The sequence below is a fragment of the Physella acuta genome, unplaced genomic scaffold (genome assembly GCF_028476545.2).
Source record: "Physella acuta isolate Inbredline_101_S28 unplaced genomic scaffold, ASM2847654v3 ptg000632l, whole genome shotgun sequence".
NCBI lineage: Eukaryota > Metazoa > Mollusca > Gastropoda > Physidae > Physella > Physella acuta.
This window is the reverse complement of record NW_026732151.1, coordinates 261-72,349: the sequence shown is the minus strand read 5'-3', so window position 1 is coordinate 72,349 and position 72,089 is coordinate 261. Positions and strand designations below refer to the sequence as shown.

The 72,089-nt window shown below is 34.4% G+C and overlaps 1 non-coding gene and 1 pseudogene across 1 annotated transcript; both read right to left on the bottom strand.

Moving 5' to 3' along the window:
• Positions 1-47,833: 47,833 nt before the first annotated feature.
• On the bottom strand, positions 47,834-66,014 carry LOC131948238 (large ribosomal subunit protein uL29-like; annotated as a pseudogene).
• Positions 66,015-71,064: 5,050 nt separating this feature from the next.
• Trnat-ugu (transfer RNA threonine (anticodon UGU)) lies at positions 71,065-71,137 on the bottom strand. The gene has a single exon. It is a non-coding gene; the product is annotated as a tRNA-Thr (tRNA).
• Positions 71,138-72,089: the final 952 nt, after the last annotated feature.

Genomic DNA, 72,089 nt, shown 5'->3' with positions numbered 1-72,089 from the left:
TCAAATATGTTATGCGTGTAACAGACTCTTTAATAAAACAATTTATGAAAAAATAAAACTCATGTGTCTATGTTCAGTATAAAACCATGTTTAAAAATATTTCTATACATTTAAAAACATATATAAATATGTAGTTGTTCTCCTTAGTAAATTTTAAAAATAAATTAATTTTTATTTTTCAATAAAACTAACATATAGTTTAAATTATATACAGATAAAGATTTTTGTTAGAAGTTTATGTAGCAGTTTATGGTAAGTAGTCTCCCCTGAAATGTAAGAATATATTTTTAGCGCAATTTCCATACTGGACAATTGCGATTATTAATGCGTTCTGGATGGATGTGTGTCCGCAGTCCGCAGCTTTAAGTCGTATCTCCTCTTCAACGAAGCAATATCGAGGACTAGTTCCAAAAGCAAATATGTTAAGCAAGTTCTGAAGATGATTGTGGGCCAAAAAAATTCCCGGAATTCTTTCCTGGATTTCCCGGAAAAGCCAAAAAAAAACCTCGAAAAAATGCAGTTTTTGGCCCATATCTCGGCAACCAGACCACTTAGCGACTTGAAACATTTACCAATCGATTCCTGCCATAATTTAGAACAATATTGCCGAAGAAAGTTTTCAAAAATATCCTAGTGAAGGGCGGTTCACTAGGGGTCAATTCAAAGAACACGGACTTGAACTCATTCTGTCCCTTCAGCCATACCCTTTCACGACACTACTGAAACCTTCTTACTGAAATATTAACCCTTAAGCAGTTTAAAAAGTATCATACACTTTAGATAAACCGCACGTCTTTTTACCTGTAAGTACATCAAAATTGTGATATTTTATAAATATCCAATGAATGCAGCTGTTTAAAACGAGGCCGTTAATGTTTACCGTTTTTTAAAACGTATTGAGCGAAAGGCCAGACGTATGTACAGTGATTTAAACAACGGGCCCATCGACTCTATAGATATTATGACTATCGTCTAGAGTTTTTGTATTACGATACAGTACAGATCTTTAGCCTCACAAGGTGGACCCCATCACATGACATCAGTGGACGTTTAACCGGTAACTTACACCACTTCCAGTTACCGAAAATCCCACAAAACTTGATAGAAACTTGTATATGAGCTAATACTTACACGCAAATATTTCGTCCACCTAACTGCCATCGGTTTGAAAAACTGATTGCTAACTTACAAAGCATTCTGTCGAAACATCATTTGCTCAGTTGAAATAATAAATATTTAAGACAATGTTCAATCTATTTAGAACAAGTTTATCTTTCTTTTTTTTTCGTTTTGTTTTAAAGCAGCGGCAAGCACAAGTTAACTTGGCTTGGACAAAATGCATTACTTCCTCTATGTTAAATATTTTAATTTTAAAAAACGAACAAGGGAGACAACTTATAGCAATGGCTTGTAAGAAATATATGCATATCTAACTAATATAACACTCAATAAACATTTACAACTAGTGTAGAAAATCATTACATCTTTTACATTGTTAATGAAACTTTTATTACTTTCTTAACGTATTACATATGTAATATAACTTAATGTTACATTATAAATTGCAAATACTAGATAATTTTTTTTTAATACTAAATATAATTTGTGCACTTCACTTAACATTATGGACCGTTTTTCTTATCTATAAGCTATTTCTGGCTCCCTTCAAAAAGGGAAAATGAACTATAGTTAATGTATTTTAGTGTGGACGACTGAGCATCAATCGTATATCCAGTTGTCCCCTTTGTTAACTTCCAAAACGGCGAAGGCTTGTTCTAATTGGCCTACAGAAAATATTATTTCCACTAATATTTTTGTTCAAGTGTCGTCTGTGCACTGTGTTAGCGGTAGAAAGTTGTATGATGATACATAGGATGGATTGTTTCCCCTCTTCTTGAGGGTTTTATAGAGCGCATTTATTCAGTTAAAGCGGTGCCTGCTACTGCTGGTCTAGATGAAAACGTAGTTAGAACCACTGAACTAGATGTGAGAAAAGATGAGGAATGTGTAACAATAAGTGGACAGCAATGGCGTCGTTAAAGCCAGTAACACTCTTTATATTACACTGGTATTAAACCTAATAAATTACCTCATTGTTCAAATTTTATTATGTACGGGCAGGTAACGTAATCAAATGGTTCCACGTTTAAAACATTGTCATTTGTATAGATCAGGTAGTACAACATTAGGCAATAGGCAAGTCATTTGTATAGATTAGGTAGTACAACATTAGGCAATAGGCAAGCTATCTGTATAGATTAGGTAGTACAACATTAGGCAATAGGCAAGTCATCTGTATAGATTAGGTAGTACAACATTAGGCAATAGGCAAGTCTTCTGTATAGATTAGGCAGTACAACATTAGCAATAGGCAAGTCTTCTGTATAGATTAGGCAATACAACATTAGGCAATAGGCAAGCCAACTTGACGTGACAACAACTTAGCCATGTCGTGAAATATGTATTTAGCCTCTTGGTATATGTTCAGACATATTACCCGCTCCTATTTATAGAATTACATAAATTGTTTGGTCCGGCGTAGGGGAGTTACGTGTGGGTGGGTGGGACGACCCGCTTCAGGCTCCATTCTTAGGAAGCACTCCCAAAAAAATGACTTATTGTGCAAGGTTTCTGAAAGACATTTAAAAATAGTTTCAGCACCGCTAGAAATAAAAAAAAAAAATTGATCTTTCTAGTGACAAAAAAAAAAAAAAAAAAAAAAAATAGAATAATATTAACACGAATAGAAAAACACACAGACAAAAACATATATTTTAATTTACTTAACACTTTTTATTGGACACTTACAAAAACAAATTCAAGTAAAATAAATTAGTTATGATTAAAATTGTGCTTATGTCTACACACATGTTAATTTAGAAAATACCCCGCTTGTTATATATGTAGTGGTTTTACACAGTGGAAGTGATGTTTTATACCTCAACTCCCCCCCCCCCCCCTTTACTAAATAAAACAAGTGGTGTTTGTTTTTGTTCCCTTTGTTCAAGCAGCTTTTATAGAAAAGAAATCATGAAAATATCATTCACAAACATTGTATTGTCTTAATGATTCTCTGATTCATTTACACAAAGTATGATTAGACTGAAGGCTTAGACGGTTTGTCAGTTAAGAAAGGCGTATTTAAGTATTTAAAACTGTTGTTAGTCTCTATATAGTTCAACACTGGACATTTATTAAAATACATTACCTCTAGTGGCGTCGCTAGGTCGGGTGCCACCCGGTGCGGTAACTCATGGTGTCATCCTCACCTAAGGAAAAATGTATATGATAATTAAATATATATATATATATATATATATATATATATATATATATATATATATATATATATATATATATATATATATATATATATATATATATATATATATATATATATATATATGTGTGTGTGTGTGTGTGTATATATGATAAATATATGTATATATATATGATAGCTTTAAAAGGGATCACAATTAATAGTCAAGATATTTATCTACCGTCGATTATTAATATAGCTGGATGTAGCACTATTTGAATGATGGGTATTGATTTAAACGTGATATTGATTTCTTGTACGCTCCTTGAAAATTCTTTACGCTTGAATTGAATTGTTCGGTGTAGCAAAAAATAACCCTTACAATGACTTAAACGTAGTTTCAGTAATCTGCCTGCTGTTGATGAGTCTGTGTTGCGGAACTTGTTTTAAATTTAATGTAACTAATCTCCAATATAGAGTCACTTTTCTCTTCCCCCCCCCTCCCATGCGTACATTACTCATTTACGCATCAAACATTTACAGTCCTTTTTATTTTATAGTATAGAATTCACTCTACATTTGATTCGACTCACAAGAAAAACACAGTCTTGTATTTTACCAGCAAGCAATAAGGATATAACGGTTCAGTGAACAGAATAATTCCATTTTATTTTTAGAACAGTTATAACACGTTAAATGGATATTTGGTATGCCACGTTATGTAGATATCAACTAACTTTGTGAATCTCTATTGCAGTTATTTGTAGAATGTATTTAGTGTGAACATTTTAGTTCACTTATTCACTTTGTCTTAAGTATAGAAGCGGTGGGGGTCTGGTTTATTGTTTCTGGGAACTCAACAGGAGCTGAATTGACAACACTGAGCTTGAATTAACAACATGCCTCTTTAATCAACACGGATACATGTTCTCCAGTATATAACACGTATACTCAGACCACATTTGTCTTTCGCCTCTCCTACCACCACAATTTGCGTTTACGGTCCACCGCTTCCTCCCCGTGTCATTGTATGTGTCTTCCTTATAGACAGCTCCACAACACATTAGCTGCAACTCGACCCAGTCGCTTCTCTAATTACACTCGTTGACGTCATAAACATTCACATACACAGACGTCGTACGGTCACGCTACAGTACACAGACGTCGTACGGTCATGCTACAGTACACAGACATCGTACGGTCATGTTACAGTACACAGACGTCGTACGGTCATGCTACAGTACACTGACGTCGTACGGTCATGCTACAGTACACAAACGTCGTACGGTCATGCTACAGTACACAGACGTCGTACGGTCATGCTACAGTACACAGACGTCGTACGGTCATGTTACAGTACACAGACGTTGTACGGTCATGCTACAGTACACAGACTGCGTACGGTCATGCTACAGTACACAGACGTCGTACGGTCATGCTACAGTACACAGACGTCGTACGGTCATGCTACAGTACACAGACGTCGTACGGTCATGCTACAGTACACAGACGTCGTACGGTCATGCTACAGTACACAGACGTCGTACGGTCATGCTACAGTACACAGACGTCGTACGGTCATGCTACAGTACACAAACGTCGTACGGTCATGCTACAGTACACAGACGTCGTACGGTCATGCTACAGTACACAGACGTCGTACGGTCATGCTACAGTACACAGACGTCGTACGGTCATGCTACAGTACATAGACGTCGTACGGTCATGCTACAGTACACAGACTATTTGCAGCACTTGGTTCGACATGCACACCTTAACACATTCTACTTGACGGAAGGTTATCATTTTGTTCAACTATAAATAAACCGGGAGTGATCTCCCCTAAACTTTCTCGAATATTCTTATATAAAATAACAGGGGATGGGAACTAGGGCTATAGACATGATTTTTAATCCATTTTAAATACTCAAAGTTTTAAAAATAGAAAAAAATCTCGTAGACAAACTAATTGCACACCAAGTGAACGCGAAATAAAAAAAGCGCATAATAGTGCGCAATATTATTAGTACTTTTAAAATGTACATTAGTTTTTTGAGAAATCGGATGCTGGCCTCAGGTAGAGGACATGAGGGGACGGTAAAGCTATTGCTTACAGCAGGCGCAGATGTTAATGCTGTCGACAAAGATGAATGGAACGCTTTAAAATTTGCTGCCGCAAATGGACATGACAAAGTTGTACAGCTGTTAATTAATAGCGGCAGTAATGTTAATGCTGTCGACAAAGATGGATGGAACGCTTTAATATTTGCTGCCGCAAATGGACATGACAAAGTTGTACATCTGTTAATTAATAGCGGCTGTAAAGTTAATGCTGTCAATTATAATGGATGGAATGCATTAAATCTGGCCTGTCAAAACGGCCATGACAAGATTGCAGGATTATTAATTGAAAGTGGATGTGATGTAAACATTTGTAACAAAACCGGACGAAATTCATTAATGGATGCGTCGAATATTGGGCATAAAAATCCTAATATATAAAAGCCCATGTGCGCACTACTCTCTCTCTCTCTCTCTCTCTCTCTCTCTCTCTCTCTCTCTCTCTCTCTCTCTCTTTCTGTCCGCAAAATATTTGTTTGAGCTATTTTGTTAAGTTATTTCCCTTGCATTGTACAATTCTGTCCCTTCTGTAAGAGATATAGATTTAATAAAGGGATTTTCCTGTAATTAGCTCTTACTTAAAGAGCATTTAACTTTTTTTTTTTAAATAAGTAAATGGTTATTCTGAGTGAAAACGATATATAAGATAAAGGTTGAAAAACTCGATATTACTGTTGGACATTGTGATTTATATAAAAAAAAATGTTTTTTTTTACCTGTTTTAAATTGTTGTTTTATTTTGAAAGTTCACTGAATTAATTCGCTTGAGTTTTATAAAATTGTGTATACAAAAGAAGTAAAATAAAGCGCCTCCCTACAATAACATTACAGCAAATTGCCTCACAATAATCCTAAAAATACCAATTTTTTAAATTTTAATTTGTCCCTTTTCAAAGGGAGCCAAAAATTGTCTTTACACAACAATTAAAATGCTAATTATATCTGTATTACCTTTATAAAATAATCCATCTTAAAATAGTGCTAAAGTTTATATTTTTCAGATTTAAAACATCGTATTAAATGTTTTTATCAAAAAAATATAAACTATACTTTACTTCAGTTGGCATTACATTTTTTTTACTAACTTCGTACAATAATATATTTGTTTTGGCAAATTGTACTAATTACTTATTCATTTATTTTTAGATATCATATTTTATAAGTTGTATCCCTTATTTTGTTTTCCCCTAATACATAGGGGAAGTAATACATTTTGTCTAGAGTGACTGGGATGCTACTCAACTTATTTTCTAAATACGACACACTGACAAGACAAACATTACATTCAGTTCAGTGGCGTAGGCAGGAGGGGGGGGGGGGTTAGGTTGGGGGGGGGGTTACAACCCCCCCACGGACCCATCTGTAATTTATTTTACTGTCATAATACCACTGTTCCTTACTTAAATCTATTTCTGAATCAGTATATATGTAAAATTGTATATGTATGTTTAGAACCCATCATCTAAAAACCACGCTTCACCACCTAAAACGGGACACACCTAGGTATACGCTTCGTAGGATAACTGACCTAAGGTGACCGGACAGCGGTGAATGAAGTTGAACCCTTCTCCCAATCCACACAAAACTGATCTGTTGGTACATTTGGGGAACAGCGTAATGGCGTACCAAAGTATCTTGCCGCCAAAATAATAGCTTTTGAAACAGGTAAAACTCTTTAAATATTATTTTTGCAATTACCAGTAAATAGGTGTGTGTGCAATTCATTGATCCAACCCATACCTTATCATTATTTTAAAAATTGATCTTTAAAGAACACAAAAAACATTAGCTAATTAGAAAATGTGTGATCTCAACTGTAAGTCCAATGGTTTAGTTCAGGGGTCGGCAGCCTTTTGAAGCGGAAGAGCCAAAAGTTCCAATTTTCAAAATTTCCCTGGTTTTTAAGAGCAAATAACATTTTTTTTTATTTCAAATATTTTATTTTTTTATTGAGATTATTAGTATTTGTTCAAGGAGCTGGAGAGCCGCATCTTGATATCAAAAGAGCCACATGCGACTCGCGAGCCGCAGGTTGCAGACCCATGGATTAGTTACATGTAGGCTATTACTTAACAATCTTCCACCTATTTATTTATTTATTTTTAGATATCATATTTTATAAGTTGTATCCCTTATTTTGTTTTTCCCTACGTCCATACACATTGGGCAAGAATGCAAAACTTGATTCATTTGACTCATTAAAGTCTATCGTCAAACTTAGTTTCTCGTTCATTACCGCAAAAAAATGTGTTGTAAAATTCATAAAGAAGAAAGACACGAACAAATACCGTTTCTAAAAGATAATGCCAGAAAAAATGCTGAAGTCGACATAAATACTTAAAATACACAAGTGTACACTTTGTTTTAATATTTTAGATCATGCTTAATAAAACAAATATAATGTTAAGTGGTATATTTTCCACACCAAACCTAACGATGCCGTTTATTATATTTTAATTTGTCCCTTACGTAAGGGATCCAGAAATAAACATAGAAAGAAATAGAAGCGGATATGATTAAACACATTTTAACACTACTTAAAAATAATTATTCTTAAAATATAGCTAATGTTTATTAATTATAAGTGAAAATATGGTACGAGTTGTATTTTATTTTATCCATAACTAGTACACAATTGTTTGCCTACAGAATAATTGCATACATTGTGTTTGTAATACTGTAATAAACATGGTGCATTTCGTTATGAGTTGTTTGATTTTATTTGTTTCAGCTTTTTTGTTAAGTTATCCCCCTTGTATTTAAAAAGTGCGTCCATTCAGTAAGGGATACAGAATTAATATTAAATATGGCATTTTCGTGTAGTTATTTTTTTTATTAAAGTAAATGTTTATTTCGAATGAAAACGATATATAAGATAAAGTTTGAAACAATCGATATTACTGCACATAATTGTGATTTATATAAAATCATGTAAATTAAAATTTTGAAATATAAAAAAATAACATCGTATTATATTACTACTTTTCCAATGAAAATTGTACTGCGTTTTAATTAGCTATGAACTTTTTTGAATATATCAATGTTTTTTAAACGATAAATTTACTTTTCCCAAATTTTTTTGCAATTTTTTAATTAAATAAAGTTAAGAAACAAATATCTTATTTTCAAATTAAATGTAACCAGACATTGTAGTGTTACACGCTTGGAGGAGGGGGTGGGTGGATCGCATAAAAGCAAAAATAAAAAAAAAAAACATATACACACGTAGATTTTAATTGAAGTTCCAAAATGCATTCAACTAAAATTGAAAACTCACAAATTGTTGGGGAGGATGACTTCTAGAAGGATTGAGCTGATATTAGAGAAAACATTGCTAGAACCATCTGTGTTAATCAATGACTAAAGATTAGCACATCGCTATTATTGACTTTCAACATTTTAAAGATATTAGTTTTGTTCACTGGCCAATTGACATGTCTGACTCGACATGATGGCCCAAACACATTGGGCCACAACACGGGTGGCCAAGGACAGTATAGATCTCAACCTATGGGCCACGATGATGTGACCTCTGAGAACGGGTTGTAGCGGGTTGTTGTAGTTTGGGTTGAACTTTACCAGGTGGCTCCTAAATTTATTTCTTTTTCAAATCATTGTCCCATTTATAGATTTGATGCAACATTTTACTTTTGGCTTTGTCAACTACTCGCTCTAATAACATGAGTAAACATTATTTATAAATTAAAACTTCAATAAAATCAGCGTGTCTGATTTTGATTAATATTGCACTTGAGAGTAAATAATGTTGCTTTCTGTTGTTGTTGATTTCAATGTATTAAAATAAAACTAAGGTTGTTTAAATCAAAGAGCGAAATCACGGAAACAACATATAGAGTAGTCGCTCACCCTTCACTTCAACTGCCCATATTTTCTACTATATCACATAGTTCATTCATATCGTGATAGAGGATAAAGTGTTATTTTTAACATCAACGATCACATATATCTATCAACGAGAATAGATTGATCCATAAAGTTGACGGGAATCGTTTTATTACATTGTTGAAATGAAAAATGTGTTTTATTTTACTTCATAGAGGCAGTTAAAAAAATACAAAATAAAAACTTATGCCAAAAAGAAATTTAGAAATTTAATATTTTTATAATCAATGTTATAAAAGTTGTAAATCCAGATAACTTGAGAAGATTTGTTTGAGTTTAAGGTTACATTTATACTTATTTCATCAAGCTCATGCTATAACCGTTTGTTTCATGTTCGTGACACAAACAATGATTGGCTGTAAAGGAACTCCGTGATCTTCTTCTTCGTCAATTTTAGTGTTGGAATGGATCATCTACAACACAAGAATACATGTCAACTGATTATGCGCCATTGTGGCCTTTAACTCCCATTTCACCCTATTTTCCATTTTTTTTCTGGATTTGCTTCCATAGCCTTTGTGCAACCAAGAACAAACTACAAGTCAGCATTTGTTTGATTTTGGAGTTGTCTCTCCTAGAAGAGTGGCTGTCCCCAGCTAACGAGCCTCATCTGCCAGAGACTCAGTGATCGACATTATTTGTTTACATAACTTGCAGATACAATTTTTAAACAACATAATGTATTTTGTATAATAATATGTAAGCCTATCGAATAGCAGGGTGTCATTGCTTATGTCGCCATTACCACGTGAAAAACGAATTGCATCTGTCTTTTTTTTTAAATTGTGTTTAATTACCGAAAGTACTAAAAAGTCAAATACATCCAGTCTTTTTATAGTAAAAAAAAATCCAAGCAATCAATATTTTATAGCCATATTAATATTAATTACACCGCGCATGATTTTATAATTATTTAATGGGCCTTTCGAATACGTTTGAGACTATTCTCGCTTGGGTCCATTGTATGGGTCACAAGCACAGGTCACATTTAAGAGGACATCAGAGAGGCGGATCTAGCGAGGTGTTGTGAACATTGCAACCTTGGTTCAATTTACATGTTTAAATGTTCTTGTGTGTTTTATTTATTTTAATATCTGGACTGATGCAAAAGTTATAATATTATATTTCTTTTTACGTGACTTATTAGTTTAAATATACATAGAGTAATCTTTATAGCAATCAAACAATATGTAGCTTTACCGAGCTAACCCGCGACGTAGCATACGCCGCTATCTAGTTGTTTTATACTTATCAACAATTCATTATTTGTGAATGCTACACTACCCCACCCCCACCCAATACCGCCCCACCCCGCCCAGTGAAAGCAGCCGTTTATAGACGAATGCAAATATCAAGCAGAACTTATTATCTCCCCTAGTTTCAAATCGTTTAAAAACTAAATTATCTGCCCCAATAGCCGTCACGTAGTTGAACCGAACCGGCTGTACTATTGTAAACATTCGGGGTGAACTACAGCTCACCTGACAGCTGCGTGGTGCTTTCTATTGTCTCCATGAAGATAATTATATATATACGAGCCGACCCGCGGCGTATCATACGTCGCTTTCATACGCCTTTATTTAGTTGTTTTATTTTCTACTTTTCAGTAATTTATAATTTGTAGAGTCGACAGTACAAATGCTGTCACTGAAAATATTTGCTTTAAAACACTATCAGTTGGTCGTTAAGGACGATAACCCCACCCCCTCTTTTATTTTCAGTCAATTATCGGGGAGAAGTAAAATGAATGATGTGTGTTTAGCATATTGCTTTATTCTTTTAGTGATGTTATTCAATTAAAATAAGTTACTCTAGTGCAGGGGTCTCCAAACTTTTCAGCCCGAGGGCCGCATTATCAAATATCGGTTCGGGGGCCAGGGTTTCTTCGAGGCAAAGGTTGTTTAGACTGAATGCTTAAGCGCTTAGTAAGTAAGCTATGAGTTTAAAGATCAAATTATGTGAGGTAATATGTTATGTTTAGTCCACTACTCTAGCGACAACACTATGTTACTTATATGTACCCGTCTTTCTTTTCTCGAACTGCAAACAACAATCTCAACATTTTTTCTCAATGATCAACTTGAATACTCGATATTCACAAAACACGATTACTGGATTCACGATTACTCAAAAACTCTATTCAACTACCTATTTGATCGACCTAAACTCTCAGCTCACAATTACGCATCTCTCGGTTATGATAAAAACTATTTTAATCTAAGATATAAGATCAACTCGATACTCTATGATTACACAACCCACGATTACTCAAAACTATCCACCTTTTCAACACTACGATACAAGCTCACCTCTTCAGGTTCTACTCCCAACCAACAAAAACTTAACCTATCGCTACAAGACTGCAGCCAATCATTATTCGATACCTTATCACCAAACCCGATACTCTGAAACTACTATATCGTTGTTCCAGAGTAAGTTGTAAAAAAGATTGCATGGCATTTTTTTTTTTCAAATTGTTAGGTCTAAAAATCACAACCTACTAAAAGGATTATGATTTTTCTATTTGTTTCAAATCCATCTTTCAGTATTCTGTTTTTCTAACTCTTCAATATATTCTGCCCTCAACCCATACTACTAAGTACCAGATGCAATCACCATTACTTCCCCTACATTAATGGAACAATCTACTAATAAGAGACAGAAGAAATACAAGTTGAAAAAAATAACATTAAAAAAAAACATGTACACACGGAAAAAATGAACCATAAATTAATTAATTAATGTTTTTAATTTAATTATATACATGCATTTGTGTTTTTAAAAATGCAAAAATATATTATTTTTCGTAAACATAACTTAAAAATAAATATTTAACTCACAATACAGACACTCAGACTTTATTACAGAATTGTTACAACATATGTGGTAATTCCGCGCAGCTTGCAACTTTTGATTGTCTCATGTTTTCTTAATATTTTGGATCCCAGGAATGGGACAGCAACATTTATTATCAAGTGCAAGCGTGTGGGTACACTTTTGTCTTTCTATGTGTGTGTTAGTAAGTTGGTTAGCTCGCTATACCCGAATGTATATGCCAATAGTTCTTCCACGATACATTAGTGTGAGTACTGTTTGCTAGTGTGTAGAAGTTAAATTGTATTCAAGTTGAAATATGTGATAGTTAATGTTAAAAATAATATGTTATCATATCTCCTTTTAACGTAAACATATGTTTGGTGGTTGGGGTGGGGGGGTAGTGCGTTGCAGCGGGGCATTTAAATGGTTCTAATTTTTTTAATCAGGTTATATATATTCGGGATATACTTTTTCCTGTAATCGAAAGTGTACATGATATGTGACTGATCAAGTAGAAGTTTAGGTAAAACACGAACAATCTGATCCTTTTTTTTTTCATTCTGATCAATGTCCTTCCACATCTTTTGTTTTAACATGTTTAAACGTTTCATTATATTTATTTGTTGAAGCGTAAAACCAAAACAAAAAGTATCTGCATAGGCGAATAATTAAAGCAATTAATACAATAAATATGTGATAAGATGGGGTGACCTAACACAATTTATTTTCGATAATGCTTTGGGAGATGAATTGATTACATCAGTAAAGGGAAAGAAACAATACTTTTTTGACTTTCGTGGTACACTCACTTTTGTTTCCCGCGAGACTGAAGAAGTCAAATTAAAATGAAAGAAAAGTCTGTTAGTTAACATCACAAGGGGTTGTGTCTGGATACCAAAGTGGCTTTCTTTAATCAAAGGCTATTTGTAACTATATATATATATATATATATATATATATATATATATATATATATATATATATATATATATATATATATTTATATTTGAACTCAAATGGATATGTGTGCATGTTTTTTTTTGTATTTTTGTGTGTGCTTTAGTGTGATCCACCCCACCCCCCCCCCCCTTTAAACGTGAAACCCACAATCTTTAAGACGATAAGATATATTTTTGTCAATTTTAAAACTTTTTAAAAATTGCAAGAAAAATTTGGTAAAAGTAAATTGTGCGTGTTTTTTAAATTTATTTTTAATTTTTTTGAAACCTTTTATATTCAAAAAGGGGGATACTAATTATAATACAGTATAGACATCATTTTAAAAGTAGTAATTTAATACAATGTGGGTTTTTTATGTTTAACAATTTTAATTTACATAATTTTATATAAATCACAATATCATACAGTAATATCGATTTTTTTTTTCAACCTTTTTCTTTTATACTGTTTTGTCTCAGAATAAACGTTTACTTCACTTAAAAAAGTTCTTTAATTAAGAGAAAACGATGCATGACTAAACGACCATTTTAAAAAAAAAATATAATTCTGTATCCTTTACAGAAGGGACACAATTTTTAAATGCAAGGGAAATAACTTTACATAATAACTCAAAATAAAAATAAATCGAACAACTCTTAACAAAATACACCATTTCTATTACTCATTTACTAATACTATGTATGCAATTATTCAATAAGGAAATAATTGTGTACTAGTTAAAGATAAAAAGAACATACAACTTATAACATACTGTCACTTAGAAATAAAGATACATTGGCTTTATTTTAAGAATTGTAATTTAAGAAGTGCTAAAATTTGCTTAATTGGTCCCATCTTCAAAGTTTTTTTACAGCTATTTCTGGATCCCTTAAAAAGGGACACAAGTTCTTTTGATGAGTGTATGTCAGGGGTCGGCAACCTTTTGAGACGGAAGAGCCAAAAGTTACAATTTACAAGATTTCCCATCTTTTAAAGAGCCACTCGCATTTTTATTGCAATATTATGATCTTTAATGTGGATTTGGTGTAGATATGGTATATATATATATATATATATATATATATATATATATATATATATATATATATATATATATATATATATATATATAAAGCAATGTATGTGTGTGTGTGTGTCTGTGTGTCCTTTATGCATTACTACACCTCTCATCACATCGCCGTGAAACTTTGGGAAGTTGTTGAGAATATTCCTGGGGAGGTTTCTGCGAAAAAAAAAATTTCAAATTCGCAGGGGTGGCGCCCCGGCAGGGCGCGATTTGTTTTTCTCTATATACGGTATATAAAAATAAAAGTCTATTTTGATTTCCCACTGTTCATCCGATAGCCATGAGACTTTGGGGAGTTCATTATACCACTCTAGGGAAGGGTTCTGTAAAAAAATAATTTTTAATTTCGCAAGGGCGGCGCCAGTGGAGGGTCCGATTTTTCTCTATTTACGGTATATAAAAATAAAAGTCTATTTTGATTTCACACTGCTTATCCGATAGGCATAAAACTTTGGGTAGTTGATTAGAACACTCTAGGGAAGGGTTCTGTTCAAAAATAATTTTTTTTTTCGCAAGGGCGGCGCCACGGAAGGGTGCGATTTTTCTCTATATACAGTATATAAAAATAATAAAAGTGAATTTCCGTGACACCGTTCTGACACACGATCTGCCATGAAACTTTAGGAAGTTGTTGAGAATATTCATGGGGAGATTTCTGCGAAAAAAAATATTTCAAATTCGCAGGGGTGGTGCCCCGACACGACGCGATTTGTTTTTTTCTATATACGGTATATAAAAGTAAAAGTCGATTTTGGTTTGGCATCGTTCATCCGATAGCCATGAGACTTTGGGGAATTCATTATACCATTCTAGGGAAGGGTTCTGTAAAAAAATAATTTTTAATTTCGCAAGGGCGGCGCCACGGGAGGGTCCGATTTTTCTCTATTTACGGTATATAAAAAGAATAAAAGTGAATTGCAGTGACACTGTTTATCCGATAGCCATGAGACTTTGGGGAGTTCATTATAAAACTCTAGGGAAGGGTTCTGTAAACAATAATTTTTAATTTTGCAAGGGCGGCGGCACGGGAGGGTGCGATTTTTCTCTATATACGGTTTATAAAATAAGTCGATTTTGGTGTGACACCGTTATCCGATAGCCATGAGACTTTGGGGGAGTTGATTAGAACCTTTATTAATTTCGCAAGGGCGGCGCCACGGGCGGCTGCGATTTTTCTCTATATACGGTTTATAAAATTTCGTTGTTTTTTTTTTCGTTTTCACACCGTTCATCCGTGTACCATGAAACTTTGGGGAGATGATTAGATCACTCAATGGTAGGGTTCTGTAAAAAATATTGTTTAATATTGCAAGGGCGGCGCACCACCGGGGGGGGGGAGCGATTTTTTTTCTCTATATACGGTATATAAAAAATAAAACTCGGATGCGGTTCATCCGAGTACCATGAAACTTTAGGAAGTAGATGAGAATAATCCCGAGAATATTTCTGCGAAAAAGAAAACTAAAGTTTCTTACGGGCGGCGCCATATAGTGTACAACTTTCGTCAATACACGGTTTGGCGCCCAGAGTTTTAGAGCGACTAAGTTGGCACTTGGCATCCGTTAATCGAGCGTCCTGTATAGCGAGTAAGGGGTACTACTATATTCAGCGGTAAAACTACAACAGGCTTCTAAAAATAACTTTGTAACGCGAGGAAATCCTGTACAGTTTCGTCACCTTGCGAAAGATGAAAAAATAACTGTTTGAATATGAGGAGCCTACTGTAGAGTTTCGTCACTTTGCGAATGATGCAATAAGCATCTATTATTAGACGATCCAGGCCGAAATTGAGACCGAGCATCTAATAATAGACCATTAGTAACGCTAGCATATTGCATCAGTCGAACTGATGATTAAAACACGTCAAATAATTTTTGTATGTGTTAAAGAAAAAAATCCTGTTCATTTGTGTCACTTTAGCGAATGACGAAATCGGCATCATTGTTTACAGGATGCTATTTGGCACGCTGGGTTATCCTATGAGCACGATGGCGCCGGTTAGTTTTAAGGAGCCAGGGGCCTTACGCTGCGCCTCTGCGGTAGTGTAATCGGGGGGTGGGGGGTGGGGGGCTCCTGAGAGCGCCCCTCTACGTCCCTGACATATGGGTGGTCACTGAAGTGTGTTCTATCTAATTATTTCGGTGAGTGATTAATATACACTCCAGATGTTCATGCGGTAGTGTAGGAAAACCCGTGTCCCGATAATTATTATCCAAGCGCAGGCAATGATGACATTTAAATAACACAGTTTTAGAAAACAAGGTGATGCGTCTAAGAACATATGATTGGTAATGCATTGGGGATATCCTTCTAATATATTTCGTCAGACTTTATTCTATCCCCGCGGCAACGCGCGGGGGACGGGTACGCTAGTATATATATATATATATATATATATATATATATATATATATATATATATATATATATATATATATATATATATATATATATATATATATATATATATATATATATATATATATATGTATATATATAAATATATATACCATATATATATATACCATATATATACATATACATATATATATATGTTATATGGAATATATATATATATATATATATATATATATATATATACATATATATATATTTATATATATATATATATATATATATATATAAATATATATATAATATTATATAATATTATATAATATAATATATATATATATATATATATATATATATATATATATATATATATATATATATATATATATATATATATATATATATATATATATATATATATATATATATATATATATATATATATATATATATACCATATATATATACCGTATATATACATATACATATATATATGTTATATGGAGAATATATATATATATATATATATATATATATATATATATATTTATATATATATATATATATATATATATAAATATATATATAATATTATATAATATTATATATATATATATATATATATATATATATATATATATATATATAAAGCAATGTATTTATGTGCGTGTGTGTGTCTGTTTTTCTTTTACGTATTAGTACACCTTTCATCCGATCGCCTTAAATGTTACCTGTGCCTGTGACAGATACAATTAGAAAGGTTTTAACCTTGGTATGTAAGGAAATAGGAGATAAATGACAGCCATGTGTAGGGGGTCGGCGTGGTCGAGTCGGTAATCCTCATGGTTGCTAAACCGAAAAGTCGAGTTCGAACCCTCGAACCCTCGGGCAGATGACGCTCGTTAGCTGGGGACAGCCACTCTTCTAGGAGAGACAACTCCAAAATTAAAACAACTGCTGCCTTGTAGTTTGTTCTTGGTTGACCTTAGGGGGCGCCAAAATGGGTTGGAAAAGAATTAATTGAAAGGTTGAGGGGGATGCATATCAAAAGTTTGAGAATAGGCTGCGCCTGTTGCAGTTTTTGCCGCTGAAAAAGAGTAGTATCCCTTACCCGTTTTGTAGGAAACCCGATTAAAGGATGCCAAGTGGTAACACACCCGCTCTGGAACTCTGGGCGCCAAACCGTGTATTGACGAAATTCGCAACCTCCCGTGTGCTACCCATCAGAATAATATTTTTCGCAGAAATATTCTCGGGAGTATTCTCATTTACTCTCCATAGTTTCATGGCAGTCTGATGGACGTTGTGGAACCGTACCCGACTTTTTATATTTTATATACCATATATTGAGAACAATCGAGCCCTCAGGGGCGCTGCCCTTAGGAAATTGAAAAAAAAAAAGAATTTTCACAGAAACCTCCCCATGAGTACTTTAATCAACTCCCCAAAGTTTTGATGGCGATCGGATGAACGGTGACCATCAGCAATCGACTTTTAATTTTATAAATCGAACCGCTCCCTGCGAATTTGACTTTTTTTTCGCTGATACCTCCACATGATTAATCTCAACAACTTCCTAAAGTTTCATTTCGATCGGATGAAGTGTGTAGTAATGAGTAAGCACACATACACACCTACATACCTATATATATATATATATATATATATATATATATATATATATATATATATATATATATATATATATATATATATATATATATATATATATATGTACTAGCGTACCCGACCCCCGCGCGTTGCCGCGGGGATAGAAGAAAGTTTGACGAAATATATTAGGATTTTACCAACGCGTTATCAATTATAATTATATGTTCTGAGACGCGTGACCTTCTTTTCTAAAAATGAGTTATTTAAATGTAAACCATGCCTGTTATTGGATCATAATTATCAGGACACGGGTTTACCTACACTACCGCATGAAAACCTTGAGTGTACATTAATCACTCACCAAAATAATATGGTAGGACACACTTCGGTGACCGCCTCTGTGTCAGAGACGTAGAGGGGCGCTCTCAGGGCCCCCACCCCCCGATTACACTACCGCATAGGCACGGCGTACGACCCCTGGCTCCTTAAAACGAACAGGCGCCATCGGCCAAATAGCATCCTGTTAATAATGATGCAAATTTCGCTAAAGTGACACAAATGAACAGGATTTTTTTCTTTAACATGTAAAAAAATTATTTGACGTGTTTTAAATATCAGTGTGACTGATGCAATATGCTAGCGTTACTAATGGTCTATTATTAGGTGCTCGATCTCAATTTCTGACTGAATTGTCTAATAATAGATGCTTATTGCATCATTCGCAAAGTGACGAAACTCTACAGTAGGCTCCTCATATTCAAAAACTTATTTTTTCATCTTGCGCAAGGTGACGAAACTGTACAAAAGGATTTCCTCGCGTTACAAAGTTATTTTTAGAAGCCTGTTGTAGTTTTACCGCTGAATATAATAGTACCCCTTACTCGCTATGCAGGACGCTCGATTAACGGATGCCAAGTGCCAACTTAGTCGCTCTAAAACTCTGGGCGCCAAACCGTGTATTGACGAAAGTTGTACCCTATATGGCGCCGCCCGTAAGAAACTTTAATTTTCTTTTTCTCAGAAATATTCTCGGGAGTATTCTCCTCTACTCCCTAAAGTTTCATGGCACTCGGATGAACCGCATCCAAGTTTTATTTTTTATATACTGTGAATAGAGAAAAAAATCGCTCCCCCCACCCGGTGGTGCGCCGCCCTTGCAATATTAAACAATAAGTTTCATGGCTATCGGATGAACGCCGTGAAATCGTAATCGACGTTTATTTTTATATACAGTATATAGAGAAAAATCGCACCCTCCCGTGGCGCCGCCCTTGCGAAAATAAAAGTGATTTTTTACGGAACCCTTCCCTAGAGTGGTATAATGAACTCCCCAAAGTCTCATGGCTATCGGATGAACGATGCTAAACCAAAATCGACTTTTATTGTTATATACCGTATATAGAGAAAAAAACAAATCGCGCCCTGTCGGGGCGCCACCCTTGCGAATTTGAAATTTTTTTTTCACAGAAATCTCCCCAAAAATATTCTCAACAACTTCCTAAAGTTTCATGGCGATCGTGTGAACGGTGTCACGGCAATTCACTATTATTATTTTTATAAACCGTATATGGAGAAAAATCGCACCGTCCCGTGGCGCCGCCCTTGCGAAATTAAAAATGATTTTTGTACAGAACCCTTCCCTGGAGTGTTCTAATCAACTCCCCAAAGTTTCACACATATATATATATATATATATATATATATATATATATATATATATATATATATATATATATATATATATATATATATATATATAATTCAGCTATCATACTAATGACATAAACATGTTTGTGGTTCTTTAAAAACTGGGTAATTTTGTTAATTGTAACTTTTGGCTTTTCTGTCTCAAAAGGTTGCCGACCCCTGGTGTATGTTATGTACATCATGCATGTTGCTGGGAGCCAAAGTGGCATGCGTCCTTCAGTTATCATTTATTTACTAAAGATAATGTGGTGAGTTTAAATTTCCCTGGGTGCCGATGCTGGTTAAAATATATTCTCCCCCCCCCCTCCCCTTAATGAGAGAATCCCGAAATAAATAATATACGTAATAAGCAGATGTTCTGTGTATATGAAGGTGAGAGGGGAGGTTATTATATAAAGCACGAGGTTGGTATATTGTCCAGGTTTTTCAACTGTCCTTTTGTTTTATTTTATACAAACAGTTTTTTAAAAGTTGGTCATTTTGATCTTTGGTGTTGTGGCTAGGGATGATGTCACAGGGTGCGGATATGACAATAAAGATCTGTCATTAACATTTTTCTCTTTAAAAAATAAGAATAGTCATTATACTTTGGTAAAGTCTGGAATGGTTTACAACTTCCCTAGAAGCATATCTGAAATACCTGTCCCATTTTATATTTATAGCGATCCAAAATGTTCTTTTAAATTTTCTTTTTATTCTGTCCTTTTTATTTTATTTATTATTTTCTAAAGTAGATGCGATGTATACGTATTTTCTATAAGATATGGCCGGTGCATACAATAAAAGTGTTTGAAAGATTATAAGTTAGGTAATATATTGCTTAATAAAACAGAATAAAGTGAGCAGTATACAAACACTTCTAATGAGGTTCAAGGTGGGCCGTTGGATTAGGATCCGTGTCAGGATTGAGACACAGATGCCAGTAGTAAAACAACTTCAATACGTCCTCTGGATGTCCTGTTTATCTTGTCAGTGAGTCGTGTTTATGAAAAAAACTTGGGATTTGTTGAGAGACATATGCTATTACTAAACATATACGTTTATTAATCTTTTATTTGTTTTCAGTGCATGAAAACGTTGTTTTTTTCGATGGTATTTTTTTCTAAGTTTTAACAATTTGCTTTTATTAAAGTAAACACCAAATATGGAGCAGACATTTGGATGACAACCTACTTTAATTTTTTTTCTAATTTAAGTAATAGTAAATAAATAAAGATAGTAATTGTCTGCTTTTATTAGAACTTATATTTTTTATGAAAATTGTGTTGTTGTAAAGAAAATTATTCTTTATCGCCCTTATTTAAAAAAATAATGTAATTCTTAACTGTACATCGAATATAAAAGCATTCGTTTTATCTTGTAACAATTTCTATTTTTTTTCTTTTCCGCCTCAGACATGTAATTTACAGCGTCAGTATGCCTTGCATGTTCGCTTTAGTATTACAGTTTTCATCATCGGCCTGATACAGATTTACAATAGTAATATTTCTTTCTTACTTGTAGCCTACTTTCATTCATTTAAAATGGTTTACTTATACAAAGATCTAATACAAAACGTCTAAATATAAAAAAAAAATATAAAAAAAAACAACCTGAAAATGCAAATATGTAATTAAATGATAATTCAAGGGATTTTTTTTTTAAACGTACTTGTGCGAATTGCTAAATAATATTACATTATTTTCCCGAAGCTATTAAAATGTATATCACATCGTTTTTGAGTCTTAAAGTGTTTCGTTAATTTTTTTTTTTTTTTTTTTATTTTTTTTTCTGACTAAGATTATGTTTTGCTTGTCCTTTTAATTCATTAAAAAATAATTAAAAGGGAATTAACTATGTAATTTTTTGAAATAAAAGAATAACTATTTACAATAGGCAAATAACAAATATAGCACGCGATGTCCTTACTTTTTGTGTTTATAATTACAATGCGTAAGTCCTAATATACGGGCTTTCTTTTTCTTTTTACTTTCCATCGAGCTATTACTTAAATCTTTTTTTTACTCACACTTTAGACGCATTAGCTTCATGTCAATATTAAACATTGATATTGGTTTCACCTTATTAGACGTCGTACTCTATCGTTTTGGGGTATTTCTGGATCCCTCACACAGGGACAAAATAAATAAATTTAAAAGTTTGGTATCATATTGTCGTGTGTAAGTTTATCTAGAAGATTCTTGACTTAACACTTTAGCTGTGAGCTATTGTGTCGTGGGACATTTAGTTTTTGTCTTGAGCCAATATGTTGGGGTCGACCTGTCAATGCCTCTAACTAGTCAGACATGTGAAGTGTTTATCTGGTGGTTGGTGTAGAGTTATGCTATCTGATAATATGTCGTAATTTTTGTAAAGTTATGTTGTGATATTGTGAGATATTTTGTCTGAGATCTTTTGTCCTGTCAACCTAATGAAGTCATCTTCAATAAGACTCGCATTATCCAATTTAAGAATATGAAGAAATAAACTATGTCAATCAAATGTGCTTTAAATTTATAGACTTATTTATCAGGATGTACGCTATGAAATTATACCATTTTTGTGGCCAAAAATAATAAAAATAAATTGGTTTTAAAACAACATAAATTCAATTGAACAGCCGGGTTTTAATGGAATTATTTAAGTCTCTTAATCAGTGTGTGTATTAAATAATATGAAATTATTGCGGTGCTGTGTTGACTAATTATATATTTAATTTTCTTTTTCTAATGAATATTGGAAGACTATTTTATATTAACCCTGCTCTGGTACCTTACAAAAAATAACGTGTTTGATACCATGGGGTCAGTTTGACCCCATGGTGAAAAATAGGCTTTTTGACCAGACTAACTGCACTCTATTATTATTTATTGTTTACCTTGACCTAATAAGAGGTGACAATGTGTTAGTACGTCCAAATAAATAATGCACAGTTCCATGAGCATTTTTTTTGTTATTTTAACCACTGTATGCAAATTGTTATTGCTGGCATTGATTGTATACTAACTTTGCATGTTCTTCTCATACCAAATGATTACAGTCATTTTAGACTAGTTTGCTTTTCTTGTAGCGTGATCTGGGACACATGAAACACTCTCTAGCATAGTCCTGGATGAGAATGTGTGGTGTTTGCTGTTTGTGTCGGTATATTAAGGGGAAATATCTATATCACATTGACGGTACTATGGGGTCTATATGACCCCAAGCAAACAAAAATCTAAATAATAATAATACACTGAAGTATCAAACTTGTGTAGCATACTTAGGAAGATCTTATGAAAAAATGCATGGCATGTGAGGACACTAATCCTGGTAGTTTACAAAATGAATTGCTCTAAAAATGGCTGGGGTCATATAGACCCCATGGTACCAGAGCAGGGTTAAATGTGTCGGATTTTGAACTATTTAGTTATTTCATTACTTTGTCACCAATATCGTTCACCGTGTAGTAAAGCATATTTGACCAATTACTTTTTTTATAAAATATTTTTTTCTCAAACAAGTATAACATAAAAAATATATAGGCCTATAATTGACGTGTAACGGGTACCGATGGCTTGTGTCTCTAGAAACTATGATTGTATTCGTGTACACCTAAAGCTTCATTTAAACGACAATGCGCTACTGTCGTGTTTTCGCAGAATAATTACTACGATAATAAACGACCTGTTTTTAAGTACGATATGTGCTGTAAAAAATAGCGAAATGAGTTTAAAAATAAATTTACTACTGCTGCCCGACAAAGAGTATTATATCTATCTATCTTTTTTTCCGACTAACATAATGCTTTACTTCTTTTGTAGACACAATTTTATAAAATTCAAGCGAATTACGTAAGTAAACTTTCAAAATAAAACAAGAATTAAAAAAAAGAAAAAAAAAAGAAAAAAAAACATTTTTTTAATATAAATCACAATGTCCTACAGTAATATCGAGTTTTTTAACCTTTATCTTATATATCGTTTTCACTCAGAATAATAATTTACTTTTTTTAAAATGTTAAATGTTCTTTATGTAAGAAAAAAACGATGCATAAATACGCGAAAATCCCATTATTTAAAATTAATTCTATATCCCTTACAGAAGGGACACAATTTTGCAATGCAAGGGAAATAACTTAACAAAATAGCTCAAGTAAATATGAATCGAACAACTCATAACGAAATACACCATCTCTATTTATTGTTTTACTTATAAAATGTATGCATTTGTACAGTATGCAAAAAAAAAAATTGTACTAGTTATAGATAAAAATAAAATACAACTAGTACCATATTTTCACTTAGAAGAGAGACACATTAGCTTTATTTTAAGAATCATTGTTTTAGTAGTTTTAAAATATTGTTAACCGATGTTATTTTTCATTTTATATGTTTATTTCTGGATTCTTCACAAAAGGGACACATTTACAATAGTAATATTTCTTGCTTACTTGTAGCCTGCTTTCATTCATTTAATACAGGGGTCGGCAACCTTTTGTAACAGAAGAGCCAAAAGTTACAATTTACTAAATTTTCCAGTTTTTAAAGAGCCACTAACATTTTTATTTCAATATTTGGTATTTGATTACGATTAGGTAAATAAGTTTATTTTTTTAAATTTAAAATAAATAGCTTTTAATATGAAATAATATGTATTCAAATAAAAACATACAAATGTTTCGCACAAAACATATTAAATTATTTTAGCTAGCTCTGTTATGATAAACGTAGTTATCAAATAATAAAACTACAGGACTATCCCAAACCACTTTAGAAGCTGTTAACTTTTTTTTTTTCCTTCACTCACATCACCGGCTCAGGAGGTGTCTCCCATTAGCCAGGCAGGCATCCACACGAAAAACTCCGACAAGCTGGCTTGGATATCGGGTTGATTACTGTATCGGTCACTTTTGTCCTTTGGTTCTCACCTGGCTTATCTTCCACCCCACTGAACGCTGGGTAAACTCGTACCCCGCCGTCCTGTACCCGGCTCAGCCTAAGGAAGCTAATAACTAAACAACTGCGTCACTCACGTCAAATTAATGACTACTGACAGATGGGGAAATGCATTCTGAATCAAACAACTTTCTCCATTTAACGATATTCGAAAAAAAAAGTCGGCACTTGGGAAGTGGCAAGCATTTGCACGGGTGTAGGGCTGAGCTTGGTGCCCATTCGACTGTCAGCTGTCCGAATACTCTCTACTCCCACCTATTCTAATTGTTCGCTGATTAGTGTTTTTATTATGTTTAAACTTGTGTTTCATTACAGTATATAATTTGTTATGGGTTTTGAAAATAAAATAATTGAATAATTTCTAATATTTGTGCATGGAACTCGAGAGCCGCCATTTGATATCAAAAGAGCCGCAGGTTGCCGACCCCTGGCCTAGACCAGGGGGTCGGCAACCTTTTGAGACGAAAGAGCCAAAATTTGCAAATTAAAAATTTCACAATTTTCAAAGAGCCACTAAAATTTTTCTTTCAATATTATGATCTTTGATTAGGATTAGGATTAGGTATATATATATATATATATATATATATATATATATATATATATATATATATATATATATATATATATATATATGTATATATATATATATATATATATATATATATATATATATATATATATATATATAAATGAATGCGTGTGTGTGTCTGGGGTGACACCATATAGGGGGGTGACACTCAGACAAAAAAATGCAGATATGTAGAATACATATTTTTATGCCAGTTCAATAAATGATTAATTAGAAATAAAAAGTATTTCAAGTACATAATGACAATCCCCCAAAGTGTGTGTGTATATATGGGGGGTGGGGGTGACACCATGACTTGCCGCTCTGGGAACCACCCGACCTAGCGACGCCACTAACTACACCTTTCATCCGATCGCCATGAAACTTAGGAAGTTGTTGAGAGGTATCTGCGACTAAAAGGGCTAATTCGGTTGGCTCCACGACAGGGCGCGATTCGATTATTCTCTATATACGGTATATAAAAATAAAAGTAGATTGCGGATTGACACCTGGCGTGCCCGTGAGTACCATGAAGCCGACGTTCATTTTAAACAGCGCGATAGGCTATGGATACAATGGGTTGCTATAGTCACTCATTTAATCGAATCAGGCGCGTCCTCCGGCGTCTCTGCAGGGTGCAGTTTGGCGCCCAGGGCTATCCCGCGAGTACTACACGCCTATGTTAGTTTTAAGGAGCAGGCTACAATAATGATATTGCGGCACACGAAATTCGACTTTCCGTCTCCGAAAATTAGGCGGAGAGTGATTAACGGTGATATTACGGCGGGTGATTAATGTACACTCAAGGCTTTTATATAGCATGCCCAATCGCGTGCTGAGCAGTAGTGTAGTTAAACTGATAAATATGATCCTAGCACAGGCATTGTTTACATTTAAATACTCAATTTTAGAAAACAAAGAAGTATATTGAAATATGGAGTAACTAAATATTTTAATAAAATAGTAAGTGTTTATTGGTTTTATGAATTATTATATCGTTCATTACCGAGTGTTGCATAATATTTTTATGAGTTTTAACATTTTAAAAAATAATATTTTTTAACTTTTGTGCATGGAGCTGAAGAGCCGCATCTTGACATCAAAAGAGCCGCATGCGGCTCGCGAGCCGCAGGTTGCCGACCCCTGATTTAAGATGGTTACACTTATACATAGATCTAATACAAAACGTCTAAATATAATAATAAAAATAAAATAAAAAACAATCTGAAACTGAAGTGCAAATGTGTAATTAAATGATGATTCAAGGGATTTTTTTTTTCCTCGGCGTGGTGGGCTGAGAGGACGGGTGGGGGGGGGGGGGGCAAAGGGTGGAATTTGGGTTTTTAAGTAGAGCTGAAATAAATTTGGGATTACAGAGAATTAAAATGATACACATTTTAAGCAATCGGAAAAGTTATGTTATTACAATGAGACACATCAAAGCAAACATTCTTCCCTTTCAAACAGCTATATCAATACAGTCCTCAAACAGTTTGTTTTGCTTGTTTTTTTAATTAATTCAATTGTTTTAAACATTTAAATCCATCTTAAATGAATGAAAGCAGGCTACAAGTAAGAAAGAAATGTTACTATTGTAAATCTGTATCAGTCCTCACAAGCCGATGATGAAAACTCTAATACTAAAGCGAACACACAACTGACGCTATAAATTACATGTCTTAGGCGTGGAAAAAAAGGGACAACGCTGCACTGATCTTATCCCAGCGGTCGGCTAGCTTTTGAGACGAAGAGCCAAAAGTTACAATTTACATCATTTCCCTGTATTTAAAGAGCCACTAACATTATATTCCAATATATTGGTATTTCATAAGGATTAGGTATAAACATTTGATTTGAAAGTAATAGCGTTAATTATGAACTAATGTTGATTGGAATAAAAAAAAAAACAGATTTTCGCACAAAAAGTGTTTTAGCTAGCTCTGCTGTGATAAAAGTAGTAATCACATAATATAAATATAGGACTATCCCAATCCACCTTAGAAGCCAATAAGTTGCTTTACTTTCTTTACGGACACCACTGGCTCAGGATGTGTCTCCCATAGCCAGGCAGGCCTCAACACGGCAAACTCCGACGAACTGGTTTGGGTATCGGTTGGATTACTGTATCGGTCGCTTCTCACATGGCTTATCTTCCACCCTACTCGTACCCCACAGTCCAGTATCTAGCTCAACTGTAGGAAGCTAATAATTAAAATACTATGTGACTCAGGTAAAATTAATGCATACTGACAGGTAGAGGAATGCCTTTTGTATAAAATTAATATTTCACATTTAACGATATTCGAATACGTAGGCACTTGGGCAGTGGCAAGTGTTTTGATAGATTATAAATATCTATCATGGTGTCTCCACCTCTCCCCCCTTCTTGCTACCCCACAGTTAACGGTACACACCTGGACCTGAGTCCAGCGGTATCGTAAGGCTGACCGGGCCTCGACCTCAGACTGTGGTCGTGAGGGCGGAGCCTGAGTCATGTGAATTGTTGGGTAGGGACGCCATAGTCCGGTTCTCTACCTTCTCCCCTCTACGGAGGTAGCCTGCACGTTTTTTGGTGCTAAGGCACTTGCCATCATAAAATTATACTTATTTTGATGCTACGGCACTTGTTCTCCACAGAGAAATTAATCTTATTTTTTGGCAAAGTGTGTAGAGGATTGTGTGGCTTCATTTGAAGGAAACGACCGTGTCCCTATACGTTCTACCTCACCTACTCTCATTGTTCTCTGATGAGTGTTTTAATTATGTTTATGTTTGTTTTTTTGTTTTTTACAGTATCATATTCTTTATGAGTTGTGTAAATGAAATAATATAATTCGTAATATTTGTGCATCGAACTGGAAAGCCGCAACTTGAAATCAAATAAGCCGCATGCGGCTCGCGAGCAGCATGTTACCATTCCCTGTTTTAGTTGATTATGTTTGTCCCTTTTCTAACGGGAGTCAAAGATTGAAAAAAATAAATGCATCTCAGAAACTTTAAACTAATTTTAACAATTTTTATATAAAGATTCTTTTTAAAAAGTTATAGGGTCCGTTGATAAGTAAAATTAAGATAAAACCTGTACTTGTTAGAAAATATCTAATTCTAGACTCATTTGGAAAATAAAACTATTTAAATGTATACATTTAATAAGTTAAACAGTAAAATATATGGTGAATTTTGTTCTGAGTTTTTTCAATTTTTTTTTTTTAAAGTTATTTTGTTAAATTATTTCCCTTGAATTAAGATTTGTGTACCTTCTGTAATGAATCCAGGAGTTATGTATCGTTGTTACTTTCTTGAATAACTATAATTTAATTTAAATAAAGTAAATGATTCTTGTTTCTTTATTCTGTGTGATAATATATATATATATATATATATATATATATATATATATATATATATATATATATATATATATATATATATATATATATATATACATGTTTAAATATTCGATATTAGTGCACGGTTTGGTGATTTCGATAAAATTATGTAAATTAAATTGGTGAAATATTTAAAAAACATAATGTTCTGCAAAATCTACATATCGAGTCATGTTTGTATTAATTTTTTAATTTAATTATTCGCCTTATTGAAGTAAATGTTTTTTTTTTAATTAAATTCTAGCAATTTTTTAACCATGTAAAGTTGACAAACTAAGATCCAGAAATAACCAGAAGCAAATTAATGTTCTTGGGGTTGAGAAGGAGTCAACTGAACTTGATAAATCATTTTAAATCGGAGCAAGTGAAAGTAAGAATTAAATATTATTTCTTAGAAAATAACTCTTGGTGAGTCCAATATGTTATACTTAAGTGTTGATGAGCCCAACGTTTTATATGTAAGTGTTGGTGAGTCCAACTTGTTATATGTAAGTGTTGGTGAGTCCAACTTGTTATATGTAAGTGTTGGTAAGCCCAACATGTTATATGTAAGTGTTGGTAAGCCCAACATGTTATATGTAAGTGTTGGTAAGCCCAACATGTTATATGTAAGTGTTGGTAAGCCCAACATGTTATATGTAAGTGTTGGTAAGCCCAACATGTTATATGTAAGTGTTGGTAAGCCCAACATGTTATATGTAAGTGTTGGTAAGCCCAACATGTTATATGTAAGTGTTGGTGAGTCCAACATGTTATATGTAAGTGTTGGTGAGCCCAACATGTTATATGTAAGTGTTGGTGAGCCCAACATGTTATATGAAAGTGTTGATGAGCCCAACATGTTATATGTAAGTGTTGGTAAGTCCAACATGTTATATGTAAGTGTTGGTGAGTCCAACATGTTATATGTAAGTGTTTGTAAGTCCAACATGTTATATGTAAGTGTTGGTGAGTCCAACATGTTATATGTAAGTGTTGGTGCGTCCAACATGTTATATGTAAGTGTTTGTAAGTCCAACATGTTATATGTAAGTGTTGGTGAGTCCAACATGTTATATGTAAGTGTTGGTGAGTCCAACATGTTATTTGTAAGTGTTGGTGAGTCCAACATGTTATATGTAAGTGTTGGTGAGTCCAACATGGGAGACTATAGGGTAAACATGTATTAAGAAAACTTTGAGCACATGTTCCTATCAAATATAACATCTGTGTTTACATTACCTGACGTTTAGCATCAAGACGTGGTGTGGCTAGTGTAGAGCGTCACACTCTCACATGACATTAGGCTGGCTCAGTATCCGTGGTGTCTGTATACGGTAGCAGAGACTAATACGTAGAAAATGTATCTAATCTATGCATATGATGTAGGAAAACATGTTAAGAAATAATTTTGTTTTTTAGACAAACAAAAATAAAACGCCTGTAAAACAATTAGCAGTTAACTATACGCAGACATGGAAGAATAAACTCTCCTCAAGAAATTGTGTTTTAGCTACTAAACTGTAGAGGACTGAGATTTCTTGTGGTTTGATCCAAATCTGTAGACCTATTGTATGTATAATATTGTTGATATAAAGTAAAGACTCAACTTTAGATCCAGCGATCTATTGGGCAGATGAAGAAGAGTTTATATGTTTCTTCACTTTGGCATTAGAAGTAAGGGTGCGGTCAGTACGTTCTACTGGCATGGACACGGATTTGAACTCGAGACTTTCGGGTTTGCATCCAAGCGCTCTACCGCCTTGGACACGCCTGGTTGTTAAATTTTCCAAAAAAAGTAAGTATACATTTAAAATATTATTTTAGTTTAACTGTTTCTTTGAAAATACCAATTTTAATAACACTTTTTAAAAATCCATCTTTTGTTCACAGAGGGTTTTGTAAATCTATATATGTAATTCTTTTCTTGGAGACCATAGAAAACACCAAGCTGTAAGCGCGCTCCCTACTATCCTCACCCCTACATGGTCTGGTGAGCTGTGGTTCACGCTAAATGTTTCCAATCGTAGAGCCGGGTTTAATGACGGCTATTAGGGGCAGATAATTTAGTTTGAAACGATTTTAAACTTAGGGGAGGTAACTAAGAGGAGGCTGCTTTCACAAAGGTGGGGGTGGGGTGGGGTAGGGGAAAGGAGGGAGGGGGGGGTATCGTCCTTATCGAGCTACTGATAGTGTTTTAAAGCAAATATATTCAGTGGCAGCATTGGTACTGTCGAATTCACAAATTATGAATTACTGAAAAGGAGAAAATAAAACAACTAAATAGCGGCGTATGATATGCCGCGGGTCGGCTCGTGTTTTATGATACATAAAACCTCAACACTCACTATATAACAGATGTATGAGATGTTAAAACGGGTAACTAGAAGTAAAAGGCGAGGTTGGTATATTGTCCAGGTTTCTATATTGTCAATTTTATTATATATAAACATCTTTTTTTCAAAACTAGTAGCTTTGTGTTTTGGTGTTGTTATCAGGGTTGATGTCACAGTGTGTGGATATGACAATAAGGATCTTTTATTAAAGTTTTTCTCTTTATGAAAAGTCATTATACGATGGTAATACCTGTACCGGTACACAACGTTTGTAGTAGCTCCTTTTAAATACTTGCTCCATTATTAGTGTTCCGAATTTTTTAAAATTGCGACCTAAATTTTAAAGTTTGCCATTCAAATTTGAAGGTTAAGCCCTAATACAAAACGGATGTGTCATTTTAAAATACATTTAAATTAACTACTGCTTACAAACATTTTTTTAATGTATTGTCTCCTTTCCAACGAAGCTTTAGAGAAAAATGGGGTGATACAAGCGAGTTACTTTTCGGAGGCGGTGACAAAACGAATTACCTCCCATGTAGATTTTTTCTCTTTTTTTTTTTTTATTGCAGGGGAAATAATGTATTTATAATTTTTTTTTTTTTTTTAATTCTAGATTGTAACTGATAACAGAAAAATCTCGAGTTTGGATTCCGTGTATGACTCGGTAGGTCGGAGTCTACTCAGCTCTGTCTGTTGGGTACCTGAATTATGCTAGACAACGTCAACGTAAAGACGGATCATCACAGAGCTGGTTAAATTATCCCTTCAACAGCTGAGATCAAAGAGACAGATGAGCTCTACTACATTACCCACATAGACAGTCAGGTCCCATAACTTGGTAGAAACACGTATATGAGCTAATAAATATCAACAAAAATAATTCGTCCACCTAACTGCCTTCTTATTGAAAAACTGATTGCTTACTTACAAACCTTCTAAGCATTCAGTCTAAACAATATTGTTCAGTTTAAAAAAAAAAAAATTAAATTTCAAGACGCCTATGCATTCATTCTAAACAAACTTTGTTGATTTGAGATCGATAATATTTAAAACAATGTTTCATTTGTTTGAAAATTTTGATCGCTAGAAAAAGTGTTACTCCGCCTCATGTAAATATGAAGAAAAAACCATTAAGGGAGAAAACTTATAGCAGTTGTTTACCATAACTACTAAATAAGTAATTAATAAAATACTCTATACAAATATATTTCTTAAAAAATAATATTTTGACGTTTAAAATGTTGTTATTGATTTATGTTTAATCTTTAAACTTTTGCATACCTATTAAAAAATAACGGTTACATTATATTGTAAGAAGCACTAACTTTATTTTAAAAGTTACACTATAACCATACAATTGCTCGTCACTTAACCATGTTTATACTTCTTATCAGGATTATTTCTGGCTCTCTTTTGAAAGGGAAAATTAAAAATATAAATCCCGTTTATTTATAGTTTTTTTTGGATGGTTCTTATATATTTAACCTGACTCTACCTGCTCTAAGACCTCCATTTAGTTGCTATCTTAATCTCTAATTGTATTGTCACTATCACAGATGAACACATTTCTACAGGCAACATGACCGTGTTTGCTTATATAACATAGGGAGCAAACTGTCCACCTTCCATTGAGCTGGGTGAAGAGGGTGTGTGTATCAGCCTCTATGTCAACCATTGAGCTGGGTGAGGAGGGTGTGTGTATCACCCTCTATGTCAACCATTGAGCTGGGTGAGGAGGGTGTGTGTATCACCCTCTATGTCAACCATTGAGCTGGGTGAGGAGGGTGTGTGTATCACTCTCTATGTCAACCATTGAGTTGGGTGAGGAGGGTGTGTGTATCACCCTCTATGTCAACCATTGAGCTGGGTGAGGAGGGTGTGTGTATCACCCTCTATGTCAACCATTGAGTTGGGTGAGGAGGGTGTGTGTATCACCCTCTATGTCAACCATTGAGGAGGGTGTGTGTATCACCCTCTATGTCAACCATTGAGGAGGGTGTGTGTATCACCCTCTATGTCAACCATTGAGGAGGGTGTGTGTATCACCCTCTATGTCAACCATTGAGCTGGGTGAGGAGGGTGTGTGTATCACCCTCTATGTCAACCATTGAGTTGGATGAGGAGGGTGTGTGTATCACCCTCTATGTCAACCATTGAGCTGGGTGAGGAGGGTGTGTGTATCACCCTCTATGTCAACCATTGAGTTGGGTGAGGAGGGTGTGTGTATCACCCTCTATGTCAACCATTGAACTGGGTGAGGAGGGTGTGTGTATCACTCTCTATGTCAACCATTGAGCTGGGTGAGGAGGGTGTGTGTATCACTATCTATGTCAACCATTGAGTTGGGTGAGGAGGGTGTGTGTATCACCCTCTATGTCAACCATTGAGCTGGGTGAGGAGGGTGTGTGTATCACCCTCTATGTCAACCATTGAGTTGGGTGAGGAGGGTGTGTGTATCACCCTCTATGTCAACCATTGAGCTGGGTGAGGAGGGTGTGTGTATCACTCTCTATGTCAACCATTGAGCTGGGTGAGGAGGGTGTGTGTATCACCCTCTATGTCAACCATTGAGCTGGGTGAGGAGGGTGTGTGTATCACCCTCTATGTCAACCATTGAGTAGGGTGAGGAGGGTGTGTGTATCACCCTCTATGTCAACCATTGAACTGGGTGAGGAGGGTGTGTGTAATACCCTCTATGTCAACCATTGAACTGGGTGAGGAGGGTGTGTGTATCACCCTCTATGTCAACCATTGAGTTGGGTGAGGAGGGTGTGTGTATCACCCTCTATGTCAACCATTGAGCTGGGTGAGGAGGGTGTGTGTATCGCTCTCTATGTCAACCATTGAGCTGGGTGAGGAGGGTGTGTGTATCACCCTCTATGTCAACCATTGAGTAGGGTGAGGAGGGTGTGTGTATCACCCTCTATGTCAACCATTGAACTGGGTGAGGAGGGTGTGTGTATCACCCTCTATGTCAACCATTGAGAAGGGTGTGTGTATCACCCTCTATGTCAACCATTGAGTTGGATGAGGAGGGTGTGTGTATCACCCTCTATGTCAACCATTGAGTAGGGTGAGGAGGGTGTGTGTATCACCCTCTATGTCAACCATTGAACTGGGTGAGGAGGGTGTGTGTATAACCCTCTATGTCAACCATTGAGGAGGGTGTGTGTATCACCCTCTATGTCAACCATTGAGCTGGGTGAGGAGGGTGTGTGTATCACCCTCTATGTCAACCATTGAGGAGGGTGTGTGTATCACCCTCTATGTCAACCATTGAGGAGGGTGTGTGTATCACCCTCTATGTCAACCATTGAGCTGGATGAGGAGGGTGTGTGTATCATCCTCTATGTCAACCATTGAGGAGGGTGTGTGTATCATCCTCTATGTCAACCATTGAACTGGGTGAGGAGGGTGTGTGTATCACCCTCTATGTCAACCATTGAACTGGGTGAGGAGGGTGTGTGTATCACCCTCTATGTCAACCATTGAGTTGGGTGAGGAGGGTGTGTGTATCACCCTCTATGTCAACCATTGAGCTGGGTGAGGAGGGTGTGTGTATCACCCTCTATGTCAACCATTGAGGAGGGTGTGTGTATCACCCTCTATGTCAACCATTGAGCTGGATGAGGAGGGTTTGTGTATCACCCTCTATGTCAACCATTGAGCTGGGTGAGGAGGGTGTGTGTATCACCCTCTATGTCAACCATTGAGGAGGGTGTGTGTATCACCCTCTATGTTAACCACCAAGTTGTATGGACGACAGAGCAACAATCCTATGCCCAGTTGTCCACTTTGTTAACCTTTAAAACAGCGACGGCTTGTTCTGGTTGGCCTACAGAAAAGATTATTTCCACTAATATGTTTTTGTTCAGGTGTCGTCTGTGTCCACTGTGTTAGCGTTAGAAAGTTGTATGATGATAAATAGGCTGGATTGTTTCCCCTCTTGTTGAGGGTCTTATAGAGCGCAAATATTCAGTTAAAACGGTACATGCTACTGCTGGTCTAGATGAAAACGTAGTTAGAACCACTAAACAAGATGTGAGAAAGGATGAGGAATGTGTAACAATAAGTGGACAGCAATGGCGTCGTTAAAACCAGTTACAATCTGTATATTAAAATGGGAATTAACCTAATAAATTACCTGGTTTTTCAACTTGTATTATGTACGGACAGGTAACGTAATCAAATGGTTCCACGTTTGAAACATAGTCATCTGTATAGATTAGGTAGTACAACATTAGGCAATAGGCAAGCTATCTGTATAGATTAGGTAGAACAACAATAGGCAATAGGTAAGTCATCTGTATAGATAAGTTAGTACAACATAAGGCAATAATCAAGTCATCTGTATAGATTAGGTAGTACAACATTAGGCAATAATCAAGTCATCTGTATAGATTAGGTAGTACAACATTAGGCAATAATCAAGTCATATATATAGATTAGGTAGTACAACATTAGGCAATAATCAAGTCATCTGTATAGATTAGGTAGTACAACATTAGGCAATAATCAAGTCATCTGTATAGATTAGGTAGTACAACATTAGGCAATAATCAAGTCATATGTATAGATTAGGTAGTACAACATTAGGCAATAGGCAAGTCATCTGTATAGATTAGGTAGTACAACATGGGGCAATAGGCAACCTATCTGTATATATTAGGTAGTACAACATTAGGAAACAAGAAATTCATCTGTATAGATTAGGTAGTACAACATTAGGCAATAGGCAACCCATCTGTATATTTTAGGTAGTACAACATTAGGCAATAATCAAGTCATCTGTATAGATTAGGTAGTACAACATTAGGCAATAATCAAGTCATCTGTATAGATTAGGTTGTACAACATTAGGCAATAGGCAAGTCATTTGTATACATTAGGTAGTACAACATTAGGCAATAGGCAAGTCATCTGTATGCAACACACCAGTAACAAGCAATTCGTTTTATTCTACAATAATAGTTTCACTCTTCTGTCACTCTTCTCACTGGCACTCTGTCTATCTGTTATTCAGGAACAATATAGAGAAACACGAGTAAAGTAAAAACCTTTCAGCGTCAAACGGAAAACAAAATGTGACGTGAAAGGAACATACAGGAAATATTCTAAGGACGGAAAAGTACACACAATACTAATAACATCATCGATACTTGATAATAAAGACACTAGCATTACTACCTAATTAATTTCTCTAATCTTAAATAAGTCTCTGCCTGCTGAGTTTCTTTCATGCATCTTTTCTTTTTCAATGTAGTTGGCGTACAAAGTGATAGTTTTGTCAGCACTATGCCCAGCCACCGTGTTAGTTGTTAGGGTAGCTCAGAGTTCGGCAACCTTTTGAGACAAAATGTACCAGTTTTTAAAGAGCCACTAACATTTTTTTCCAATATTTAGGATTAGGTTTTTATAAATTTAAATAGCTTTAAATATGGAATAATTATATTTATTCATATATTATTTTTAAATACACATGTTTCGCACAAAACATATTATTGTATTTTAGCTAGCTCTAATAATAGAATAATAAAATTAGTAATCATATAATACAACTATAATCATTGAATATTTCTATTAGTTACATCAATGGAAGCATTGACCTTGCATGCCGTTTGGAAGTTTGTTTAAATCTGGTTCATAACTTCTTGTTTTAAGTTTCAAGCACGCCTCTAGATTTGTATTTGTTAGTTAGCTTCTTACTTAACTTTTTTATTATATTCATGTAAGAGAACTCTTGCTTGCACGAATATGTTGACCTAAAGATCGTCAGCACTGCAGATGTCAACTTCCCCACGTTACTGTACCATCATGCAAATCTATTCCATGCGTCACGTATGTGTGACTCAACTCGCGGCATTTCTTTTAGAGCTGTCCAGTTGTGCAACGTAACGTGCATGTTTTACTGAACCTCGAACTATTTTTACTTGTTCTTGAGTTCTGTGAATTTTCCGCTCCACAAATGAGTCGTTTTCAAATCCAGCAATTGCATTTGAAGCAAACCAGCATCAATTCCAAAAAGTTCAAAGTTAATATCATTTGTTTTTGTGTTGAGAGAGTCTACTATGAACGTCAGAGTACTTGCATTTGTATTTAATTGCTTAAATCTCTCAGTGAATCCATCCTTCGTTTTATTTGTTGTAATGCTGAATCAATTCATGCTAATAGTTGCATTGGTTTCTAGATTTATTTTTTTTCATATTTTTCGAAATCAAGTAATTTACCGCTCTTCGTATCTTCAACAAAAATTTAAAAAAAAAAAATGATTTTTTTTCGAAACATCCACTTCTCAAGCAAAGCATAGTCAAGGTTAAGGAACTCCTTGGCAAAAAGAAGGAAGAACTCCTGATACAGTTTGATGAGCCAAAAAAATGCAGTTTTTCCTTGCAGTTTTACATTTAGCTCGTTTAGTTTTTGTTTGTGATATCCACCATGACGTTAAACGTTTCAATTCGTGATGAACAGTTTAATTGGAAGTACATTGAAAATAGTACCTAAATATTCTTATAGAATAGCGAGTGTTTATTGTTTATGTTTATTATTATATAATTCATTACCGAGTGTTGCAGAACAATATTTTATGAGTTTTGAAAATAAAGTATAACAATTATTAATAATTGTGCATGGAGCCAAAGAGCCGCATCTTGACATCAAAGGAGCCGCAAGATGCCGACCCCTGGGGTATCTGGATATAGAGGATGGTTGCAATAGATACGAGCAGCCCGACACTCGTCAATGATTAAACATTTTAATATTTTAATTTTACCCTCTTATAAGGGTGCCAGAAATTTTCCTAAGCTGTGATAGTAACATACGGTTAATGTATAGGAATAATTTTATATATAATACATTTTATAATATGTTTAGTGTTTATAGTATTATTTTGTGTTATCATTATTTATTAAACTCATGCAATATGTTAAGTAGATAAACAAAAATGAAAAAAAAGTTTAGTTTTTACAGCAGTAAGTAAAAAATGATATTTATATTGAGTTTTGTTTATTAATTAAATATTTATTTTTTGTGGTAAACATACGCCATGGATTGTCCCCCTTTCGAATTTCTATTCGTATTTACATAGGGGAAGTAACACTTTTTCTCCAGGCCAGACCAACTTGTATTAGCCGCTGCCTTTAGAAAAAAAATTCCAAAAGATGAACAAAGTGTTAACAGATGAACACAGTGTAAACAAATAAAGCATTGCCTTAAATATACTCGATCTCAACTGAACAAAGGTTGTTTAGACTGAATGCTTAAGCGCTTAGTAAGTAAGCTGCGAGTTTAAAGATCAACTTATGTGAGGTAACATGCCCTAGAGTCCACTGCCCTATTGACCACACTATGTTACCTATATGTACCCTTCCTTCCTTTGTCCGAACTGCAAACAATAATCTTGAGAATCTGTAGGGCCCTACTCAATTATCTACTTGACAGCTCAATATTCACAAAACACGATTACTGATCACACGATTACTGATCACACGATTACTCAAAAACTCTATTCAACTACCTTAGTCGATCGAGCTAAACTCTCAGCTACAATTACGCATCTCTCGGTTATGTTTAAAACTATTTTTATTTTAATTATAATGAATATTTGCTGTTACGGATCTTACAATTTAAAAAAATTCATAGAGTAAAATTATAGCTATCAAACAATATATAACTGGGACTAACTGGTGTTAAAATAAATAAACACTCAAGAACACTTTATCATGTAAACTGAGCCAATCCGTAAATATGATCGCCTTCCTTTGAAGAAGTCCACTTCGGTTTCCTCACACAACCCCTTGTGATTTTAACTAACAAATTTTTCTTTCATCCTAAATTTGACTTCTTCAGACTTGCGGTCAAAGGGAAACAAATGTGGATATACCACGAATGTCAAGAAAGTATTGTTTCTCTCCCTTTACTGATGTAAACACGATGTAGACACGATTTTTAACCCATTTTAAATACTTAAACGTTTTAAGATAGAATTGAATCTCGTAGAAAAAAGAATTGCACACCAAGTGAACGCCAAATAAAATGTGGATAATAGTGCGTTATATTATTAGTCCTTTATAAATTTACATGAGTTTTTTGAGAAATCGAAAGTAGCGTAAATTACTACTTCCGGTTAACACAAATTACTCAACATTTAACAGAAGGCAGAGAATTAGATCTTTTACTTACATGTGAAATTTCATTTATCTATCTGAAATAGTACTCAAGTTATAGGCTTTTGAAAATCGGAAATCGCTCAAAAGTTGATACGGATCTACGATTTTGATATAATAATTATATATGAAATTTCACTAACCCGGCTGTAACGGTACTCAAGTTATCATGTTTACACACACACACATATACACACATACACACACAGACATACGGACAAGATTGCAAAACTAAAATATCGTTCAGGACTTTTTTATTACTTGTTTATTTCTATTAATGGACTCTCAGGAAACATGTATAAAATCGTATTAATTATATCATAAATTGAAATCAAATAACAATCAATCATTTTTATTTTAAAATCTATATATTATGGTTCCCCCCCCCCCCTCCGCCCCCTCTGTGATCAAAGCTCCGCTGTGGTCAAAGCCCCGCTGTAGTCAAAACCCATATGGTCAAAGCCCATCTGTGGTCAAAGCCCCGCTTTGGACAAAGCCCCGCTTTGGACAAAGCCCCTATAGTCAAACCCCATATGGTCAAAGCTCCGCTGTGGTCAAACCCCCTATAGTCAAACCCCCTATGGTCAAACCCCCTATGGTCAAAGCACCTGTGGTCAAAGTTGTTCTCAGTCATAAGTCTATGAAACCTTCAAAACTAAAACATCATTTGAGTTTGTTTTCGTAGTTGCTTGTCTTTGTGAAATATATTCATTCAGATAATAGCAAAGAAGAGTTGGTATTTTAGGAAGATATCGTTTTTTTTAAACTGGATGAGTAAAATGCGAAAACGGCTGTGCGGTTTGTACAGATGGTGCGCCATCTATGTTTAGGTCTAAATTGGGCTTCTAGAAAACAGAAAAAGATTTAGCTCCCTAACCGAGAGGAATCCACTGCATGATCCACTGGCATTCTCTCGCCAGCAAGACTCTTCCGACTCCATTGCTAATAAAAGTCGTAAATATTAAATCTGGAGCCATTAAAGAGCAGCGCAAAGACATGAATAACGATCACGAGGTTCTGCTTTTCTACACTATAGTTGGCTGGCTGTCTAACGAAAAATTGCTAATAGTGTTTTTGAATTGAACAATGAAATCAAGTTGTTCTTAGAAGTCAAAGGAAACAACACCATTTGATATACTTTAACAACAAAGAGTAGATGGAGAGAGTATCATACCTAGCAGATATATTTGAACATCAACATAAGCCTAACCTGAAGCTTCTGGGAACCTAAACGAATAATCTCTTTTTTGATAATTTCGGGGCATTTTAATCAAAGCTGCAAAACTGGCGAAGAAAAAATAAATCTTAAAAATATTGTTGTGTTTCAGAAAATCTGCAGCGTGGTAGATGGATATGATTGTGAGATAAATAACAATTTGAAAGAAGCGATTTCTGGGCATCTTGAATCTCTTGAAACGAACTTCGGCGTTATTTTACCTGAGCTGAAAGAAGAAGAATCTGTTCTGTCCAGGATACCCATACTCAGAAGCGTAGCGAGGGGGGGGGGGGGGTGCGCGGGGGGGGGGAGACATATGTCCCCGGGCGCCGACCTTAAGGGGCGCCAAAATGGGTTGGAAAAATAAATTGAAGGGTTGAGGTGGGTGCAAATCGAAAGTTGAAATTCTACTATGTTTACTCATGTTATTAGAGCCAGAAGTAGACAAAGCCAACAGTAAAATGTTGCATCAAATCTAAATATGGGACAATAATTTGATAAAGAAATAAATTTAGGAGACTCCTGGTAAAGTTCAACCCAAACTATAAAAACCCGCTACAAACCCGTGCTCAGAGGTCACATCATCGTGGCCCATAGGTTGAGATCTATACTGCCTTTGGCCACCAGTGTTGTGGCCCAATATGGTTGGACCATCATGTCGAGTCAGACATGTCAAGTGGCCAGTGAACACAACTAAAATATTTAAATTGTTGAAAGTCAATAAGAGCGATGTGCTAATCTTTAGTAAGTGATTAACACAGAAGGTTCTAGCAATGTTTACTTTAATATCAGCTCAATCCTTCTAGAAGTCATCCTCCCCAACAATTCGTGAGTTTTCAATTTTAGTTGAATATATTTTGGAACTTCAATTAAAATCTACGTGTGTATATTTTTTTTTTTGCTTTGATGCGATCCACCCACCCCCTCCTCCAAGCGTGTAACGCTACAATGTCTGGTCATATTTAATTTGACAATAAGATATTTGTGAATTTTATTTAATTAAAAAATTGCAAGGAAATTAGGGAAAAGTAAATTAATCGTTTGAAAAAAAAATTGATATATTCAAAAAAGTTCAAAGCTAATTAGAACGCAGTACACATTTCATTGGGAAAGTAGTAATATAATACGGAGTTATTTTTTTTGTTTCAAAATTTTAATTTACATAATTTTATATAAATCACTATTTCGTGCAGTAATATCGATTGTTTCAACCTTTATCTTATATATCGTTTTCACTCAAAAAAACATTTACTATATTAAAAAATAATTACACGAAAATCCCTTATTTAATATTAATTCTGTACCCCTTACTGAAGGGACACAATTTTTAAATACAAGGGAAATAACTTAACAAAATAGCTCAAACAAAAACGAATCGAACACCTCATAACAAAATGCACCATGTTTATTACTGTTTTACTTATATGATGAATTTAATTATTCTATAGGTAAAAAGTTGTGAACTAGTTATGGATAAAATAAAATACAACGTGTTCCATTTTTTCATTTATAATTAATAAACATTAACAAACATTAGCTTTATTTTAAGAATTATTATTTAACTAGTGTTAAAATATTGTTTAATCAAAGGTACATTTTTACTTCTTTGTATATTTCTGGATCCCTTACGTAAGGGACAAATTAAATATAATAATAGGCCTCGTTAGGTTTGGTGTGGAAAACATACCACTAAACATTATATTTGTTTTATTAAGCTTGATCGAAAATATTAAAGCAATAGAGTACACTTGCATATTTTGGGTATTTATGTCGACTTCAGCATTTTTTCTGACATTATCTTTTAGAAACGGTATTTGCTCTTGTCTTTCTTCTTTATGCATTTTACAACAACATTTTTTTTTGCGGTAATGAACACGAAACTAATTTTGACAACAGACTTTAATGAGTCAAACAAATCTTCTATTTTAAGTAAAATTTGGCATTTTACAATAATTGCTCAAAATCAATAAATTATGGACACGTTTTCTCAACTTTGCATTTTTACTCAAAATTCAACATTCAAATCGCTAAGGCTTTGGAACCCTTTGTCATACAAGAATAAAACATTCCACGTGCATTCAGCATGATAGCATCTACAAAACTACGTTTGCACATTAAGTTTACTACAATACTTTAGGAAATATTGATATTTATGTAACACCACCCCCTAATTTTGCACATAAATTTACGTAAAAATTTGTATTAAAAGTTTAGTACAAGCTATCGCAATGAGTAAACGTAGAAATGTATAGTTTGGTTTGAGAAATCTAAATCTTTCATCCGCTTTTTAAAATCTCTTATGGGAACAAAGCCTTAGCTATTTGAAAAGGTGTTAGTTTTCAAACCTTTTCGCGGTTTCCATGGCAACCAGTACTGCTATTGACGGCTATATATTATTTTTGTCTATAGTTTAACAACTATAATTATATGAACTTATTAAACAACCAGAAATGTGTTAAATATTTATTTTTTTTTTATCCGTGGTGCCTATCCTTAACAATACCTAGTAGATAGCGCGTTAAATTAAAAAAAAAAAAAAAAAGCATGCGTTGCATGCATCATATCGTATGGGTAGTAAATTGGGTTCTATTAAATCGGCATATAATTATATGTTTTTTCATTAACTATATTTTCTTTTTCAATCGCCAGTTAATCAACGAGAGAACATACATAAAATACTGTACATTATTAAAACACAGAATAAGGCTCAATATCAAATGATGTATTATATGATTTGAATGGTGGAGTGTGTACAATTAATAAATACGAAGTGACTACTCGGAAAAAGATTGTTTCGGCTGAAGACAAGAAACACAATAGTTCTGCGCATGCGCAATGGCCTTAATAGCTGCGCGAGGGTTAGGGTTAGGGCTAGGGTTGGGGAGAGGGTTATGGTTCTGCGGTTTGTTTAAAAACACACGCATGCGCAGTACCATCGAAAACATCGCCATTGCGCATGCATATCTTTTTCCGGCTAGAATCGGTGCTATATTATGCCTTTTATACAGCACTGATCCTGGCGACCCAACAGGAAGTCACGGGATGTTGTTAAAAGTATAAAAGTATAAAAGTATACATTTTCTATATAAATTTTATTTCGTCTCGGGGAGGGGGGGGGGGGGTAGACTTTTTTTCGAAGATATGCCTGTAAGAAACTGGATAATTTTCTATTTTTAGACAAGGCTTTGTTTGGGTTGTGTCTCTGGTTTCTAAGAATAGCCTGCATGCTCGTACAAGGGTATCTTTACCTATTGTTTATTTCCAGTCTTGTAACACAAGGAGTGGTAATTATAAAAAAAAACTTTTTTTGTAGAAGTAGATAAACAAAGGGATTATGACGTAATGGTTTATTTTCGTTAGCAGCACCAGACCAGAGTCGTAGCGAGGGGGGGGGGTTGCATATGTTCCCGGGCGCCGACCTTAGGGGGCGCCAAAATGGGTTGGAAAAACAAATTAAAATCTGATTTCAGCAGCAGTTTTGAATTACAAATATAAAAAATATATGGGGAGGGGGGAGTTGCAAATTGAAAGTTTGAGGGGGGGGGGGGGTTGCAAATTAAAAGTTTGTCCCGGGGCGCCGGGAAGGGTGCAACGCCTCTGCACCACACTAGCGGTTGTGGCGTCACTCGAATAATTTTAGCGATTGGTTATTGCTACACAGTTCAACATAAGTTAATTAAGGTAACCCTTACCTTTTAATTAATTGTAATATATTTGAAAGTTATAGTGCACGATTGGCCTCAGACATGTATTTTACAGCGTCAGTTTGCCTTGCCATGTTCGCTTTAGTATTAGTTTTCATCATCGGCTTGTGAGGACTGATACAGATTTACAATAGTAATGCTTCTTTCTTAGATGTAACCTACTTAAATTCATTTAAGATGGTTTGCTTATAAAAAGAACTAATACAAAACGTCTAATTACAATCTTATTTTTAAACCTGAAAATGCAAATGTGTAATTCAAAGGTGATTCAATGGATTTGTTTTTTATAGTCGTGGTGGGTTGAGGGGGTTTGGGCTTTTAAGTAGAACTGAAATACATGTTATAAATATTATAAGCAGCTGGTATGTTATGTCGAGTACAATGAGACACAACAGATCAAACATTCTTCCTTTTTAAACATCTGTATGTATATCTGCATGTATTGCAGTCCTCCCACACCTCTCTTTTTTTACATTTTTATTTGTCCCGTTAAGGGATCCAAAATATTTTAATAAATTTCACTTAAATAACTAGCTTAACACGCTGCTGTTGAAAAATATATAACTAATTAAAACAAAATAATAGTAAAGTTTTTATTATCGGAATTAAATTAAGATAAAATTGATAGATATTTCAAAATAACATATTGTTGAATAAAACAAAATTGATTAAATAATTAATAGTTTAAAAAGAGTGACAATTTGTATACTTTGTAATTTACTTTTTTTTACATGTATTTTTTGTAAAAAAGCAAATTGTAAGAAGGTAGCCTCCCATTTCATAACAAACAAAATTTTAAAGAAATTGCATCACGGCGCCCGCCTTGTACCAATGTGTTTACATGAGTAACCGAGGGTGTGACTGATTTATGATTCTTGGTTGTTTGTTTGTGTTTCTCGTTTCCATCGACGACGCCAAATGTGACAGACGTGTGACGTACCTTGATAGGTTGTGTTGTACCCCTTCTCGCAGCACCTAGATGCGACAGAGGTGTCTTACCACCTGTCGTGTAGGTATTTGTCCACGACTTAGGAATTCTGACGGTAGGCTGTGGACACCTGATTCGGCATTGACATATCCGATTTGTCTCAAGAATCACACTCTGACTGCAGGTTCGATATTACAACACTTTATTTCTTGATGAATAATCCCTGTTCCAAGAATGACATGGGAATCAACAGTCCACCAATTTCACTAGTCCACACAGTATCTCACGTTCTACTGACACTGTTCTCTGTGAGTGCTGCACTCAAGGTACTCTATAATCGAGCTGGTCACAATCCCCAATCAAACACGCCGTCTCTTAGTTGCACCTATGGCCACCACAGCATAGATAGATACACCACGTGTTTACCAACTAGTATTCTATTTACACACAAGGAAAAGAAACTAGTTTAACAATGTGTAGGGCAAAAAGTAAGGTATTAATAATGAAAGTGTAATAAACATCAAAATAATGAAAGAAGTAAAAGGGTGAATACATGTATATTTATAAAGATTGCAGTCTATAAAGCTAGATATTACAACGGGGTTTATTTTCCTCTTTGTAAAAAGGATTTCAGTAATGCATAATTTGTTAGTTGAATACAATGTGTTGAAATATGTTTTGTTGATATTATAAGTACAATGTTAGTAACCATCAAACCAGAAATCAAGTTAATGTAGGTTGGAGCAGGGGTCCATCTTTTTCCAGGTTCTGTACCTTTTTGTTGACAGAAAGTGATTCGAAATTTTAGATGTTCGTTTGATAAGGGGTTATAACCGATTTTATAATGGGACGGTGAATATTTAAGCAGTTATTCTTCATTTATCGTTTAGGATGTGTTTTTTTCCCTCCATGATGATAGCTTTGAAAGCGATTATTTATATCAGTGTGAGGATGGGGGTGTTTGATACGTAGGTTTATTATTTTGGAAAGGATGTGGGAAAAGGGTTTAAATTGCCTTTTATTTGTCATAAGAGTTTACAGTAATAAATATTTAATAGTCTAATACAATTTATCCAAATAAGTTTTGGTTCTATCATAAATACAGACATAAATATAATAATAAATCGGCAAATAAATACAATAATACAAAAAGAGTTTGGTTTTCTAAGTTGAAGTCTTGTTTTCATTTGCAGGGGAAATAATGTAATTCAAATTTCTTTTTTAATTCTAGATTGTAACTGATAACAGAAAAATCTCGAGTTTGGATTCCGTGTATGACTAGGTAGGTCGGAACTGAGTCTACTCAGCTCTGTCTGTTGGGTACCTGAATTATGCTAGACAACGTCAACGTAAAGACGGATCATCACAGAGCTGGTTAAATTATCCCTTCAACAGCTGAGATCAAAGAGACAGATGAGCTCTACTACATTACCCACATAGACAGTCAGGTCCCATAACTTGGTAGAAACACGTATGTGAGCTAATAAATATCAACAAAAATAATTCGTCCACCTAACTGCCTTCTTATTGAAAAACTGATTGCTTACTTACAAACCTTCTAAGCATTCAGTCTAAACAATATTTGTTCAGTTTACAAAAAAAAAATATTTTTTAAATTTTAAGACGCCTTTGCATTCAATCTAAACAAACTTTGTTGATTTGAGATCGATAATATTTAAAAAAACAAATGGTAGCTGCAGTGAGGTTGATGTAATTAGTAATAAAACAGATAGTACTAATACTTAAATTTGGTACACGGGCACCCGATGGCTTGAATGAACAGATATCTTTCACCTAACAACCCCCCCCCCTCCCGCATACACCACGCCCCCAACCCCACCCCTATACGGTGTCCAAGCGTCCTTCTCACGCGTCTTTTCTTTTGGATATCGTGGCTAGCAGACAAAACGTGTTTTCACTGTCGAGCTAAGTCAAAAAATGTGTTACTGTTTGTCTTTATTTGTCTAATCTGTAATCACACTGTTGTGAAGACCTTGGGTCGAAACGTCCATAGTACTTGTAACTGTCTTTAACTTGTGAGGTAACTAATACTATCTGTTTTATTACTAATATTTAAAACAATGTTTCATTTGTTTGAAAATTTTGATCTCTAGAAAAAAGTGTTACTCCGCCTCATGTAAATATGAAGAAAAAACCAGTAAGGGAGAAAACTTATGGCAGTTGTTTACCATAACTACTAAATAAGTAATTAACTAAATACTCTATACAAATACATTTCTTAAAATACAATATTTTGAAGTTTAAAATGTTTTTATAGGTTTATGTTTAACCTTTAAACTTTTGCATACTTATTTTTTAAAAAAATGGTTACATTATATTGTAAGAAGCACTAACTTTATTTTGAAAGTTACACTATAACCATAAATTTGCTCATTGCTTAACCATGGCTGCAATTAAGCTAACGATCATTTCTGGCTTCCCTTTGAAAGGGACATTCAAATTATAAATTCCGTTTATTTATAGTTTTTTTTTATGTTTCTCGTATAAATATTACAACCATCCTCTACCTGATTTTACCTGCTCAAAGACCTACATTAAGTTGCTATCTTAATCTCCAACTGTATTGTCACTATCACAGATGAATACATTTCTACAGGCAACATGACCGTGTTTGCTTATATAACATAGGGAGCAAACTGTCCCCCTTCCATTGAGCTGTGTGAGGAGGGCGCGTGTATCACCCTCTATGTCAACCATTGAGCTGGGTGAGGAGGGTGTGTGTATCACCCTCTATGTCAACCATTGAGCTGGGTGAGGAGGGTGTGTGTATCACCCTCTATGTCAACCACCAAGTTGTGTGGACGACAGATCAACAATCCAATGTCCAGTTGTCCCCTTTGTTAACCTTCAAAAGGGCGAAGGCTTGTTCTGGTTGGCCTACAGAAAATATTATTTCCACTAATATGTTTTTGTTCAAGTGTCGCCTGTTTTAGTGAGTCCAACATGCTATATGTAAGTGTTGGTGAGTCCAACATGTTATATGTAAGTGTTGGTGAGTCCAACATGTTATATGTAAGTGTTGGTGAATCCAACATGTTATATGTAAGTGTTGGTGAATCCAACATGCTATATGTAAGTGTTGGTGTGACCAACATGTTATATGTAAGTGTTGGTGAATCCAACATGTTATATGTAAGTGTTGGTGAGTCCAACATGTTATATGTAAGTGTTGGTGAGTCCAATATGTTATATGTAAGTGTTGGTGAGTCCAACATCTTATATGTAAGTGTTGGTGAGTCCAACATGTTATATGTAAGTGTTGGTGAGTCCAATATGTTATTTGAAAGTGTTGGTGAATCTACAACACTGAGGTATAAAAAAAAAATTGTTAGTGAATAGACCAGGGGTCGGCAACCTTTTAAAGCGAAAGAGCCAAAAGTTACAATTTTCAAATTTTCCCTGGTTTTAAAGAGCCACTAACATTTTTTTTTCAAATATTTGTTTTAATTAGATTATTAGTATTTGTTCAAGGAGCTGGAGAGCCGCATCTTGATACCAAAGCCGCATGCGGCTCGCGAGCCGCAGGTTGCCGACCCCTGGAATAGAAAATAGAGCGGCTCCATAAAAATAACATTATTACATGTCGTCTCACAACAAAACAAACAATACCGAGGTTTAATTTGTCCCTTTTTAAAGGGAGCCAAAAATATTTTGTTTGTGTGTGGAAATTCAGTGTTTGAAATAATAAGAATTACCATCATATTAAATTTAGTCTTAAATAAAGCTAAAGTTTTTATTTTTTAAATTTTTATAAAATATTCAATCTGTTTACAAAAACATATTCAACTTTACATTATTTCAGTTTGCCATAAATGTGTTTATAAATAATTATTTAATTAATATATCTGTTTGGCAAATTGTACTAATTATGTATTCATTTATTTTTAATTATTATTTTCTATGAGTTGTATCCCTTATCCAGTTTTTCCCCAAATACAAAGGGGAAGTAATACATTTTGTCTAGGCCAAGCCTAAGGGAAACTAACCATTTGTGTTAGCTGTTGCCACTTTCCCCTACTCGGGTCTTGATAAAAAAAATATGGACATCTTATAAACACATTTAGTATTACCTTATTAATGATTCAATAATCATACAAAATTATGAAGCGTTTTGTCAGAAAGTTAAGCGATGTTTCAAATGATGCTAGTTAGTCTAAGCCCTGGCTCACCCACACTTGACAGCCGACACACTATCCATTCTGCCACACAGAGCTTGAAACAACGTGTAACAATAAAACTAGAGTAACATGAATTAAACAACTCTTTAAAATTATCAAAAACACTTATTTAAAAAAAAAAAAAACACCGATGCCTATAAATATGAGCTACATTTATAGGTCGGATGTGTAAGGATCTAAGGACGTTGCATATTTTTCTATAGTTAGAGGATATTAGCACTCCCCCCCCCCGACCCCACACACATACTATGTTAATAGATTTTTAAAACATAAAAACACAAAAGAATGAACACATTTACAACTTGACCGTTCGCTTTAGGGTGTTAGAGTAAATAATGAAATTTATCAGCTTAATGCTGTTGGCGACATAATTATATTGTACTAAAATGTGTTGGTAAGAAAGTCGCATATGTTGAACATATGAGACTGTTATATTGAGTCTTGGTATTGCTGTGCCCAATATATGAGACTGTTATATGTGAGTTTTGTGTACCCAACCTATGAGACTGTTAAATGTAAGTGTTGGTGTTGTTGTGCCCCACATATGAGACTGTTATATGTGAGTTTTGTGTACCCAACATATGAGACTGTTATATGTGAGTTTTGTGTACCCAACATATGAGACTGTTATATGTGAGTTTTGGTGTTGGTGTGCCCAACATATGAGACTGTTATATGTGAGTGTTGGTGTTGGTGTGCCAACATATGAGACTGTTATATGTGAGTGTTGGTGTTGGTGTGCCAACATATGAGACTGTTATATGTGAGTGTAAGTGTTGTTGTACCCAACATATGAGACTTATATGTGAGTGTAAGTGTTGTTGCACCCAACATATGAGACTGTTATATGTGAGTGTTCGTGTTGGTGTGCCAACATATGAGACTGTTATATGTGAGTGTTGGTGTTGGTGTGCCAACATATGAGACAGTAATATGTAAGTGTTGGTGTTGGTGTGCCAACATATGAGACTGTCAACACCATTACATCTTTATTTTTATTTATTTATTGTTTTATTGTTTTAATTTAAAAAAAAAACAAACAAAAAACAAAACAAAAGTATGTGCTTAGGCATATGTGAACGAGACGAGGAGGCCTAGCGGTCGAGAGGTAGACTGCTAACCTGAAAGTATGGAGATCGAATCCGGGTCCAGTTCAGAAGAATGTCTCCAAGTCCACTCAAACATGATGTGTTCCAAACTCATGTTAGGTAAAGTAAAGTGCTGACCACACATCAACTTCATATGCAACAGACATATGAACTCTACTTCATTTACCCAGGATGGCTAGGCGTAAAGATAACTATTTATATTTTTTACATTATATTATTATGTCTAACTTATATACTAGCATGAAAGCGTGTTCTTACATTAAGTTTACTTTACTAAGTAGGCTGATTCACAATACATTTTACTTTACATGTGCTTAAGTTATATTTCGGTCTTGTGCATAATATAGTTGTGTTTATAATAAGCGCTAATAATATGGACCAGGTAACTAAAGTGACAGGATTTGTCTGGTTGAAGTGGAAGAAACACGTGTTTAAATTTAGCCACTCTAACCGTTTAACCGTATAAATAGCCACTGAAACCATATAGTTGTTGAGATAGGGTAATGAGTGTTAATGGCCTTTTGCAAAATATTCGTAGACATAAAAGTAAAAAGAAAAGCACACTCATGTATACACCAACATCCTTCAACTATACCAGGGGTCTCCAAACTTTTCAGTCCTAGGGCCGCATTACCTATCAAATTTCAGTTCGTGGGCCAGTTTCTTCCAGGCATGTCTGATTTTTCTGGGCAAAGTTCCTCAGCCATCATCAACAAACGTTTTTTTCCGTGAACAAAAAGAGCCCCGCGGGCCGGATGAGAGGACCTCGCGGGCCGCATACGGCCCGCGGGCCGTAGTTTGGAGACCCCTGAACTATACCATAGGAACAGTGGCGGAACTAGAAAAATTGGGCCACCCCGCAAAAAAAAAAACATTGTTGGGCCCCATATATAGGTTCCTATTTATATAATACATATTTAAACAAAAATGCGAACATAGAATACTCAATACGGGCTTGTTCGAAATTCGAAAAAATTAAAATTCTTAGTTTTTATTTATAATAAACACATGATACAACAACACACATATTTTTTTAAAAATAATAATTAAGAGAAGTAATTGCTTTTTAATTTGTTTGGTGAAAATGTATTTAAAGTTTCTTAAGAACACACATATTTGACTATTTTAAAAAAATGTAAATAAGTCATGGAAGTGGTTTGAACGTTTGCCTATCTTTCACACTACAACTCATCCATGTAGCCTATATTTTTTTTCCTTTACGAAACAGCGTGTGTTAACTACTGTAGAACATCACTACTTTAGTAGATATTTTGTTTTTTTTTACAAGAAAATTATTTTTTAACTATAAAAAATTTATTATGGTCGGCTGTGGGCCCCTAAACGGCCTGCCACCCCCCCCCCCCACCCCGCATTGCGGGGTCTGGCAGCACTGTAGTTCCGCCCCTGCATAGGCAGCACTATACATATATCGTAATGACAGCCTATACAGATAAAAACGCAAATTTATTTAGCGCGGTCAAATCTTTTTCCCCCTCCCGTGGAAGTTGCTATTGCCATATAGATAAAAATGTCTGAAAGAACTCTGATTAAAGAAGATTCGCATCCACACCACTAGCATTTTTGCTAAGTTTTTCTTTCAATAATTAATGAGGTATCTTTACACCACATAACTATTCGACATGTCTGACAAGATAGAGGCACCTGACAGAACGACATCTACCCTTTAGCTTTAATAAAATAATTTTGTGACCCTCGACACCTTGGCTCCCAACTAAATCCATACTGTAACTAATTAATACTATACTAACAAAAAATTTAAATTCGCTTGTGTCCCTTTTGTCAGGGATCCAGAAATAAGTAAAAGTTACTGTGCATAATATATGATATATCGCATTTTAAAAATATTTAAATAACTATTCCAAAAAATAAAACTACAGTGTCTCAAATCTAACTATTAATTACCTAAAACTTGTATTCTTGCATAAAATAAGTAGTCATCATTTCCTGACTCTTTATTTTTTTTAGATTTATATTTTTTAGGAATAAGTTTTAATAACAATGGTGTATAATTATCATTTTTTTAAATTTATTTTTTAATTTTTTTTTTAGTTATTTCCCTTGCATATACAACTACATAAGAACGATATTGCAATCGGTGTTACGCCGGGCCTTTTTTTTTCAAAATTAAACTATACATAATATGCCCTACTCAGAGGCGTCGCGAGGCGGGGCGGGGAGTGCGGACCGCATCGAGTGACACCATTTAGGGGGGGGGGGGGGGATGACACCAAGACAGAAAATTAAAAAATATGTTGAAGAAACATTCTTTTTGCGATTTAAATAATGGTTAAATCGAGTTAAAATAGAGTTAAATAAGGCGGACGAGCTGAAAGCTAAATCTACCTCCATATATTTTCATGATGTAACATGATATGTAACTCTCTATACTTGGCAGATACACGCGCTTACCGTATTCTTATTTTCAAATTTTTGAAAGTTTTTGACGAACAAAATAGAGGAAGTTTTTTTTTTCTCTATTTTATTAGAGAGAAAGAAATAATTACAATGTTTAATTTGACATTCGGTTAAACGTGTGAATTTATTTTTAGTATAATACATTTTGAAATGAGACTAGCGTTATTTATTATTTAGTGTAATCTTTATACATGTTTATATGCAAGTTGAATAGTCGAGTTGATCTTTCAGTATAATTCGTCGAGTTTATCGTAGTTCGATGGTGTCGTGACGGAACATCCTTCCTAAGATTACTCCTAGGTAGGCGTCGTCTAGCTGAAAAATTAAAATAGATGATTAGCCACTCGTACATTGAAACCACCAAAGTACTAGTACTTGGTGGCTCTTCTCGAGAGCTTAGAGCGTTAGAGGGAACTGAGGACGCAACCCCACAGCGGTCTTGGTTTACAACGCACGACTTTTCATCTCCCAACTAACTAAAAGCATTACCCAAATAAACAATCCTACCAACGCTACTATTTTACACTCAACTTGCGATTTCCAACACACAATTACGCCATATACCAACAAGCAACGAATCAACTCTCGAACACTCCAAACAATATACTTTCAACATACGATATTCTCGAAGAACTAGACTCAACGATCAAATCGACATTTCAAACTCGTGACATCACTTTATGACTTCAAAACGACTTTAGAACTACCAACAAAAATCAACCACTATCCACTAAAGATTGCTTAAACGCAAGAATCGGTCCAAGAACTTTATAGGAATTGTTAAAAAAACTACAAGAGAAAAGTCAAAAAATGAAAACTATGTTCCTTTTGAATATAAAATGTATGCAATACTATGTATTTCATGTATTTTAATGTATTAACATACAACCTATCCACACAGCAAGCTCTTGTGGAGTGAACTGTGTGGAAGGAAATCTATTAAACTTTAATTAAAAAAGAGACAAAAGCAACTTTAATTTAGGTTAGTGTATGTTATGTACATTATGTATGTAGTTGGGATCCCACGTGTCGAGCGTCCTTCAGTTAGCATTTAGCACAATGGATGTGTACATATAACTATTTTTAAAATTATTTTTATCAAACAAGTATAACAAAAAAATATATAAGCCTATAATTGACGTGTAAAGGGTATCGATGGCTTGTGTCTCTAGAAACCATGATTGTATTCGTGTACACCTAAACCTTTCCCTAAACGACAATACGCTACTGTCGTGTTTTCTCAGAGGAATTACTACGATAATAAACGACTTGTTTTTAAGTACGATATGTGCTGTAAAAACTAGCGAAATAGATTTTAAAATAAATCTACTACTGCTGCCAAACAAAAAGTTGTACATGTAGTGTGTTAGAACTTCTTTTTTACTAACATAGTGCTTTGCTTCTTTTGTATAACAGTGTTATAAACACACAAGGGAATCAACTCAATAATTTTGCAAAATAAAACAAACTTTGAAAAAAAGTAAAAACCACATTTTGCAGGCATACTCTTTTCTCATATATCACATAACAATAAAACCGTTTGCCGCAATATACGGTGGAATATTTTATTCAAATATTCTATTTACTTTAATCTTATTTTCACTTTTATTAAATTACCTATTTTGTCAAAATGAAATGTATGTGTCTGTTTATCAATCATATACATTATTTCTATTTAGTATTGTTCAATATTCTATATTTTTTTGTCAAAATGAAATGTATGTCTGTTTATAAATCATATACATTATTTCTATTTAGTATTGTTCTATATTTCAGGATCCCTCGCGAAGGGACACAATAGAATATATGTTATTGTTTGGTATTTATTGTCGTGTGTAGGTTTATCAAAAAGTTTCGTAATGTAACTCTTTACTTGTGAGATATTGTGTCGTGAGTCCTCTTTTTAGCCTTTTTTTTCCAAAGCCATAATGTTGGGGTCGTCCTCTCGTAGCCTCTATCTAGTCAGACTTGTGGAGCCCTTATCAGATGGCTGGGGTAGAGTTATGTTATATGATACTATATGGTGGTTGGTGTAGATTGTTGTTATCTGATAGGTGATTTGTTTGAAATAATAATTACTGCAGCGAAAACTATTTTTGCTATGTGATTGCTATTTAGCTACAAAAACAAATTTTGGGTGTACTTAACTGATCCATAATCAGCTTCATAAGAGGCATATTTTTAAAATATATATATATATATACAACAGTGGCACAGCTAACAATTATATATATTTTTAAATGGTAGCGTTTGGTTTTTGTAACTTTTACGTTTTTCTATTGTTTTGTTATTGTAACAATTTTTGCAGAGTTTTGTATTTGTAGAGTTTTGTATTTGTAGCATTTTGTTTTCGTAGCGCTTTGCATTTGTAGGTTTTCGTGATTTGCACACACTTTCCCCAGTAACAAGTAATTAGTTAGGTAGCTATTATAATAACATCGCTTTTTGTTTTCTTGTAATCTTGTCGTCTGTTAAACTGACTCTTTAACTTGTCAGATAGAATCCACGGTCAGGGGGAATAACAGTGAGGACTACAGTCACTTCCCCTGACTTTATGTTGCTATTGCTTAAAATGGGACGAACTGTTTTATATAGCTACACAAGTGTTTTGATTTAGAAAAAAAATATTATTACAATTAGTCTTTAGCTAAGGAAAGTTATTTTTTTCAAGACGCAACCACTTCGTGGTGTTAGCTGAAATAACATTTTCTTTGCTCATTAAACAAAAACCTACTTCAGACTTTCAGTTAAAGGGAAACAACACATAACTCGAGAAATTAGTGTTTGTTTCCCCTACTCTTGCAAGCCAGAATAATTCATCTCTTAAATCAACTAATAGCTATAAATATAGTTTCGCCAACAGTAAAATGTATCGTATCTATACATGGGACAATGAACTGATGAAGAAATACATGAATGAGCCGCCGTGTAAAGTTCAATCAAAACTACAACAACCTCCACAAACCTTTGTCAGGAGCCACCTCATCGTGGCCCATAGGTTGAGAGCTGCGGTGCTGTAGGCTACCCATGCAGTGGCCCAATGTGTTTTGGCCATCTTGTCGAGTCAGGCATGTCAAGTGGCCAGGGACGCTGGCATACGGCTTGGCAGGTAGGATGATTCAACTATATCATGCGAATGGCTGAAATTATTTTCTCCCACACAGTATTTTGAGCAGGGTGTCAATTAACGCTATATTCGTAAGTTGTATAATATTAAATTGGGGTATGATGAGGGTATAAATTGTTGCAATATACTGTGTGTATGTTTCTATTAAATGTCAATGTTGTTTTTTTTATCAATTAGGCTGTTATGGTTATAGAATGCTGCTGTATAATAAATATATAAACCGCAATTTGACTCATACAAATGTAAAGTAAACTAGATTATCAATTAGCCTACTTAGTTAAGTAAACCTTATATAAGAAAACGCTTACATACTGATATTTAAGTTGGAAATATAATTTATAAAAAATAAATACATAATTATCTTTACACCTAGCTATACTGGACAGATGAAGTAGAGTTCATATGTTTCTTGCTCTTTATTTCCATAACATGATTTAGGTACACATCATGGTTCTATTGACTTGGACCCGGATTCGATCTCGATAATTTCAGGTTAGCAGTCTTGCTCTCTATCGCTACGCCACCCCTGCCCCTTATACATATGCCAAAGCACATACTTTTGTTTTGAAAAAAATAAATTAAAAATAAATAAAAATAAGGATGTAAAGGTATTGACAGTCTTATATGTTTTGCACACCAAACACTCACATATAACATTCTCATATGTTGGGCCCACCAACACTTACATATAACAGTCTCATATGTTGGGCCCACCAACACTTACATATAACAGTCTCATATGTTGGGCCCACCAACACTTACATATAACAGTCTCATATGTTGGGTAAACCAACACTCACATATAACATTCTCATATGTTCAACACTTGCGACTTCCTTACCAACGCTTTTAAGCGATATTTATGTCGCCAACAGAGGGAGAAAAAACAATGACGTTAGGCTGATAAAGTTTATTATTTACTCATTCACCCTGAAGTGATCGATCACGTTTTACATCTGTTCAACAGGTGGTTTTTTTTCAATGTTTTATTTTATTCATATCGTAAGTTTGTGTGGTGCTAAAACACGGGTTCTTGAGGGTTTCCATTGCAGTAAAAATGCAACAAATATCTCTGTTTAATAATACTATTCAGCGGCTCATAGCAGACATGTCGTCTGTAAATGTCAAAGGATACATTTTGAATGAAATCAAGCTTTCACCATTGTTTACTTTTCAAGTTGATGAATCAACAGACGTGAGTACGTGTTCGCAGTTGCTTGTGAAATAAATTCATTCAGATGAGAGCAACGAAGAGTTGATATTATGTGAAGATAGCATGAAGAAAATAAACACGTTTTTTGAAACCAGATGATTAAAAAGGATTGAAACGGCTCTGGGCCTTGTACTGATGGTGCGCCATCTATGTTTCGGTCAAAATCGGGCTTTCATAAAAACGTAAAATATTTAGCTCCATAACCAAGGGGAATCCATTGCATGATTCACCGGTATGCCATCGCCATCAAGACTCCATTGCTAGTAATAGTCGTAAATTATATTAAATCTGGAGCCCTTAAAGAACTGCGCAAAGACCTGAATAAAAATGACGAGGTTCTGCTTTTCTACACTACAGTACGCTGACTGTCAAATGAAATGTTGTGAATCGTGTGTCAGAATTGAAAACTGAAATCAAGATGTTCTTGTAAGTGCAAAGGAAATAAGTCCTTTTGATATACTTTAACGACAAAGAGTGGTTAGAGATAGCATCCTACCTAGCAGATAAATTCGAACATCAACATAAGCTTAACCCGAAGCTTCAGGGAAAATGAACGAATATTATCTCTTTTTAAAGAAAAATAAATCTTGGAAAGATTGAAATTTTAGATGAACTGCAGCGGTTTTTTTCCCCTGAGCTGAAAGAAGAGGAATCTGCATTTAAAAGTTACCCAGTCTCTGCTTCCCTCGATGTTACCCACATTCCCGATGAATTACAACATGAGTTATTTTATTTGCGGAATGATTCCGCGTCAGATGAAAAACTACACACACAATTTTGGTGTAGTATGCACCATTCATACCCAATAGTGACATTAATTGTCTTTCAAGTTTTAGTTCCTTTTGTGGCTGTCTTTGTGAGAATAGATTTTCAACACTACTCCAATTAAAAACAAAATAAAAAAATAAATTAAATGTTTAGTTTATAGCATGCGCGTTTACTCATCGTTTTTAAACAGTTATCAAGAATAATTTATATTGAAAGTCTACTAGAAAGTTTTATTTTAGTGCTTATTACGTTTCTTACTAATTTTTTTTTTAATTATATGGGGGGTCGCGGGTCACTTAATTTTTTATTAAAAAAAGAAGGTCGCCACTCGAAAAAGTTTGGGAACCACTGCTCTAAAAGTTGACAGCTAACGCTTCATCATCAACTCTTTCTCTTTTTAGACGTTTTGCAGTAGCCGTCCATCTGAACATTTTTGTCAACGATTGTAAAAAAAGGTAAAAAAAAAAATCGGTATCGCTAGGTTTGTTGTGAGGCGATTTGTAGTCATTTTATTGTAGGGAGCCACTTTATCATCTAGTGTATACTAAGTCATTTTATGTGGAAAACACATGAATGTCATTAGTTAAGAGCTACCAGCTATATAATAGTTATTTTATTAAGCATGATCAAATATTTTTAAAATCTACAAATGTTGTATACATGTATAGTATGGTAGGTAGCGCGGTTTAAGATAACAAGAATTGGGTTCATAGAGTACACTTGTGTATTTTGGGTATTTAGGTCGACTTCAGCATTTTTCTGTCATTATCTTATAGAAACGGTATTTGCTCTTGTCTTCCCTCTTTATGAATTTTACAACAACCTTTTTGCGGTAATGAAAAAGAAACTAAGTTTGACGATATACTTTAATGAGTCAAAAGGGCCCAGTTTTGCATTCTTGCCCCATGTGTGTGTGTGTGTGTAGGCCTATGTATGTGCGTGTGTCTGTAGGTATGTGTGTTTAAACATGATGACTTACGTACGTTTCAATTAAGTGGACACAGTGATATGTCTGGATCACATTGTCATTAGAACAATACATCAAAAATATTTGGTTTTCAAATCCAGCGATTGCATTTGAAGCGAACCAACATCAATTCCAAATGGTTCAATGCTTATCTCTTTTTGTGTTGAGAGGATTTGCTATGCACGCCATCTGTTTTCAAATGGTCAAATCTCTCAGTGAAAAAGGCGAACACTGTTAAAAGTATATATTTTCTATATTAATTATATAAATTTCATTTCGTTCGAGATGCCTGGAAGAAACTCTGCTTTGGTTTCTTCACGATAATAGTTTTCAAATTTTGTCCGTGTGTTCAACAAAAACAAGTATTTTTTTTTCGAAACAATCTACGTTTTCCAGCAAATGATAGCCACCATGATGTTGAATTTTTTTTTCGATTTTGGATGGACACTTTAATAGTAAGTACATTGAAATAAGGAGTAACTAAATGTTCTAAAGGAATAGCGTGTATTTATTGTTTATATTTATTATTATATCGTTCGTTATTATATGGTTGCAGAATAATATTTTATATGAGTTTAGTAAATAAAATAATATTTTCTATAAATATAATTCTCTTCTGGGAGACGCTAGAAAACAAGCTGTAAACGCGCTCCCTACCACTCCCACCCCTACATGGTCTAAGTGAGCTGTGGTTCACGCTATGTTTACCTTCGTGGAGTCGGGTTTAGTGACGGCTATTAGGGGCAGATAATTTAGTTTGAAACGATTTTAAACGTTGCGGGGGGGGGGGGGGAAAGGAAGGGTGGGGGGGGGGGGGCGGTTATGGTCCTTAACGAGCTACTTATAGTGTTTTAAAGAAATATTTTCAGTGTCAGCGTTGGTACTGTCGAATTCACAAATTATGAATTACTGAAAAGTAGAAAAAAAACAGCAACTAAATAGCGGCGTATGTTATGTCGCGGGCCGGCTCGTTATTAATATTTGCGTATATGAACTCAAGAGCCAAATCTTGGCATCAAAAGAGCCGTATGTTGCCGACCCCTAACATACACTCATTAAAATTACTTTTGTCCCTTTTTAAGGGATCCAGAAATAAAAAACTGTAAGTAGAACAAGACTGCGGTTAATCAAATTTTAATACTTCTTAAATTACAATTCTTAAAATAAAGCTAATGTGTCTTAATTTCTAAGTGAAAGTATGGTATAAGTTGTATTTTCTTTTTGTCTACAACTAGCACACAATTATTATCTTGCTGAATAATTAAATACACGGTATTATTAAATGAGTAATAGAAATGATGTATTTGGTAAGAGTTGTTAGATTTATTTTTAGTTTTAGTTATTATGTAAAGTTATTCCCCTTGCATTTAAAAATTGTGCCCCTTCTGTAAAGGATACAGAATTAAATTTAAAAAAAAAGATATTGTCGTTTTGTCATGTATCGTTTTTTTTTCTTAATTAAAGAACTTTTTTTTAAAATAAAGTAAATGTTTATAAAATAGTATTAAAGACAAAGGTTGAAAAAAATCGATATTACTGTATGATATTGTGATCTATATATAATTATGCAAATTAAAATTGTTAAACATAAAAAACCCACATTGTATTAAATTACTACTTTACCAATGATGTCTATACTGTGTTATAATTAGTATCCCCCATTTTGAATATAAACAGTTTTTATAAAATAAAAAATAAATAATAAAAAAAATCACGCACAATTTACTTTTACCAAATTTTTCTTGCAATTATGAAACCTTTTAAAATTCACAAACAAATATCTTATTGTCTTAAAGAGTGTGGGTTTTAAATTAAAGTTTACCATACATGGTAGCATTACATGTTTAAAAGGGGGGGTGGGGGTGGATCGCATTAAAGCAAGCACAAAAATACAAAAAACATATACACACATATCAGTAGCGTACGCAGGGGGGGGGAGCAGGGGGAGCGGCCGCTCCCCCTCTGGCCATTTTCAGCAAAGTGGCGCCTTTTTGGAAACTTTTTAAACTCAAAGTTTTAAACAATGATATTTGTTAAAAAATGTTTTGGTCGGCACATCTATGTAAATCACAAGATTTCTTTTCATGCAGCAATTAAGCATTATTGTACTAGTTTAGTAGTGTCTACGTTTACAACACGTATTAACAGCTGAATCAGTTTGGAATTCTAAAAATAACCGTTACGATGCATTGCAACGTTTAAAAAACCTCTACGGTAGTACCACTTGGCAAGAGGGGTGTTAAGTTTAAGGCAACTGTATAATGTATTTGCTTACGAATAATTGAATTAGAAAATGTTATACATAAAACTTCACACATAATTACTGTATATATACAGTTTGAATCGTGTGATAAATTAAAAAAAAATTACAATACAGAAACAATACAACTGATGTGGCACCTCTATTTAAATTTACTTATGAGCAAACTGCGTAGTGGTGGGGAAATTTTGACGTCATCACGATGAAGTAGGAGTAGTCTTACAGTTTGGGCGATAGTGATTACCATTACAAATTATATGTTATTCCGAATGATTTTCTAGTATATCAAAAAGCGTGGTTATATACCAACTCTGATTTTAAAAACTTTCATTATGCTGTAATACTTTAGCATTTATGATGACGATATATTAAATTCTGATTATAGACAAAAACATTTTGTAAACACAAATAGTGTTAAACAATTTCATTATAATCTAAAGTAATTATTTATTTGTTTTGACATTTATAATTAAATGTGTAGATATATACATATTTATATTACGAGAGTGATAATTTCCCCTATTTCACTTGTCTTAAATAATTTCCCAGGAATTATTATGTAAGAAATTTGTTTTACAAGAATTACAAAACAGATTGTGTTACGTTCATTGTTTTTGGTTGTAGTGTGTGTATTTTTATTTTGTTTAGATTGATACAATTTTTATTTTGTCGGCCTACACTGTGTGTTTTTTTCTTATTTTTCCAGAGAGCTACATTCAATTTAATTTACACCATAGCGAAGTAATGACATACAGCTAGCAATTATATATATATATATATATATATATATATATATATATATATATATAATATATATATATATATATATATATATATATATATATATATATATATATATATATATAATACACGTATATAGAACGTGTTAAAAATTTGGCGCCTTTTTTGCTCTTTTCGCTCCCCCTACAACGAAAACCTGGATACGCCTCTGACACATATCCATTTTAGTTGAAGTTAAAAAAATAATTTACACTAAAATTTAAAACACAACGGGCGCTAGGTTAATAGTTTTTATCTCTAAACCAAAGCCAAAACCAAAATCACAACTTTAATTGCAAATTTAACCGTGGGTCTGCTATTTAGTGGTTTTATTTACTACTTTTCAGTAATTCATAATTTGTGAATTCGACACTACCAATGCGACCCCTTTTTTTTTTATTTTTTTGCTTTCAAACACTATTAGTAGCTGATAATAAAAAAATAATTTATATTTATATTATATATATATATATATATATATATATATATATATATATATATATATATATATATATATATATACATCTTTGCCATCCACCATATATTATCAGATAATATAACTACACCAGGCAACGCTTCACGTCTCCATGGGTGTGGGTCTACGACAAACTCCGGAAAGATACTTACCCGAATGCCGTTTGCCCGAAGGCCGATTTCCCAAATGGACACTGGCCCGAATATTGGCCGAGTGGACACTTGCCCTAATGCAACAAATGCCCATCCTCCTTTTTTATGTCTCAGACTTGTAATCTTTATCAGCGAGCCTCGAAGTTGTACCAGAGGCGTCCGCTGTTACATTACTTTGTTCATCATTTGGCATAGGAGGACTGGTGTAGGTTTACAATTTAGAGTAGGGGTCATATTGTCTTTAGTACATAAATATACACATAAAAACATAGCATTATGGATGTTGAGGAGTTTTTAATTACGTTTACTGAAGCAAGTTGTTCTACCTGAAAGAAAACGAAAACACGGTGAAATCGGGTTTAGATGGTAGAGTATGGGCGGTACGGAGTAGGTAGTACACAGAAAGGCTGTCTGTGTAAAATATTGGTCGGGTTCAGGTAGGGGTTGGGATTTTCCTGAAATAGAGCATGTATTTTAGCAGGGTGGGGCAATAATGATAATGTACAATAATAATGTACAGTTTTATTATATTAAAAAGAAGAAATATCATTCACCATTTACACCTCTACCTACCACAGTCCTCTGTTTTAATTTTTTTTTAATTTGAAAATCAACATAAATACTTACAAATCTTTAAGTTAAGCATCACAATGGAATTTTTATTTTAACAGTAACCACATACCATGTACCCCTTTCGATTACAGGAAAAAGTATATCTCGAATATGTTAACCTTTTTTTTAGGAACATTATTGAAACATAAAATTTTTAATTTAAGTTTTGCTATCTATTTACCTTTTTTGCATAATTGTTTTGAATAATGATAATAGTAAATAACAAGAAACACTAGATGTATTTCAAAATGTATTATATAAAAATTATTGTTCTTGTTAATGTAATTTAATCACTCAACGTCCAAAGTCTTTCTAGCCCCGTTTTAAAAGGGAAAATAACTAGTGATTTAAATTTTCTGAGCCTAAAACTACAAGAGAGTGAAATCCAGTTTCAGATCTATACATCCACCTATAGGTCCTCAGATCTAAACTTTACATGTTTTTGGAACAAGTACAGGCCAACAACTTGACGCACTCTCAGCAGTGCAAGGTCTTTATGACTGAAGCAACCACTGAGTTTCACAGGTCATTTGCATGCGAGATCATCAAAGACCTTCAGCTGCAGTTTCAGTAGCGCTTCTCTGGGCTGGATTCAAAGGCAGAAGAAATGGGACTGTTTAAAAACCCATTTGAAGCAAATGTGGCCAGTTACAAAGATGAACTGCAACTGGAGGTGATACTTGTGTGAACAAACATTTTCAAGATTAAAACGTTAAGAATAATTTGAGAGCAATCTTGGATCTCAACTGTGTTGTTGGCCTCTGACAGTGTGTCTTTCAGACTTTTTTCTTCGTGGGGGAGGGGCACTTGAATATTGTATATATTTCTATATACATTCTATTTCGTGGATGTGGGGGGGGGGGGGGGGGTTATACGATCTTCGGGTGTAATCGTAAGTTGAGAGTATCAAGTTGATCGTATATCTTAGATGTCATGCATTTTATTTTAGTAATCGAGATATGAGTAATCGTGAGATGATTGTATCGGGTACATTGTATACATTACTTGAATAGTGTTTTTGAGTAACGTTTATTTGTGAATATCGAGTAGTCGAGTTAATCGTTGAGTGTAGTTAATCGACGTTATTGTAAGGAGTGTCTGACGAACATCCTCACTAAGATAACTCTTAAGTAGGTTTAGACTTAATAAAATTAGTTAAGTAGGTATTAACCGCACGCACATTGCATCCACTGATGAACAAATAAGCAAACGCATTTCATTTTTTTTTAATTTTTTTTTAAATTTCAAAGCATAAAACTTTAATACTTGACAGCATCTATCTATCTATATATATAAATCTCTTCTGGGAGACGCTAGAAAACAAGCTGTAAACGCTCTCCCTACCTCCCCACCCCTACATGGTCTTAGTGAGCTGTGTTCACTCTAAATGTTTATAAGCAGAGCCGGTTTATGTGACGACTATTAGGGACAGATAATTTAGTTTGAAACTATTTTAAACGTAGGCGAGGGGGGGGGGGGGAGAAGGAAGGGGAGGGGGGAGAAGGAAGGGGGGGGGTTATGGTCCTTAACGAGCTACTTACAGTGTTTTAAAGAAATATTTTCAGTGGCAGCGTTGGTACTGTCGAATTCACAGATTATGAATTACTGAAAAGTAGAAAAAACAACTAAATAGCGGCGTATGTTATGCCGCGGGCCGGCTCGTATATATAATTCTCTTCTGGGAGCCGTAAGAAAACAAGCTGCAAGCACCTCCTTGCAGTCCCCTCTCTTTCTCTCTATCACTACCACCCCCACCCCATCCCCACATTGTCTGGTGAGCTGTGGTCACGCTGTTTACATTTTACAATCATAGAGACGGGTTTGGTGACGGCTATTAGGGGCAGATAATTTAGTTTGAAACGATTTTAAACTTAGAGGAGGTAACTAAGAGGAGGCTGCTTTCACGTGGGGGGGGGGGGTAGTGTTTTTAAGCAAATATTTTCAGTGGCAGCATTGGTACTGTCGAATTCAAAAATTATAAATTACTGAAAAGTAGTAAAAAAAAACAACTAAATAGCGGCGTATGATACGCAGCGGGTCGGCTCGTATATATAATTCTCTTCTAGGAGCCGTTAGAAAACAAGCTGCAAGCGCCTCCTTGCAGTCCCCTCCCTTTCTCTCTATCACTATCACTACCACCCCCACCCCACCCCCACATTATCTGGTGAGCGGTGTTCACTCTAAATGTTTACAAAGCTAAATGTTTACAAATCGTAGAGCCCTAGAGCCGGGTTTCTATTAGGGGCAGATAATTTAGTTCGATTTTAAACTTACAGGAGGTAACTAAGAAATAACCAAGAGGAGGCTGCTTTCACGGGGGGGGGGATGTAGGGTCGGGGTTAGGGGAAAGGGGGGGGTTAGTGTTTTAAATCAAATATTTTCAGTGGCAGCATTGGTACTGTCGAATTCACAAATTATGAATTACTGAAAAGTAGAAAATAAAACAACTAAATAGCGGCGTATGATAAGCTGCGGGTCGGCTCGTACTTTCTAATTGGATAAAGACGCTGTTTTCCTTTTTACTCTTGCAGGTGAGTTCATAAGTTGTGAGTGCACGTCTCATTGCCCTGGTCTTCTTTTGTCTCAGGTCATTGGGTTTGTGAGCCTTCTTACGGTAGAATTTACCTAGGTTATCCTTCTGGTAGAATTTACCTAGGTTATCCTTCTGATAGAATTTACCTAGGTTATCCTTCTGGTAGAATTTACCTAGGTTATCCTTCTGTGTCTGATGACAGTGAGGACACGAGCAACTGATTTGCGCACAGTGTAGATCTTAGCTGATTTGGCTGCAGCTCAACCAGTTACTTTGGCAACACGAGGAGTCTGTAGTTCATTTCTTAGCTCATTGAGCTGTTTCAGAAGTTCTTCCTTCTTTTTGCCACGAAATTCCTCAGCCTGGACTTTGGCCATCGTGAATGAGTTAATGCTACATGTCAGGGGTCGGCAACCTGCGGCTCGCGAGCCGCATGCGGCTCTTTTGATATCAAGATGCGGCTCTCCAGCTCGTTGCACAAATACTAATAATCTTAATAAAAAAATAAAATATTTGAAATAAAAAAAAATGTTAGTGGCTCTTTAAAACCAGGGACATTTTGAAAATTGTAACTTTTGGCTCTTCCACTTCAAAAGGTTGCCGACCCCTGTTGTATGTCGTTTTGTTAAGTGTCCCCATTGAATGGGGATCCAAAATTTTCAATAAATGTTTATTGATTTAGCTAGAATTGTTACCATGAAAAATTCAAATTTATTCTAAAATTTAATTCAAAAAATTAAGGGTTTTGAAGTTCTACAAATAAAAATATTTAAACACAAAGTTAAAACGATAAGCGAAATTGATTTTTTAAGATTTATATACATTTTTAAATTAAGAATTTTTGATACAATTGAAACCTGGTTACAATTATTTAAAAATAATTACAATCAAGAATTTAAAAAACAAGTTATAATTACATTATTTTCCCTGCAAAAAAAAAAAAACCAAGAAAAAAATCTACATGGGAGGTAATTTCTTTTTGTCACCGCCTCCGAGAAGTAACTCGCTTGTATCATCCCATTTTTCTAAAACGTTTCGTTGGAAAGGAGACCACAGTTTTTAAAAAAAAATGTTTGTAAGCAGTAGTTAATTAAAATGTATTTTAAAATGACACATCCGTTTTGTATTAGGGCTTAACCTTCATATTTGAATGGCATAAAAGTATAAATGTAATTACAAAATATAGCTTAAATTGTAATATACCATCAAAGTATATATGGATAAATATATATATATATATATATATATATATATATATATATATATATATATATATATATATATATATATATATACGGCAACTCTAGGCTATGCCAAAGAGAAGGAAATGAACACCCTGTTGTAAGGACTAGTTGCAATGACTTCAACTTATTTAACTCTTTTTGTATTATTGTATTTATTTTGCCAACTTATGATTATTATATTTATGTCTGTATTAAATACAGTGTATTTATGATAGAACAAAAACTTATTTGATAAATTGTATTAGACTATTAAATATGTATTACTGTAAACTCTTATGACAAATAAAAGGCAATCTAAACCCGTTTGCAATGGCTAATAGAACCTTCCTAACTCCTTATCTCCCTTTCCTCATTTCGTGTTGGACGTGTAATCTTTCCCTTTTACAATATAATACATCCACGTATCAAACACCCCCATCACCACGCTGATATAAATAATCGCTTACACAGCTACCATTATGGAGGGGGAAAAAACATTGTGAACAATAGAAGGGAAATAACTGCTTAAATATTCAACAGTCCCATCATTTCATCGGTTTTAGCCCTTTATCAAACGAACATCTAAAATTTCGAATCACTTTCTGTCAACAAAAAGGTACAAACCTGGAAAAAGATCGACCCCTGCTCCAACCTACTTTAACTAGATTTCTTGTCTGATGGTTACTAACATTGTACTTATAATATCAACAAAACATATTTCAACACATTGTATTCAACTGACAAATTATGCATTACTGAAACCCTTTTTACAAAGAGGAAAATAAACCCCGTTGTAATATCTAGCTTTAAAGACTGCAATCTTTATAAATATACTTGTGTTCAACCTTTTACTCCTTTCATAATTTTGATGTTTATTCCTCTTTCATTATTAATACCTTACTTTTTGCCCAACACATTGTTAAACTAGTTTCTTTTCCTTGTGTGTAAATAGAATACTAGTTGGTAAACATGTGGATGGTCTATGCTGTGGTGGCCATAGGTGCAACTAAGAGACGGCGTGTTTGATTGGGGATTGAGTCCAGCACTCGCAGAGAACAGTCGGTGTTTCTTCCAGACTTTTTTTTCCGGGGAGGGGGGGGGGGGGCCTTGAAATTTTCGGGGGGGGGCGGACACTGTTAAAATTATATATTTTCCATATAAATTATATAAATTTCATTTCGAAGAGATGCCTGGAAGAAACTCTGGATACAGTGTGTGGACTAGTGACATTGGAGGTTTATTGATTTTCATGTTATTTTTGGAACAGGGATTATTCATCAAGAAATAAAGTGTTGTAATCTCGAACCTGCAGTCAGAGTGTGATTCTTTAGACAAATCGGATGTGTCAGTGCCGAATAAGGTGTCCAAAGCCTAGCGTCAGAATTCCTAAGTCGTGGACAAATACCTACACGACAGGTGGTAAGACACCTCTGTCGCATCTAGGTGCTGCGATAAGGAGTACTACGCAACCTATCAAGGTACGTCACACGTCTGTCACATTTGGCGTCGTCGGCAGGATGGAAACGAGAAACACACACAAACAACCAAGAATCATAAATCAATCACAACAGCACACAATCGGTTACACATGTAAACACATTGGTATAAGGAAGGCGCCGTGATACAATATATATATATATATATATATATATATATATATATATATATATATATATATATATATATATATATATATAATTCTCTTCTTGGAGACGATAGAAAACACCAAGCTGTAAACGCGCTCCCTACCACCCCCACCCCTAACTGTGGTTCACGCTAAATGTTTACAATCGAAGAGCTGGGTTTAGTGACGGCTATTAGGGGCAGATAAAGTAGTTTGAAACGATTTTAAACTTAGGGGAGGTAACTAAGAAGAGTTTGCTTTCGGGGGTGGGGTGGGGTCGTAGGGGTCGGCTCGTATTCAATATTTTACCTCCCTTTAATATTTTGTTTGCTATTACAGGGGAGACTATCAGGTTACAATTTGCTATTTTTACAAAATAAACTTGTAAAAAAAAGTAAATTACAAAGTATACCATTTGTCGCTCTCTTCACACAAAACATTATTTTTATCAAGTTTGTTTTAATCGATATTATGTGTAATTTATTTATTTTCAAATAGTTATTAATTTTATCTCAATTTAGTTCCAATGATAAAAACTTTAATATTATTTTTTAATTGGTAATATATATTTCAATAGCTTCTCAAAGTGGTGTGTGTAAATTAAAATTAATTATCAAAATTTTGGATCCCTTAACGGGACAAATTTTAATTAAAAAAAAAGAGAGGTGTGGGACAGGGGTCGGCAACCTTTTGAAGCGGAAGAGCCAAAAGTTACAATTTTCAAAATTTCCCTGGTTTTAAAGAGCCACTAACATTTTTTTAATTCAATTATTTTTTTTTATTAAGATTATTAGTATTTGTTCAAGGAGGTGGAGAGCCGCATCTTGATATCAAAAGAGCCGCATGCGGCTCGCGAGCCGCAGGTTGCCGACCCCTGGTGTGGGAGGACTCAACAGATACAGATATACATACAGATGTTTAAAAAGGAATATTGATTGATCTGTTGTGTCTCATTGTACTCTACATAACATACCAGCTGCTTATAAAAATTAAAACATTTATTTCAGCTCTACTTAAAAGCTCAAACCCCCTCAACCCACCACGACTATGAAAAAAAAATCCATTAAATCACCTTTTAATTACACATTTGCAATTTTAGGTTAAAAAATAAGATTTTAATTAGACGTTTTGTATTAGTTCTTTTATAAGCAAACCATCTTAAATGAATTTAAGTAGGCTACAAGTAAGAAAGAAATATTACTATTGTAAATCTGTATCACTCCTCACAAAACGATGATGAAAACTGTAATACTAAAGCGAACATGGCAAGGCAAACTGACGCTGTAAAATACATGTCTGAGGCTAAAAAGAAATTGAAAAGGGACAACATTCACTATACCTTTCAAATATATTACACTTAACTAAAGGGATAAGGTTACCTTAATTAACTTATGTTGAACTTTGTAGCAATTACCAATCGCTCAAATTTTTCGAGTAACGCCACAACCGCTAGTCTGGTGCAGAGGCGTTGCACCCTTACCGTCGCCCGGGGAAAAAAAAATTATTTGCACCCCCCCCCCCTCAAACTTTCAACTTGCACCCCCCCCCCCTCCCCATATATTTTTTATATTTGTAATTCAAAACTGCTGCTAGAATCAGATTTTAATTTGTTTTTCCAACCCATTTTGGCGCCCCCTAAGGTCGGCGCCCGGAAACATATGCAACCCCCCCCCCCCCCCCCCTCGCTACAACTCTGGTCTGGTGCTGCTAACGAAAATAAACCATTACGTATAATCCCTTTATTTATCTACTTCTACAAAAAAAGTTTTTATAGTTTACCACTCCTCGTGTTACCAGACTGGAAATAAACAATAAGAAAAGTTACCCTTGTACGAGCATGCAGGCTATTCTTAGAAACAAGAGACACAACACAAACAAAGCCTTGTCTAAAAATAGAAAATTATCCAGAAACTAGAGTTTCTTCCAGGGTCGCCAGGATCAGTGCTGTGTAAAGCGCATAATATAACGTCGATTCTAGCCGGGAAAAAAATATGCAATCGCAATGGAGATAAACCACCGCCTTCTTTCACGGCGATGTTTTCGATGGTACTGCGCATGCGTGTGTTTACAAACAAACCGCAGAACCCTAACCCTGTCCCTAACCCTAACCCGAACCCTCGCGCGGCTATTAAGGCCACTGCGCATGCGCAGAACTATTGTGTTTCGTATCTTCTGTCGAAAAATCTTTTTCCGAGTAGTCACTTCGTATTAATTAATTAATTGTATTCACCCCACTTTTATCAATATTTATCCTTTTTTTCTATCAGTCTATCATTAAAATGTAATACATCATTTGATATTGAGCCCTTTATTGTGTTTTAATAATGTACAATATTTTATGTATGTTCTTTCGTTGATTAACTGGCGATTGCGAAAGAAAAGAAAGTTCGCCATTAATGAAAAAAATTATAAAAATAGACCTATATAATAGAACCCAATTTATTACCTATACGATGCATGCAACGCATAGATTTTTTTTTTAATTTGTATTAAACGCGCTATCTATTAGGTATTGTTAAATTGTACTTTAGCGAGAGCCTAATTATCAGATTCGTGTGAGAAGAAAAAAGAAAACCAAAATACAGCCCCCAATGAGTATTGAACTCACGACCCCTGGTTTACAAGACCAGTGCTCTAGCCACTGAGGTATGGAGGCTTATAATCGGTTTGTTATCTGTATTCTTAAATTTCGCCCCCCCCCCCCCGAACGGAATGAAATGTATATAATTTATATAGAAAATATATACTTTTAAACAGTGTCCGCCCCCCCCCCCCGAAGAAAGTTTACCCCCCCCCCCCCCGAAAATTTCAAGTGCCCCCCCCCCCCGGAGAAAAAAGTCTGGAAGAAACACTGGTTGAAAATTTGCCGAAAAAAATGTAGATTTAAAACCTGAACTTTAATTGCATTCGTTGTTGAATATTTAGAGTAAAATTTAAGGATAATCCTCTATATTGCTTTTTTTGAAACTCAGATTTTGTTTAATGTAGATGTTATATGATAAAGTAAAACTAAAACCTTAACATTCCCCACATACGTTTAGTATGAGCTATGTGTTTAGTAAACAGAAACAGCTGGTTATCATTGATTCATCCGCTAATCTCATTCAAACAATTTTATCGTTTTTAAACTTGTAACTAGAATAGTAAATTTTTTCAGTACTACTTTGGTTTACTTTTGGATTGCTATATTTTTTAAAATAGTTTTTTTCACCAAGTTATTTATAGTTATTTAATATCATTAAAAAATCTGAATATAGTTACGCTTAAATAATTTCGTTTATGATTTGTTTAGTTATTTATATTTTGTGAGTTAAATAACAAATGATTTAAGCAAAAATAAGACTAAATTGTATTAGCAGCCTACAAGTTACAACACAAATGTATTATTTTATTCTTGAATCTGTAACGAACAGCTCATATCCTTTTGTTCTTTATTTCATGAACGAGAAAGGCGTAGAGACAAATGGATAATAGGTTAAAAGGGCAACACCAAACGCTGTAACAATTGTCAGATAAAAGGGAAATAACCAAAGAAAATATTCAGATTTGGTTAAAATCTGTTATTTCCGCAGATTCGATAACAGCGCTACAGTTTATAGAACGTCAAT